This window comes from Rhamphochromis longiceps, linkage group LG15, assembly GCF_057381845.1.
Source record: "Rhamphochromis longiceps isolate RC_006_pf linkage group LG15, R_longiceps_female_GT1.1, whole genome shotgun sequence".
NCBI lineage: Eukaryota > Metazoa > Chordata > Actinopteri > Cichliformes > Cichlidae > Rhamphochromis > Rhamphochromis longiceps.
In genome coordinates this window covers 14,235,025-14,298,421 of record NC_140571.1, presented here as the reverse complement: position 1 = coordinate 14,298,421, position 63,397 = coordinate 14,235,025, and the positions used below count along the sequence as shown (strand labels likewise).

Sequence of the window (63,397 nt, the reverse complement as noted above, 5' to 3'; positions counted from 1 at the left end):
TTCCCTGTTGCCGCCGCTACCGTGTGCACGGTCGGCCCCCTGAACTGCCTCCACTCCGCCACCGCTGCCTTCCGCTCGGTCGGCTTATGGATCTGCGTCGCCGACGTGGCCGGCCTCAGAAGATGAATTGTCCGGGACTTCTGAGTTGTCAGCCTCCGGGCCGGCCTCCTGAACTGTGTTTTGTTCTCGTACTCCAGCATGTGTTTTTGTTTTGGACAATTCCCTCGGTTCGCTGGAGCTTGTTTTGTTCGGTGTTGGTCCCTCCGTCCTGGGCCCCCGCCGCCCGCCCTGGGTTGGTCGTCTGTTTTTGTTTTGGGCTGTCTGGAGCCAGCCCTTGGAGGGGGGGTACTGTCATGGTCCTGGGTCGTTGACCCAGCGTTTTGTTTTGTGATTATTTCCCTCTGTCTAGTTATTCTGTGTCCTCCCCCCTTGTGTCCGGTTCTGGTTCTAGATTTCCTGTTTTGTTCTGAAAGTCTGTGTCTGTTGTCATTGTGTTCAGCTTGTGTCCTCCAGTCATCATGTGTATTCAGATCAGCTGTTCTTCCCTCCTGTGTGCGATTACCTGATTACCTTGTGTGTGTGTGTATATTTAGTGGGTGTCGGTCTGTGTTTGTCGTCGGCTCGTCTGCGTTCATCCATGTATCACTGCGTTAATCTACATTCATCTGCGTTCTATGGTGTTCCTGTCTCTGCGTCTCTCTGCCCCGCACCCCTTTTGTATGGTCTCAGGTTTGTCATTTAGTTCTCCCAGTTTAGGTTTCTTCAGTTGTTTTGTCATGCCTCACTGCCTGTTTCTGCCATTGTCACTTTGTAAATAAACATCACTCGTATCATCAGTCACTGCTGCATTTTGGGTCCTCCCTTTCCTCCACACCACACGGCTCACTCCGCCAGCCGTGACAATTAGACTCCAGGCATTTTTAAGATTTAGGACAGGACACCCCGGAGTCTAAAAGCTGGTGGTGGTGAAGGTAAAGATTGAAGCTTGGATGGAGCTCTAACTGAGGTGTCTGCGAGGTTGAGTTTCACGAATGAGTATTTGAAATGGAGAATGTCAGCAAGCACAGATTTAAACCACACAAAGTGGAGGCTTTTTGGCTCAAAGAAGGGGTGCAGGAAGATTATTGGACTAGAGTAACGATGACAGCATTGAGATTGACAGCGTGGGAAAGTGGTAGTGATGTAAAGAACAGAATAGCAACCTAACACCCAGGAAAGCAGGCAGATGGCTGATTGCAGATTTTCCTTATTGAACGTTCGTATATAAAACATAAATCAATAAAATGGGACAGGAGCCCAAAATAAGCATGAATTGATCTGAAGTGGTATATTACATCAAGAGCAGGTTATGTTCCGAATTTTGCTTTAAAATAATCAACCATAAAAAACATCAAATGAATGCTGTAAAGTTACAGCAGCACAAACTATGCGCACATTGTCACAGGAATGTACTCAAATGGTCTGTAAAATAAAAGTTTTTGTTCGGCTCCCTTCTTCTGCCAAACACCCTGTTTTTATATGACTGCAATTGCAGCTACTGTATTGGATTAAACACTTAATCAGTTAATCATTATGATTAATTCCACTTTGATCTGGTGACAAACTTAAGTGATGTCCACATCTCCTTTATTAGGCTATGTGAGTGTCACACCTTAACACACTGAGTAATTTTTAATGTTTAAATGTATCAAAATGTTTCAGATCTCTAATGTGAAGCCGCACAGAGAGTGCCCAAAGCCCTAAAAAAATGTAACGTGAGATAATATCTTTCTTTTTTTTTCTTGCTGTGCTTGTGATGATCATGAATTCACAAGATTAATGATTTTCTACAGAACTGCTCTTGTCTTCTTGGCAGCAAAAGTAATACATTATACTGCAATATTTTTCTTTATGCTCTCTAAAGATCTTTCTCACCTGGTCATCTAATAATGTTTCGGACTTAAGTAAGGATTGCTCAATTGATCCATTTCCTGTTTAAGAAGAGTCAAATGGCATGTTCAGCACCCCCTTTCATGAGAGCACAGAGTCTGAAGCAGAACGCCTGAGTTAACAAAGACAGGTGAGAACCACTATCATGATACCCATTATCTCTGACTGGGGTTTTAAGCATTGATAGACTTATGCAGAACTTATTTCATCATACCTCTCAGGAGAGTACAAACAGTAGATGTGACAAAGAGCTGGGGAGAGGACACAGATGGAAACTATTAATAGCAGATGAGAAGACAGTGGATGTGACAGACAAAGACAAAGAAAAGGGTTAAACAAAAACAACACATCAGAAAACCAACAATCAATTAGCTATTAGTCATTATTAATCTCTGGCTCTATTCCATAGCGTGTCTTTGTCCTGTCTGCTTCCCTCTCTCCAACTGGTCACAGCAGATGGCCACCCATCCCTGAACCTGGTTCTTCTGGAGGTTCTTCGTGTTAAAAGAGAGTTTTTCCTTCCCAGTGTTGCCAAAGTGCTTACTCATAGGGGATCATATGATTGTCAGGTTTTTCTCTGTTTTCCTTGTATTATTGGAGGGTCTTTACCTTAAAATATAAAGCATCTTGAGGTAACTGTTGTTCTGATTTGGAGCTATATAAATAAATTTTAATTGAATTGAATTGAAACAGAAACAGAAGTTAGCCAGAAGACAAAATAGTAACACTGGGACATGCAGACATAAACAAGACAGGAATACCAGGAACAAGAAAACGTTAAAAACATTAAAGAAAATATCAATAAAATTTAAAGAGAAACTAAACAAGAACCCAGAACCATGTGAAATACAATTTTACATGCCTGATGATTAAAAAATAAGTTTTGTTCACATTTGCTTACAAGTTTAATATAGCTGTTAAGGTAGCTTGTTGAGTCATGAAGATCTTCTACTTCACCATTTGCAGCTTCCTTAGCATTATTATTATTGTTAGTAGTAGCAGTAGTATTTCTTGTCAGAAGCTGTCTAGTCCTGTGGAGTTCCACAGGGAACAATTTTGGGACCCATAAACTTTAACCTAGATATCGTATATCTTTAACTTTCAATTGCTTTTTTTTTCCTTTTTGTAAAAAAACATGTTTTACTATTTTTATGCAGATGACGTTCAGCTTTCTGTTTGACTGGCATCTAGTCTTGGTTGAATGCAAATGTTCTACACTCTGACAAAACAGAAACTCTTATCATTTTCAAAGCACTGGAAGAAGATTTGAAGTTTTTCATGGATGGAACCCACATACTCAATTCTGCTGCTCAACCCACAAATGCATTTCCTTACAAATGTGGTACTATTTGAGGGGAAATAAATAGGCTTTTTTAACAAAATAAGATTTATTGCCAGGAAGCATTGTAACAACAAAGAAAAAATCGACCAAACACTAATTTCTTTACATTTTATGCTAGGTTTATGTAAACAGTACTCACTTACTTACTTATAAAACCTTCCAGTGAAATAATAAAAAAGCACTCATTCTATATTTAGACAGGAAACTATTTGAACCCAGTGTAAGAGGTGCCACTTGTGCAAAAGAGAATTTTAACAAACAATAGTGCAAATGGCATCGATAAATAACACGTACCCTATACATGTGAGAAACAGCAACAAGAAGGTATGATAGAGAAATGTCTAAGTCTATGTGGAAACTTATGACGTGACAGGTGAGTTTACTTGTCACCAAAAGAAGAGCTGACTGAGGAAAATGTCAGCTTTGCAGAGAGCCCAGTATATACTTTCAGCTGCCCATAACATTACTCCACATTGGTCTCAAACCGAGTCTAGTATTCAGACAGAGCTCAAAGTATTTATAATGCTCAACAATTTCAAATTCATGTAGGGTTTGAATATGGACATTAGGCTGAATTATTAATGGCGACTAAATTAATAATGACTGACCTCAAAGTCATCATCTTCATGTCAGCTTAGCAAACTACATCCGCCAATGGTATTAACATAACAGCACTGATTGCTTCGAGGAACTGCAGCACTAAGTGAATAAAGCATGAATCTAACTATTGGCTGAGGGAATGTGTCGAAGAATTCATTTTTTAAAACTAATCAGGAGATCAGCAGAAAGAATCTGTAACCCAAATCGCTTGGATTATTTTACACTTTATTTAAAAGAGATTTGTCAGGTGGTGACTAATAAATTTATAATAAAAGATGGAAAAGAGACATGCTATGGAAACTCTTTAAATAATAATCAAGTAAAAATGTTTGTTTTTGTGGTTTACAATAAAGGTTTTCTAACTCTGGAATTAAGTGGTTTTAGGAAACTATGGTTATTTATGTAACTGAAGATAAAAAAAAATAAAAAAAAAACCCAAAAAACCCTCAGTTGTTTTTTGAATAAACTGCTGAAGATTTATGGGTCTTGGTGTTAAAAACTAAACCTCTGTCAGTGTAATAAATGATTATAGACTTACATAATAACAACTTTCACTCAGTCTCAGTATCCCTGCACAAGAGGGGAAAAGCAGGAGAGAAATATAAACAAAATTGTTTCTGTGACCTTAGCAGAAACCACTGCTGCCGCAGAGTGAATGTGATGTGGCTGTACTCTGTGGCTGGCTGTACTATGTAATGATTGATCAAAACATTATATATACATTTAAGTGCAAGGGCTAATGGAAGTATTAAAACAGTTTCTCCAAGCTGTCGTCTCTGCAGTTTCTGATTCACACGAGGAACTGAAAAAGAAAAAAAACTCTTCTACTTCTCTCTTCATTTCTCACTTGACAAAATCATGTTCCGGCTCATTAACATTTCACAAATGTGGAAACATTAAAGTTATATATTTATTTTAGAGTTGGCTCATTATGGTGTTGTTGCCCAAGTTACTGCATTAAACTATACCGCCGAATTCTTCTTCTCTCGGCTTCTCTCGCCACGGTGGATCACCTGCCTCCATTTCATCCTATCGCTGGCTTTCACTCCATCCCTCTCTGCATGTCCACTTGTGGTCTTTCTCTTTTACTCCTGCCTTACAGCTCCATCGTCAACACTCTTTCTCCAATGTATTCACCATCTCTCCTCTGCACATGTCCCAACCACCTCAGCTTTGCCTCTCTAATATCTCTTTCCCAATATAGATTTTTATAATTGGCCATCGACCTGCAGGGTAAACAGCATTCAAGCTGATTTTTTGTTAGTAAACACTACCAATTACAAATGTTCTTAAACAGATTTAAACGTAATGTTTTCGTCAGTAAATGCAGAAATGTATCAGTGAATCCAGTTTGTGAAGAGCTGTTCCTCGGTTTTAGAAGGCCAGTAACAACCTAAGTGGATAATTCGTTGTAACTTTGGGACATGGTTTATTACTGCAATTGTTTTTCTTAAATTTTAATTTCTTTTAGTACACTCCCATTCAAATTAAAAAAATTCATGTATGAGAGTGTAATCAAATGTATTACAGATCACTTTTGGCTAAATCAGCCAACATAAACCTGCAATTTGAAATTTAAGCTGTTTGATAGAACATTGAATGAATATGGAGGACCAGAAATAAAACCCCTTTCCCCCTATGTAGCCCATCTTTTGGCACAATTTATAAAGCTTTGGAAACTAAAGCTTGGCTTGAATTTTTATATAAGGTACAACAGGTGTAAGACCTTTATATGAGAGACACAAAATTAATGTAAGATCAATATAAAAACTATTTTTGTTGACTATTTTAACACTTTAGATGGGTCAGATAAGATAATGCATGGATGAATGTGTCACAGTCTGGAGGAGGTAGACTGTATAGAGTGACGAAGAGGACCCAAAATGCAGACACCAAGGAACGTGGAACAAAACTTGAATGTTAACAGAAAGCGAGCCGTTTATTAAGGCTGGTAAAAACATTACAAAACAAAAGGCAGAGGTGAAGCTTAAAAAATAACCTAAACTGGGGAAACTGAAGGTAAACATAAAAAAGACCCAAAACATGAAACCTGATGTGGGACCATGGAACCGTGGCACAAAGGACAACAGACGACATGACACTAAGCAAAGGAGGACAGAGGACTTAAGTACACCGAGAGATAATGAGGGGATTGGGAACAGGTGGGAACACAGCTGGGACAAATCAGACCTAATGAGACAAGGGGAAGCAAAACTAGACACACTGCACATAGGACAGGGAATTTCACAATAAAACAGGAAACAGAATGGAATGCAGACATGACAACACAAACTTGACAGCATAAGACACGCAGCATGAAACACATAAAAGGTGAGGGAAACTTAAATACAGGGGTAGAAAAGACAAATGGGAATCTAATAAACAAATAAGATTAGCTAACCTAAAGAAGTTAAACATAAACATAAACATCCAAATAAACTAAAACTTAAAACGCTGGGTCAACAGACCCAGGAACGTGACATAATGGATGTTCTGTCACATTGTCAGAGCATTTTGTCACTATATAAGGTTTATTAATGTGCTTATAACTAAACTGACTCGATATGAATAAATAATTTACTGATATTAGCTGCACAACAGTTAACATTCCTACCACAGGACTCCTAACCTCTACAAAAGACCCCATTTGTGTGCATTAATATAATATATATATATAATGTCATAATGTCAGGGAGGGTAAGAAGATCTTGGATTCAAATCCACCAACTGGCCTGGTTGATACTAAGGTTTCCAAAGACAGCGGAGTTAGGTTAACTGGTGATTCTTAATTGTGAGTATGACTGGTTGTCTGTCTCTCTATGTTAGCCCTAAGACAAACTGGCGACCTGTTGCCTTATGGCAGTTGGGATAGGAAGAAAATAATAAAATCAAGAAACAATTATATCATAGAAAAACAAGCTCAGAACTAGAATAACTACAACAAAACAATCAATAATATTAAAAAAGTTTCTGGAAGACAAGAACAAGCCCTGGGACCATGAAATATAATAGCAACTTGATGAATTTATCTAATAGCTACAACCATAATGATTACAGTTTGTGCACTACTTTTATTTTCCTGTGAATTGTAGTGTAAAGTCATTGTTAACCTTGCTACGAGCAGCACTTTGGTAAAGTGACAAAATAAAGAAGGGATGACAAATGGGAAAGCAAGAACCCTCGACGCCTACACTGAGGAAATTCAGTGGCTCTTTTATGCTTTGAGGGACATTTTGCTGCCGTGATTAGAATCCAGTTAGATCCCTACAGGAACAGGTCACTGAAAAGTTTCTTTAGAATTTTCTAGTTTTTTACTTTCAGGCTTTTCTTTAATTTAATAATTTCTCCATATTTAGTCTTCTTAAGATACGATAAGATAAGATAAGATAACCTTTTTTAGTCCCACACGTGGGAAATTTGTTTTGTCACAGCAGAAAGTGGACAGTGCAAAGTTATGTAGCAAAAATTAGAGAACACTGGAATACAATAATAATAATATACTGTACACAACTGTACAGAATATAATATAATAAAATAAAATAATATATACATCAAAATAAAATAAAATATATACAATAGGATATAAATAGAATACAAATGCTATATACAACTGAGTAAAAATACAACTTTGCACTTATTGCACTTAGTCTTATTGCACATGTGTGAGTTTGTGTGTGTTTGATCAGCTGCAAAAGTCTTTGTTGTAGAGTCTGACAGCAGTGGGAAGGAAAGTCCTGTGAAATCTCTCTGTCCCACAGCGTGGGTGCTGCAGCCTGCTACTGAAGGAGCTGCTCAGTGCTGTCAGAGTCTCCTGCATGGGGTGGGAGATGTTGTCCAACAGGGATGACAGCTTAGCCTCCAGAGGGCATCCTAGAACAGAGTGGATCAGCCTGTTCTGTCTCTTCCTGTCCCCGGCAGAGATGTTGCCGCTCCAGCAGACCACATCATAAAAGATGGCTGAGGCCACCACAGAGTCATAGGCTGTATCCCAATTCAGGGTCTGCAGCCTTAAAGGCCGCATTTTAAGGCCGATTACGTCACAGCGACACGACGAAGGCTGTCCCAATTCGAAGGCTGCTCGAAATGCGGCCCTCAAATGCGTCCTTCATTTCCCTGAATTTTAAGGACGTGGCGGTGTAGACTTCGTGGCCCAACATATCCCAGAATGCATAGCGCAGCGGTGGGTGTGGATAATTTTGCCGCCCGAAGAGTAAACTTTAAGTAAGTACTGAATATTACGTCACTTATTTATGTGCAAATGTTTAATAACGAAGAACATTAGTGACATTAGAGACATTAGTGACGTTTGTACTAACTTGGTTTTAAAGCCTTTACTTTAAAATATACGCCGTTCAATAGCTGACCTTAATCTTACAGAGAATGATCAAAGCTCATGTAGAAACAAACAAACAAATGAACAAAAGATTTCCTCCTTCATTTCTGTCAAGCAATGCTGTATGAAACGTTTCCAGCTGTTCGTATCATGGTTGCTAGGCAACCTGGGCAGCGCAACAGAGGCTAGACCGTCCCATTTCACAAGCCTCGCACTTCCGGCCCTAGCGGTCTTTAAGTACGCGGCCCTTGAGGATCGTTGAGGCTGCGCACTTTAGGGCTGCAGACCCTGAATTGGGATACAGCCATAGAAGGTCTTCAGGAGTGGGCCCTTCACTCCAAAAGACCTGAGTCTCCGCAGCAGGTACAGTCTCCTCTGCCCTTTCCTGTAGAGGGCGTCTGAATTATGAGTCCAATCCAGTTTGTTGTTCAGATGAACACCAAGGTACCTGTAGCTGTCCACAGCATCAATGTCCATACCTTGGATGTTCAGTGGTTGCAGTGGAGGATGTTTGTGCCTGTGGAAGTCTACCACCAGCTCCTTGGTTTTATTAGTGTTGATCTGGAGGTAGTTCAGCTGGCACCTATTACTATGGTTTGTTTTGTTTTTTTACCTGGTTTCCGTTAGTGTTTGATATTGTTTATATTTTTGATCCCTTGTACTTTAATAGTCGTCCCAGTGTCTTCCACAAAATTTTAAGTATTCGTCTCTTCCCGTTTTATTTTGACAGTCACTGTGTCATGTAGTTTTACTTCCCCTAGCTCACTGTTTTCGATTAGTTTTAGCTGTTTTCTGTTATCTAGGTGTTTCCACTCCTCTCTGATTGCCCTCTGTGTTTCTATGTGTATTTAAAACTTCAGTTTTTATTTGTTTTCTTTATTGCATTGTACTGTTTCCTCGTGTGTTTCATGAGCCACCTGGATTTTGTTACTCTGTATTTCGGGGATCTCTTTGTCTCTGTTTTGTATTTGTATTTTGGGACTTATATCAGCCAAATAAGCAGCTCGTGTTTTGTTATTATCATACAGAAAATGATTACTTCAAGTTATTCCTGTTAAAGGTGGTTCTATGAACTACTGAATTACAGGATGTACTTAATTTTTTAAGGACATCACCTGTGAACATGTTAGGATCCACAAATCTGGACTTTCTTTTTCATTTGGAGCCCACATGCACGTCTACCATCTTTCATTAAGTCTTAACTCACTGTTATTTATATTATAACACTGTTATATATATTATAACACTTCTATACTAGGCTAACTTTAATGCATGGTGGGCTGGTGCAGCATGCCTCAGCAGAATTTCACACCACATAAAAAGTCCCCTTTGCCTCTTGCACATTCATCACTGCATGCAGTGACCTTTTCCTCATGTGAGAGGTTCACTGACAGATGCTGTTATAGACCCAGAGGGTTTTTAAATATACAGATTTAAACTCATACCTAAAAACAAATGTCAGATATTTCAAGTGTAGATTTCTGTTTTTCTCTTTGAAATATCAAAACACACTGAAGCCACACAGATGGATAAGTGTGAAAGCCTGCAATGCTTCTTTCCGCCCTCCATCATTCTTTTCGGTGACTTTTGTTTAACATTAATGTCCACCAGACGCTGCTGAAGTATCCCCTCCTGACAGCACTGCCAGCTGAAAGACATCACTGTCTCTACTGCGCACAAACAACTCACTTCAAATTAACATCAAAGTGCTGACTGGCGATTATGGACATAAATCCAGAGGAGGGGGGGAAGCTCCTTAAATACATTTTATTGATTTGCTTTTATTTTTCAGCTAATGAAAGTAGTCACAGAGTTTCTGACAGGAGTTCAATTGTCCAGTGACACCTTTTATCCCAGTACTTTAATACTCTACATTAACTCGGATTAAGATTTTCTTTGGCCCAACAGAAGTATTGTAGTAAGCAGTTTCACTTCAGCCTTAATGTAATGAAGGTGGTTGTTTCATTTAAAATTAAAAAAAGAAAAGCCTAACGGGAAAGTCTGGAACTCCCTGAAACTCACTGTGACATTTCTGCTGACACATTCGATGTGACCTTAACAGGTAAGTGCATTTATTATTTACACCAGCAACACCCTGCCCAACGTCACCCTGTCCTGCAAAATGACATGTTCCTGTAGTAAATGCATTTACATGCAGTGGAGAATTTCAGTACCTGTTAGAGAGTTCTGCTGGAGTGAAAGTAACACAGTTACATCTATTCAAGGTTTACTTAATGGCTGGATGCAGTGCCAGTTATAAAAAAAACTGCCGAGGCGGTTTAAAATAAATGAGCTGTAGGCATATTTAAATACCAAAATAAAGTTGTATTGATTTATTTGATTCCATGAGAAAAACAGATCACCATAGATTGTTCCTGTAAATGGTAAATGGACTGCTTCTTCTGTAGTTTTTTGTACCCTGCTTGATCACTTAAAGGACTCTATGCAACATGTCTTATTCACCCACTTACACACACATATTCATACAAGCACTTTCCCCCTATGCCTAAGTGCTTTCTATCTAACATTCACACGCATTCACGCAATGTAATGAAAGCATTGGGTTCAGTATCTTGCCCAAGAATACTTTGGCACACCGACTAGAGCACGCAGGGATCGAATCACAGCCGAAGATTAACTAACAAAACAGACAGAGTGAGAGCCGCAAGTTTCAGAAATGAGGGCTCATATTCTAACCAAACCCCCCCCCCCCCCCCCCCCCAAACAAACCTTTTAACAGGCTAAAAAATATGTTTTGCGTTGTCAGCCTATAGCTCTGTCCATTTTTAAAGTGCTCATCATCATATATCATAAAGCCTCTAATGAACATCAACTTCAACTCTAATGTTCAGCACGCCATCATATGTCAATCAATGGTTCTCCTTACTCCCAGTGCTAGTAGTTTCACCAGCTCACCTCACAGTATAGGCAGCATAAACGACCACCAACCAACAGGCTAAAATGACCCATTTGTAGCTTCTAAGCATGTACTATAGTCATAACACTAACATCTAATTTATATCCACAAAATTTGAAATATGCACGACGTATTATCATCACATTGCTGAGCAACCACCTAACAATGGCCAGAAGAGTTCAACTGCTCTGATTGCAGAAAGACTTCCACTTGTATAGACGTCTGCAGCTCTCTTGCTCTGTGATATAACTTTACAGGCTCAGTCGCTACCTTCAGGTCATACTGAATAAACCATGATGTTCATTTTGTAAATCATGACGAGTCAGAAAGGAGGAATAGCCAGGGTTAGCGCTCATTAATCCATCCTTTGGTTTCAAAACATCTAAAGCACTCAGGTCAGGGCTTCATGACAGGTCTGCACTAACCGATGGCTGATATATCCACCTTATACTAAGTCTGTCGGTCAGTTGTTTTGTCTGTCATTGCTATAAGTTGCTGAATTTCATTGAAATTTCTCATCACCACATTGCTGCCACTCTGTTTACACCCTTCATATATAGTTAGCTGACATCCAACTATATATATGAAACCTATTATTACTACTGTAGTTAACTAAGGCACTTTTAACAAATTTTCATTTTTGGCTTATTGAGGATAAAATGCTTTCTGCTACACAATCAGTAGCAATCCAGTAGATCAGAATCCCTCTGAATCCCACCTGAAAATCACCCGATGTCACCTCATGAAAGGCTTCATTTTTCAGCTTATAAACAATTAATTCCAGTTGATCTCACCACACAGAAGTTTTGAGGTAGGGCTGGGCGATATGACCCAAAATTCATATCTCGATATTTTTTAGCTGGATGGCGATATAAGATATATATCTCCATATTTTTTTTAAGCCATAAAGTAAGAACAAAAAGAGAGTTCTTAGTCAAAGCTGTGTCCCAGATGTCACACAGGCACTTTTATTAACATACAGCACAGATGTACATGAAAAATTACTCAAAATTAAATTATGAGCATTCATTAAATAATAATGCTCCATAAATAAAAGAAAACAAGGTTGTTTTTGTGCTAAACAAAGAGCTCACAATTGTGCAGTCAAAATGTAAACTAAAAGACGCTGAGCGTAATAACAAAGACAGACAGATTTCACAGCTGCTCTGTTCCCAAGTTTTACTGTGTGACTGATAGCCTGGAGTTTGAAATCCGCTTCATAACCACGTCTCTTACAGGTGCCATTTATGGTCCTTATACACACACAATACGGTAATATTACGTTGATGCACAGTACGTATCACTCCGCGAAGCTCCTCGGTAGCCGTAATGCGCCGACAATCTATCAAGCGGTGCAGCTCCGTAGCTTACCAAAGTCGTACTCAAACATTTTTGACAGATTGCTGAACGCCGTGTTCCACATAAAATCGGTTCGCGGCCACCAAGCACAACCAGAATTCATACATAAGGCGCGATATCAACTTTTGAGAGAATGAAAGGATTTTAGGGTTAGCGCGGTTAGCTCGTTAGCGCGGTTAGCTCGTTAGCATGTTTAGCTCGTTAGCACGTTGACGCCGTCCAGCCCCACGCATGGGGCGATGCGCAGTAACTCGTTAACGGAGATTTGCCGTGTCCGTCTTGTCGCTGCCTGCACGTGAAGCGATGGGGTAGGAGGGGGAGTTGTCTTCAGTGAAGGCGAGGCGGAGTAACGTTGCGTAGAGACAAAAGTGGACGAAAGAGAGGCAAACTTGCGGCTCCACAACTATAATTATAACGTAACATAGACTATATCGATATAAAGGATATTGTCACATCTTATATCTCGTATAAAAATATATCGATATGTTTTAAAAACTCGATATATCGCCCAGCTCTATTTTGAGGTATCCATCATTTTTACCAGCACATGCAATTTTCTCCTCCAGTAGAAGCCATGACTCCACTGCACTCTGTCTCTATAACTGTTCATCTTTACTGTGTTGACCTTTGAGGGAAGGAGTCCAAATAGTAATACAGAAGTATAAAGGTCTGCATAAAAAAATGGAAGCATCTGCAAACAGTTATGAGACAGGTGCTGAATAATAAACTGTTTGGCTTCTGGCAGCCGGTTCTTTCTTGTGAAACTTTCTGGCATCCAGGCATTTACACTAAAATAAAAAACTGTAATATTTGAATTATTTGAGGACTGGAAATGGAAATGCTTGCAGAAATATGTGCAACCTAAGAGCAACATCAACTAAACATTTGAACCTAGGTGCAACTGTTGTCATGCTACAGTGCAAACTTAATAAATAGATAAGAGACACCACCTGCTATGGGAAATGGGCTATATAGGAAGCCTATACAAGATATTGAAATCCACTTCCCTCTTCAAAACCAAAGCCCAAGAAGCCACAGGGCTGTGAGTAATGGTGAGGAACAGATATCTGTGCAGTTATCTGTTGCCAACTGTGTTGCATTGTCAGCTGAATGTCCTGGGGCAGATTTCTTAACACATACAGAGATATACATGCTCACACATACATTGAATAAAGATTACAGATTTGGTTTTCAATTAAATATTGTCCTCACCGACTAAGTGTAAAGACATATATGAGTGTGTACAGGTTTTTCAGTCGTATAAAAAGTCTTTTTTACAAAAACTTTTAGTGTTCTTTTGATGTTTATTTTTGTCTGCATCAAGAAGTCATAAGAAATTGTATCGTGGCCGAATAACGGAACCTCGACTTTAGTATTTTACTCTGTTGAGAGGTGTTGTGCCTTATTATTATCACTGCGCAATATTCACAGCAATCTACATTTCAGAAAAGCAGCACTACCATTTTATTGTAACCATTATTCTAACAGTGCCTCAAATGTATGAGATCGTTACTTCCTTTCATTTTGTTGCAGCGGATGCTTCGGGGCTTTAACGTGAATGATGTTTAACTGTGACCTCTCAGTGAAGGGCATGAGGTGTGAGCAGTTCAAACAAGAATTGAACGGAGAGCAGAAATCGTCCAATATTTCCCTTTATTCATGTGGTGACTCCTCACATGGTTTTTTTTGTTTGTTTTTTAGAAAGATATCCTGACAAATACGGACAGTCGTGCCTATGGAAGGATGCACACTGCATGCATGCCTGCAAAATCACTGTCACGTACTGTATGCCATCAACTGTGCTCTTCACTTGTGCATGTAAATTTATTGATAATCAGTAGGTGTCTGCGCCAGTTCTGTCATTACAATAAAATGAAACTGACAAAGGCAATAAACCCAAAGTGTGGAATAAGCAATATGCTAATCTGGTTACTGAGCACACCTGATACACGAAACCAAGTGATCGAAACTCATTTGTTACTTCTAAGGAATAATCAGACGGTAATGGCGTTTATCTGTTCAGGTTAAGCCTCAGTTAGTCTGTGTGTTTGAACAGAAACCGGCTTCTCGTGCAGCCTTTTAAGGTGCTTTTAAATGTTTTTTCCTCAACCGCCATCAAATTCATGTTTGAATTGTTTCCGTTCAGCTGCATGAGCACCTTTAGACGCCTGCAGAGAAAAGTTTGGTAGGGCAGCGTCCATCCAAGCAGAAATTATAACAGGGGACAGGAGATCAATACATTCAGGGAGAGATAAGGCTGAAGAATACCACAAAAAAGAAGGTTTCTTTGCATTTTCAAAGTGTTGCACTCCTCAAAAATTAAATTCGACACATTGATTACCTGATGTGAGTTTAAACTCGCGAGAAGAAATAAATGCAAACGCCTGAATCTTAAGCTTATCTGAACAGGCACAAATGAGCAGCACCTGTCTTGTGAGTTTTATTTCATGTCCACATGAGTTCCCCTTTCACCGAGATGCCAGAACTGTCCAAAACGAACAAAAACGAAATAAAAACCCGGCACATCAGCGACTTCCACGGTGCTCTGAGAGGAATGTGACACCTCTCTTCATCAATTTTTGTGCCTAATTCTACTATTTTTATTACTCTCTTTCAAAATGCACTTATTTTTGGTCATGCAGCCAACGTTGAGATCTATAACGCCATTTTTAAACATCAAACTGTGCTGTTGTCATCCTAGACTTTTGCATTTGGAAAACTCTCTGTCTGAACTTTTCAGCAAGCAGGAAATCAATAAAGGACATTACTTTGAAAAACATTAACATTATGGCCTCCTACATGCATCATTGCAGTTTTCTCAAGCAGAAAATGGGCTTTCAAACCTCTGAGCAAGGTTCAGATAATTCCCTTTAGATTTCCCGGTTTTAGCGACGCTGTATATTTCAGCCACAGCTATTCCCCTGTAGACAGAGAGCGGGAGAGAGAGAGAAAGAGAGAGAGATAGAGGAGGGAAAAAACTTCATGGCCACAATATTTCTCTGTCAAATTGCAGGGGGAAGACAGTGCAGGAAGGCAGGGTCAGTGATGGAGCACTCTGCCCCGAGAGGCAGAGACTGACTCGCAGTCATAAAGGGAGTGATGCTCGGTGAAATGGCAGGAATCTCATTTGGCTGCTCCATTTTCACAAGCGTCATTATCGTACACCTCGATGTCCTGGAGACTGGAGGCGTCCGTATCGTCCCCTCCGCTGCTCCCACTGTTCCTAAAGGCGATGCTTCCTATAAAGGGGTACACGCTTCCCGTTAACAGTTCCCTGATGTTGTAATGAGGGAGTTCTGGGTCTTGTCTTTCGGGCTTGGTGATGCACTGTCCCTCCATGGCTTTGTTTCTTTGATAGTACTTTGAAAACTTGTTAAAGATGATGGTGATGGGAAGAGCCACCACTAGCAGGCCACAGATGATACACACGGTGGCCACAATCTTCCCCGCCACCGTCACGGGGCAGGTGTCCCCGTAGCCGACTGTGGTCATGGTGATTGTGGCCCACCACCAACCTGAAGGTATTGTCCCCAAATCGGTGTCCTCTTCCTTCTCTGCGAAGTAGATGAGAGCAGAAAAGATGGAGATTCCCACTGAGAGGAAGAGAAGGAGCAGGCCCACCTCCTGGTAGCTGTGGCGGACGGTGGCCCCCAGCGCTCGCAGTCCGATGGAGTGGCGAGCCAGTTTGAGGATTCTGAGAATCCGCATGAGGCGCAGAACCTGCACCACTTTCCCCACGTTTTCTATGTCCTCGTTCTCCTCTGCGCTATCCTCGTCGGTGGTCTCCAGAGCTAAAGTGGCATAAAACGGCAAAATCGAAGCGGCGTCGATTATGTTCAAGGGGTTTCCGAGAAACTTCCGTCGGGAGGGCGCGACAATTAACCTGATTATGAACTCTGCGGAGAAGCAGACGATGCAAACCGCCTCCAGTCTAGTGAGCACGGGGTCCTCGATGGGCCTGTCACTGTCATCCACACGCTGAAACTCTGGCATGCTGTGAACACACATGGCAACGATGGAGGTCAACACCACGCTGAGGGAAGCCACAGCAATGATCTTCGAGGCTCTCGAGTGACCCGGATCCTCCAGTCTGAGCCACATGTAGCTGCGAATTTCTGCACACCAGGCCCCTTTGAACTTGGCGAGGTCTTTATCGAGAGCAGAGAGCTCCTCAAACGAGGAGTCGAAGCTCGGCTCCTGCTGGTCTTCGCTCCTGATGTCCCAGTCTCTGTCCTCGATGTACTCCTTCCTCTCGTGGTACCAGTTGCTGCAGCAGGGGCTGAGGTGGAGCTCCTTGATACCCCAGTACTCAATCTCTTGACAGAAAGAAAAAACGCACAACTCCTCCATCATGTGGATTTGTCCCGTGTGGTAAAAGTTAAGCACGCACAGGAAAACCCGAGGATTCCTGTCAAAGTAGTACTCCTTCTCAGCCGGGCTGTAGTCGTCACACAGCTCCAGGATTGCCGCCTCGCTCTGGCAGCACAGCAGACGAGCCAAACGCGTGTGAGGAAAGCGGAGCACCATATCAGGATCCAGTTCATGCCGTACCCCTCCCACATTGAGGTGGACCTGGTCCTCCTCATCCCCTCGCCGGTGGAGGATTTGCCCATACCCCATGATCCTGAAAAGACATTTACAGTGAAGTCAGTTCATTCTAGCAGACTTTTTGTGTCTTTTTTTTATGACAACTAAAATGCCCACAAGGATTCCCCAGTGAAGACTAACTGTAACGTTTAAATGGATGGTTTCTATCAAGACACATTTGACTGCACTGTTTGTAGAATACATTAGTCTTCGGAAGGAGGGAGGGGGATCAATACAGCACACACAGGAAATGGCTTATACTGAGAGAGCAGAGAGGCATGAGGTGCTGTCACATGTACAGGATTACCACTAGAAAAATATCATTTTACAAACTGATTTCCAGCCCTCGTCTACATTTTTGTGTAGATATTTTTAAACAGTTGAATTCTAGACACTTAAGCGAAGCTGAGTTTTTCAAATTAAAGTTTTTTGTTTTTTTAAATTGGTTAATAAGGACCTGATAAGTCTGTTAATTATAGGGTCTTAATGCAAAGGTAGAAAAACATACCTGTATTCGGAGCGTTTCTTTCCATGAAAAAGAACTTTTATCCTGCCGTTTTGCTTTTCATCTTCTCCTGAAATGCCGCACAGAGCAGGTCAGCGAGGGAGTGAGGCGCCGCAGCTCCCCGGACGGGACAAGAAGAGCTGGAGGCGGGACAGAAGCACGGAGGCAGTTTGTTCCCTTTTCTAGGGAACAGGGAGGGGCGAGGGAGGAGAGGAGAGGGCAGCGAGAGACTGGGAACACCTCTTGAGAAATTTATAACGTATGTAACCTAGTCGCTTTATTTTAAAAGAGCCTCCAAAATTATTATGTTTCTGTCCTGGGCTATCACTTACTCTTTAAATGTCACTTCAGATGTGCTCAATGTCCCTTACAAACCCCACTTGTTCTGTATTTGAGTGAAACAGCTGCAGTTGAACCAACGCGGAGACAGCGCACTGGCTGCAGAGAGCGAAGTAACTAATAAATGACATTTGAATCCACTTTGAGAAAGCGCTGCCGGGAGGCGAACTGCCAAACCAGACTCTAAAACGCTACTCATCAAACAGCTGCTGTTCAACGTTTATAAATCAGGTTTTATAACTTACCAAACTCCGTGTTTTTTATCCCCTCAAAGAAAGAAACCTCAGCATCTCCCACAACTTCTGTGTGCGATACGGAAGACCAAAACGGCCAAGGTTAAGAAGCACAAAAAATTTGACACAATAAATGCATATGCTATAAAAAAATAAAATTAAAATAAATTAATGCAGGCATTAAAAAAAACTGATATAATTTATTTTGTTTGCTTTTATTGCTGGATTGTATAAGTATTTACTTAAGGTATTTTTTTTTAAATTTAATTAATAATGTTTTAGTGGAGGAAAATAAATAATAAAATAAAATGAACTAAACAATAAATAGGGGGATTGATGAAAAACTAAATAATACAGAAATATGAAATTACTTCATGCTTTCTAAATTAACTATAATAATATTTTATGGTGCATTTGATGATAATTTGTCTGAAGTATCTTTGTTTGTTTTAATTTTTGATTTTTAGCAGTGAAATCATAACCATAAAATCAATTTCTTCACTTCCTAAAAGCACAGGGGATTTCCTGAGTGCTTCCTGCTCTTTAGGACTTAAAAACTCAATTTGCCATTTTAATATCCATGCTTTCTGAATAAATTTGTTTACAACAGTTCAGGGCTACAGAAGTTTATAGTTATTCTGCTCTTCTGTGGCGCAACCATCATGAACTCACAACCTGCACAAGGACAATCTTCTGACCTCAGTGGCACCTCTCAAGACCCCAACTTCATTTAGACTTTTTCTAATTGGTTTTAGAAAAAGTCAAAATGAATTTGTGACATTTTTGAATTTGCACCACTCATTTCAACTTCGGCAGGTTATTGGAAGATTGTATGAAAAATCTCACACCTTCATTTTTATTTTACTTTATTCACATAGACTTGCTCCCTCAACTGAAGAACGTAAAACCAGCAATTATTAGCAATAGTACAAAACACTGCTGCCTTTTTAAAATTCATTTCTGCTTTGGTTTTGTACTATAACTTTTAATTTTTAAATGCTGTTCAGAGTTTGGATGAATTCTCAGTATATAAGAAAACAAAACAAACACACATGCTTCATTTTATTAATTATTTACTTTACAACAGTTCATTTGGTTGGACAAGCATATTTGAATTTAATTCCAGTACAAGTGCCGTCAGCATTTTTGCAGCTCTGGTTAAAACTCACTTCCACCCAATCAACCTCATCAGGCTCCAACGAGATCCACCTGTGTGTGGCTGCAACCTCCCTCATCTTACCCAAAGAGGTGCCTTTAGGTCCCCTACAAACTTCTTTAAAAACGGCAAAAACAGAGACGCTAAGATTACCACTTCCCCACCTCTTGTGCCATGGGTCACTCATTAGGATTGGGGTTTGTAGCTTTATTTTTCTAAGAACCTTTTTAGTCAAACTTTCAGATTTTTGTCTTTAACTGACTAAGTTTTTTTCAGGTGGTTCATTCTTTTGGTAGTTGTTATGAACACACAGGCTCAAAAGAGGCCCCCTTTAAGTAAGTTTTATTTATTTTTTTAATTTTTCCTAAAAATGTCACTTAATCAAACTACTGCCTACTTACTCACGTCAATGTTTATTTCCAGATATCACCGCTCAGTGTCTGGGGAATGTGATGCGTGTGGATGTTGGTCCACTTGGAGGAAATCTTATGAAAATTACTGCCGTCATGAGTAAGCTTTTAAAAAAAAAAAAAAAAAAATTTTCTTTGGCTTCTTGCCTCTTAAAACTTAATTTTTCCCACCTTTTTTTTTTTTTTTTTGTGTTCCTTATCCTCTCCTCAGATAACACTGCAATTCCTCTTACGCCAAGTTTAGCCTCGCAGTGTGGCATCAGTGTGAAGATTGATCTGCTGGGAAACGCCTTGATTTATGCCTCTCTTCAAAACTGTTTTGCTCACAATGTGGTAACGTAACAAAGATAAAGACAGAATTATTAGAGGTTGTTTGTTTGTTTGTTTTTTTGTTTTCTTCTTTTTTTCAAAGCACCCAATGTGTCCTATGCTTCTAGTATTAACTTTTTCTTTTTTTTAAAAAATATTTATTTTTTTGTAGGACGATAAAGAATTCACCACTGCTTTGCATGTTCGACTGCATGGAAACCAGTTGTTTGAAGACGAGGTGTACCAGGTGGTTAAAACTTGCCGCTACACTCCCTGGGCCTTCAGGGAAATCGTCTGTGACCACAGCTATATGGAGGCAAGTGACTGCAGCAAAACCTTCTGTGGTCATGTTCCCATCTATATGACAGTGGTGCTATAGCCCATAAGAGCATCAAGGCTAAAACAGTTCCTAGAGAGGTGAGAGATGGTTTATCATTGACTCGAAGGGTCTTGTTTCTAGGTGTCCGTGAAGAGGGCAGCTGCAGATGATTATGGCCTTCCTGCATATTCAGAGCAACAGGGCAGTCCAGAGTTTGCTTCTACTCGACAAGCCGCAAAGGTTGGAGGAGCTCGTTTGGCCTCTAGTCTATTCTCAGACCCCATCTCTGCATGTAAAGTCACGATTTGGTGTTTGCCTTACAGAAACGCCCCATAGACGCAGGATACATAATCACAACAGTTGTGTTCTTCACACCTGAGGAGAGGATCATGAAGGTGACTGAGGCCCACCAAAGGGGGTACGGGGTAGGAAACACTCCCACCAGGGTGATTCTCCGGAGTTCAAAGTCTGCACTGGCAACGTACACCCAGACTGTGAGTAAACTGCAGATCGCATGCTTTTCACACATGCCTGACATGACCTGGCATCTTGTTCTACAGACAGACTCTGGTTAAAGTACTTGTAGCCCATTAGATGGCTCACACTTGCAGTCAGTAACCAATTGGATTTAGATTCATTATATGATCAGACTACCTTTTTAAACTTGTTACGGTCTGACATTTGACAAGATAAAGTACATATGGCCCATTAGCCTACATTTCCATGTTCTAACGAACTGCTCTTTTGCACACATGCTTTATCTTCAATGTATTAAATGTTATCTCACCCTGCAGGTAGCAGGGGTGCCCATGAAGGTGTTCAAAACCTCGACTATCTTTGAGAAGCAGTGGCTGACTGCTCGAGTTGATGCTGTAGCTGCTTGTCCAGTGCTGGACGGTAATTAAACTCTAACCATGTGAAAGCTGCAGGGAGCCTGTGTCATCTTGTGTTTAAAACCTGAAGGCTTTAGCAGTTAAATCTGCAAATTTGTTTTTTCTAGTCTTCATTATTCCTAGGGTGGTGATGCATTTGGACGTTTAGAAATATTAACTTGCTGTCTGTCCCAGGTTTAATATGAAGACTTGTATGCATGTGTGGTTTAGAAATGCTAAGCTGTTAGCAAAGTTGTCTGCCAGCAGACCTTGTAGCCTCTAAATCCTCTATAGTAGTGTCTGTTTTGGCCTCATATTATGCCTTATGTGCAGGTCATAGTGTTTCCTTCACGCCCACCATGATCACTTGGCGCCTGCCCCAACGCATTGACCCCTTAATGTCCTCTGGGCGGGTTCAGCTCTTGGAGGTGTACTTAGGAATCAACGGTCAGACGCTTGATCCTACTCAGATGCCGGCCAAGCTGTCTACCGACGACTCGTACATCATTGTTCAGCTTCCTGTTGGGGCCGACGGTGGATACTTTAAGGTGAAAGGCAGTTGTTTTTATAAGAAATCAAGATTTGCATCAAGTATATACTGATAAATGGCTTCCTTGGCCTTTTAAGATGGCAAAGTAGTAAAAGCCACTTCTCACTGTGAAATGAGGGCCCATTTCCAAAGCTGAGCCTCCAAAAGAGTTGCTCTACAAGCATTAAAGCAGGAATCTTATAAAGAATTATTACAGCTTTTGTTCTGCTTTTAAATATGTTCCATTAAGAGTAGTTATAATGACAAATTCTTGGTTTTAAAATGATAAACAGAGCCATATCCAGGGAAATCGGTATCTCCTCTCCTATACAATCGAACCCATGCTGGAGTTGCTCTGGACTGAAGATGGAGAAGACACAAGATACAAAGTCTTGTTTCCCATCACGACGCCTTTGTTGTCACTGAATCTTCAAGTTTTTGACGGCGAGTCTCTCCATTCCACTTATCATATATTATGATTATTTGTGTAAAGTGCAAGCTCACTGAATTCCTCTTCTCTCGTCCCTACAGAGACTGTTCCGAAACAGCAAGTGTTTAAGCTGGTGCTTGGGCATTTTGCTCCTGACGTGGCGCTGATGAACATCACCTTCCCCTCTGAGGTTTTGACTATAGCACAGTGCCATGCCAGAGGCTTTAACATCAGAGAGCATGTGTCCCCTAACAGCAGCTTGAAAGTCTTTACACTTGAAGTGCCCTTCACAGACCCTGCCGTGCTACAATCGGTAAGATGTAATTTCAGCTTGGGGGGCAGAATATTAATGCATATTTAATTTGACTGCTAATCTTTCCATTTCCCTACAGAGAGGAATGGGATTTATAGTCTACTCTCTTCACCTGACCTTTGGTTTGCTGGTGCTGAATGAGTTTGCTCCATTTTCTCACACGGTTTACCTGGAAGCCACACTGGAAGAAAAGGGTCTGTATGGCTGTTTATATACAAATGTAAACACACAAGCCTGAAATGTTTGTCATGACCTTGCACCAGCTGCAGGCCAGGGTTCTTGATGCCTTTTTTAATCTACCTGCAGTTCCTCCTTCCGTCTCTGGAAGCTGTGATTACCAGAACTTTTATGTCCTTGTGGAACATGGAACCTCAGACTTCAACTTTCATACCATGGTGGGAAAGCGACTGCTGACACCAGGTTTGGCTCAGCAGTATGGCTACATGGAGAATGGAACTCACTTCAATCTTGTTGTGCCGTTTGCAGCCCCTGATGTTGAGTTTGAGGTATTTTGTGCTTTGCTGTAGATGAGAATCTTCTGTTTAATGTCCTGCTTGCTCTAACTTGAACAATGTTTCAGGCTATTACACCAACTTCCATTAGGACCAGAATTGACGTGATCCTGAAGGATCCAGAATCTAACGTGCCCATCAGTGACTTCTCGATGGCTTGCAATTTCTTCTCACTGCTTACTGGTTGGTTTGGGTTTCTTGTTGTTTAAATTTCATTGGAGAGTTCGAGTCGAGTTTTTAAACTTTTCTTTTCAGAGTGTTTCCCTAATGGTACCATAACCACTCTGGCTGTGAAAATGGAGTCTGTTCCCAGCCTGAACCCCAGTGAGCTCACGCTGCTCGACCCCACCTGCGGTCCAGTCTACAGTGATGACCGCTACGCTTACTTTGTCTTCACTGCTAACTCCTGTGGGACTACCAGAAAGGTACTGTCACTGCACAACTTCATGACTAATACAGACTATTAATGGTGAGGCTGATCTGATGTATTGTCTTTAACTTTGTTCCCTTAGTTTTTGCCCAATGCGATGCTCTACGAAAATGACATCTCTGTGCCACATGACCTCAAAACAAAAAGTACATCAGACTCTGAGGAAGCAGAATTTGCGTGAGTGGCTGATCGTTATTAGGAAAATTAGGAGACTAAAGTTTTTAAAAGTAACTTGAATCTCTGGATTAAATGGACTCCTTCAGCTTTGCGTTATCCCTTATTCAATCTTTGATCCTGAGACAAAGATGAGTGTCTGTAGGAATTTTTCTCTCTGGTCTTTGCACTTCTGACTGCATTCAAATCTCATGGCTTGTCTTCTAGGCTAAAGGTTTCATGTTACTACGACCTCAACACAACCCACGCTGTGTCCTTCCACACCAGACCTCGCAGGAGTGAACCATATGCTGAAAATGCAAAAGGCCAGCTGCAAGTGGCAATGAGACTTTCTTTGGGTATGAAGTTGGCATAATTTCATTTTTCCACAACACAAATACAACTCCAGCACTGGAGAGATTTAAGATTCTTCTCCCTTAAACTGGAAGTCATCCTCAAATCATTAAGCAATTTTAAATTAATCTTTAACTGCCTTTACTAACTAAACCTTACTGCTTTATCTCTAGAAGATCTAATAGTTTTTGAAAACATTTTAAAATTTCTGGCAACTATATGGTTCAGACTTTAAAGGTTGCTGTCATCAGCATGTGGCTAATTTTTCCTGCTTAATGTTGACAATCAGCTTCAATGGTTTTTACTCCAGGAGCTCCTATAATCTAAAATGCCTTGTCTATTGCGTGTAAGGAGTTGGTATTAGTTTTCGTCATTCTACTTTGAATTTATCCCTAGGCGCAGCTCTCATTAAAGTAGCTAAGCCTTAACTAATCTTAAGTTTTTATTCTAACATCCCAGAAAATTTGGATATTGAGCTTTATGCAAGAAGCAAATCAGGAATTTGTTCTGGGAGCTGGCAGCTCCCAAGTAAGTAGGTCCGTGCATGGCCATAATTGGCGGGTGTATATGCAGCATTTGTGAGAGGAAAAACCTCAATGTCCTGAGCTGATTATATTGTTCAAAGCCTCCTGTCATTATGTCATTTCATGCTGTCTCTCTGCACTTAGACGACTCCTTCAGAGAGTTTTACAGACTCGAGGACTCTCCCATCATGAAACATCTCCAGCAGCCGCTGTATTTTGAGGTGGAGCTCATGAGTGCAATAAATCCTCAAGTATCACTGGAGCTGGAGAACTGCTGGGCGACATTGGATGAGGACAAGATGTCCCAACCCAGATGGGATCTGATCATAAACGGGTAACGCTCAGGCTGGTGTTTGCGTATTAGCATAAGCTCTTCCTTCATACTGATGCAAGGATGGGGTAGGGGGACAAAATTTAACTTTTTAATGTATCTTTGAAATTGTCCAGCTGTCCACACACAGACCCACACCATGTGGTCTTCCATCCAGTGTGGACTGATGCTAGGGTTCAGTATCCCTCTCACTTAAAGCGCTTTGAGGTCCAGATGTTTGCCTTTACTGAAAATGAAGAGGATCTAAGTCCTCAGGTAACTCAGCCTGTTAAAAAAAAAAAATATATATATATATATATATATATATATATATATATATATATATATATATATATATATATATATATATATATATATATATAAAAAAAAAAAAAAAAATCCATGGTTCAGAAAACTGCACATGCAAATCTGTACTCATAAAAACACTTGCATCTTCTAGGTCTTTGTCCACTGTGACGTTGTGATCTGTGATACCAGAAATCCATTAGGTGGCATTTGTAATGGGCAATGTTCAGACCCAGAGTACAGAAGAGGTATAGTATGAGGTCTTTTATAATGGAACCTTTTGTTTCAAGGGTTTGACCCAGAAAAAGAAAACATGGTGTGCCATAGTACTTCTGTCTCAGACTAATTTTCTTCTCAGCCTGCTGAAATTGGTTACTGTTAACTTTCCTCATTCTCTTCTCTCCACAGGTAAAAGACATATCTCAGAGGAACAAAGTTCAAAATCATTTGTGACATTTGGACCAGTAATTATGAGTTGATACAATAAAGATTTTTTTTAAATTCACCTTTATTGTCTGTTCTTTCCTATGCTTTGCTACATGTGGAAATTTGATTTTCCACCTGTAATTCTGAGTATGTAGTCAGTTGTGTTGCCTCACCTATCAAATTATGTGAGAAGTCATAATTCAATGTACCTCTTTGGGTTAAGGATTCTTGCAGAGGTGAGTGTGCATTCACAAGAGGAATACTAGTGACCATGTGTCTTAAAAGACAAATGAAAGGTTTATGATATGGAGAGACGTGTGGTTTTGAGATGGTGGCACTCACGAAAACTCCAGTCAAAGCTGGAGAAATGAAGGTGCCAATATTTTCATTGGGGGGTGCCAGACGAGACATGATTGGAGGACAGCTTAGCTTGGAGACAAATTGCTCTGTCAGGCAGGAGGAAGACCAGAATGTTAGTGTATGACAGAGGATGCAAATGAAAGATCTAACGTGGTGCCTAAAGTAGCCAAAAGACTGATTAGAATCTTAATAATTTAAAGTTGCTTTTGTACTTTAGAAAGCCCAATAAATATTTGTAGTTGTCTTCGAAATGCATCAGTATAAAGTGACTCATTTTACAGCCCACAGGAACAATTTCCACACATATTTTCAGAGGCATTAACTAGGATTTCTGTAGTGTGGTGGGTGCATTTTTCCACTTCAAAATATTTCTTCATAAATAGATACTCTGGAATTTATTTATTTTTTTAAATGACATTCAGCAGCTCCTGAATGGTAAATGAAGCTAATTAAATCAAACGGAGTACTCTGCTTTCTTGAGCAGTCGACCAGTGCTACAACGCTCCACACCACCATCTCTCACCTGGAAGTGCAGGGCCGTTACGCCAGGCTGCGCTTTGTTGACTTTAGCTCTGCTTTCAATACAATACTCTCGGACAGACTAATAGTTAAACTGCTGGAAATTGGACTTCCTTCTACCACCTGCCGCTGGATCAGAGACTTCCTCTCAGACCGTGTACAGAGAGTTAGAGTGGGGCATCATCTTTCCTCAGCCCTCAGCCTTAACACCGGCTCTCCACAAGGCTGTGTACTGAGTCCCCTACTGTACACTCTGTACACACATTACTGTTAGTTCCCACCCAGACAACACAGTCATCAAGTTTGCAGATGATACCACTGTGGTGGGGCTCATCTCAGGGGGAGATGAGACGGCGTACAGAGCTGAAGTTCAGAGGCTGTCAGATTGGTGTGTCGATAACAACCTAGACCTCAATACCAACAAGACAAAAGAACTGGTAGTTGATTTCAGAAGGAGGAAGTCTGAGCTGCAGCCTGTCAGCATCAACGGGGAGTGCATGGAAAGGGTCTCCAGTTTCAAGTTTCTGGGTGTGCACATAGACACAGACCTCCAATGGAGCTCTAACACCTCTGCGGTTTTAAAGAAAGCCCAACAGCGTCTCCACTTTCTGAGAATCCTCAGAAAAATGGACCTGAAGAAGGAGCTGCTGACCGTCTTCTACCACTGCTCCATTGAAAGTGTACTGACATATTGCATCGGTGTGTGGTTCTCCAGCTGCACCACAGCACACAGAAAGGCACTCCAGAGGGTCATCAATATGGCCCAAAAAATCATTGGACATCCTCTTCCCTCCCTGAAGGACCTGTACAGCACTCGCTGTCTCAAGAGGGCACGCAGCATTCTACGGGACGGTACACACCCAGGACACGGGGTGTTTAAGCTGCTGCCGTCTGGCAGGAGGTTCAGGCTGCTGAGGTCCCAAACAAATAGACTCAAGGACAGCTTTTAGAACAGGGCAATAGCCCTGATCGATGCAAATAGCTGACCTGACTGGATACCTACCTGGACTTTTTTTGGGGGGGGGGGGGGGGTTAGGGTTAATAATAATAATAATAATATTTATATTTATAACAAGGTGCAATAATAATTAATGTGCAATAATAACAGTGTGCAATACACATACACTTCTTCTTCTTTTTTATTACTAAGTTATTATACTGTGTTGTGTTGTTTGTGTTGCGTTGTGATGTGTCGTATCGTGTCGTGTTGTGTTACATGTAGTGCCGACAAAGGACAGTTTTCCAATTTCATTGTACTATTGTACTATGTATGACTGTGCAATGACAATAAAGAGTTATCTTATCTTATCTTAAACACACAGAGCGAAGAACAAATACTCAGAGCATCATGGGATGCCCCCAGAAGCCCAGGTCATTAGCAGTGTAACTAATGGAGGATTCGGGGTCACCTGAACCCATCCTAACTATATGCTTTAAAAGAAAGTTTTAAACCCAATCTTAAAAGTAGAGAGAGCATTCCACAGAAGAGAAAAGCTGGAAAGCTGAAGGATCAATTAATAAGAGCTAATATGAGAGAAATATGCTCTCACAGAAGCATTTGGAATCAACCAAAGGCTTTTCTGTTAGTTTTTAGCCTTGTAATATCAATTACAGTAGTCCCGCCTACTGTCATAAATGTTTCTAATTTTAGAGATATTGCACAAATGCAAGAAAGCAGTCCTACATATTTGTTTGATATGCATGTTGAAGGACATATCTGGTTAAAGAAGATGCTTTCCGTCAGCACTCATTCATTATTATTTGTATTTGTATTCTATTTTTATCTTATTGTATATTTATTTTATTTTATTCTACTGTATATAGTATTTTATTTTATTCTATTCTGTACAGTTGTGTACTGTATTTATTCTTATTGTATTCTAATTTTTGCCTCATAACTTTTGCACTGTCCACTTCCTGCTGTGACAAAACAAATTTCCCACGTGTGGGACTAATAAAGGTTATCTTATCTTATCTCCATCTGCTCAAGCCACTTCTGTGCGGGGGCGTCTGAGCCGGTGTTGCTGTAAATGTGTCGTCTCCTTCTTCCCTGGAAGCACAAGATGGATGCTGACTCCACTTTCTGGCAGTCAGAGCAAGCAAAGTACTTTAGTTTGTCCATAAAAGTTTTGTCAAAGCAATTTATGGCTTTCCCTGTAGCCAGTGATTGTCCTTATTCCACATGCATTTTGAGTTGTGCTCTATACACTTACATTTCAATTAGAAGTTTATGGGTGAGGGTGTGATTTTATGGCGCATCTATACAAGACTACATAAATTAAAGGACTATGACAACATCTGATCTGTGGCAACCATAAGCTGCCTTTTGTGAAAACTGGATTATAAAAATGAAACCAATTTGATTTGCGGTGCAATTTTAACCCTTGACGAGTTGATTCTCAAATTAGTGAATATCAAGAGCAATTTTATTTCATTAAGATCTGATTAAAGACTTTTTACCCCTCCAAGCCACTTAAACTATAGGATTAAACAGAATTATCAAACCACAAAATTGTAGCTTAATTGCCATCATAATTTACAGGTGATTAGTTTAAAGTATAGAAGTTTGCACAGACAAATTAAAAGCTATGAAGGTGCACAAATGCATTGTCACTAAAATATGATTATGATGAGAAGCAATTCTGTTAGATGAACTTGCTCAACTACAGAAGTTCTGTAATATGCCATAGTAGCACAATTGAATACTTTGTTCTGCATTAACCACAGTCTGTACCATTTTCACAGTCACTAATCACTCAGCATTTACGAGCCATGGGAAACAGCAAGATGTCAGCTAGAAAGACGAAGTTGACTCAGCCACACTGGGTTGTGAATTGAGCACCCCATCCACAGAGTATTGCATTTATGAACAGTTACTACACCCTTTGGAAAGTTTTAGCAATGCTGTACAAGTAATTTAAGCCTAATGCTTCATGTGAAGCTCAGCCCATGACACTACACCATGCAGTTTACTTCACATTTCAATGCCCTTTTGTCTGAACACTGAGTTCAGACAAGTGCAATATGCAAATTCAAGCGGCATCGTTTTAATTCAACTGATACGTTTACATTTGAGGCCTTGTTATAGCCAGTTAAAGATGTCAGACCAGTTTAGAACTTGAGGCCTGCATCTACAACAGTCATGACCCAGCTTACAAATTGAAAAGCTTAGACACCATATAGCTTAAGATTTATTTTTATTGAAATATCAATTTGAAAGTAGGATGGGTCCAGAGGAGAGCTGCCATTGGTGGGTTGACTCTGTACTTCTTTGCTCTGCAAATGGGAAAGAAAAAGTCACCAACTGCACTTCAAGTTTGTCCCAGTCTTACTTACACCATTAACACTTACCCCTTTTAGCACCTTTGAGTCCTTGAAATTTAGTGCCCTTTGTGCCTGTGGGATGCACACACTGGCCTCTGCAGATGCCATCTGGTGGGCCATTTGTATTACAAATCACTGCATCACAGTGCACATAGATCTGTGGGGAGACTGGAAGGTTAAGCACACATTGATACAGTATTGCATTAGACAGCCCTATGACTAGATTGCCTGAATCACCTGATCTCTCAGAACTTCGTTGTTATTGGTGAAGGTGAACATCCTCATAGAGAAGCGTTTGACGTGGGATGGCATGGCAATATTATCCTTAACTGGATGGAAGACTGTCACATGGGTGTCATCGCGATTCTCACAACTAGTGAGAAGAATATATAATTTAAATGTACCATGAAGACTCATTTTCCAAGTGAATTAACCACCCACTCTAGACTATGGCAAAGTTAGCTGGACTACATAGTTGAAGTAGTGGAGATTTTCCACTTTGGCATTTACTTATGCCATCACCTGTTCACAATGATGTCCCATTGGGGTACAGATGTCCTGTCTTCTTGAAGAGTAGCCCAGCAGTTTTCCACGATGAGCTCCAACTGGGGGTCTGTTGACTGCATCAGCACCACCTCAAAAAACAGGGGGTCTCTCAGGTATTTCTTCAGTGGATAATCTTCAGCTTTGTAAAAGTGCTGATAAGCAGCATCTGGAAGAGAAGCTCAATTAGAACTCTAAGGCAGTGTATACACCTAAAGAGAACAGATGTCAAATTCTCCACCTTGTAGCAAACCGACTGTCAGACTTACCCTGGGCTTGCCTCATTTGCACCATTAGCAGCCCTGTCCCAATTTCTGCTCTAGGATCATCGCTCCTTGGTTTGTGACTGAATGCAACAGTTTGTGTTTTGTTGACCATGTAGTAGCAGTAGATGGTTTGCCTAAACAGGATGGGGGAGAAAAAAAAACAAAAAAAAACAAACCACCACATTTTAAACTTTGAATCAGCAGTTCATCAGGATAACTCACTGGTCAGGTCTACCTACCTGTACCCAGGTTCAGCAGGTGAGGTTTTTGCTGTCACCTTATGATACAGGCTGATCTCATTTTGATAAACCATGTAGTTGTCAAAGAACTTAAAACAAAAAACACAAGTTGATTAACACATTTCCCAAAAGGCACTTTCAACTGATAAAGGTCTGTAAACGTACTGTTCTACTTGTTCCACATGAATCTGCAGAGAAAGAAAAGTGGGCAAAGCGATCGTTGCTGAAAACTGGTCTACAAGACCGGTCCTTCAATGTTAGCTGACTCGGGACGAGACTGGGCACAGATTCCAGCTTCACAGCCACTGCTGTTATTGTTCCATTAGGATAGCATTCTGAAGAAAGTAGACATTATTATGATTGTGTTTGTTATTTTAATGAGTAGTTTAAGTGATCAAATCTTACTAGTTGTCATCAAGGGAAAGCTGCAGGCCAGGGAGAGGTCACCAAGCACCCACTGATTGTTTGGTTCCCAGAGCACGATGTCAAGTCTGGCTTGGATGGAAACTGAGGAAACCAGCTGCAAGAAAATGTTCAGAGCACATTTAATTCGGATCCTAAGGAGACTGGCATTTACAGGGCTTTTCCGGTCTGTGCTTGGAAGGTTTTCAAAGAGTCATGTTATATACACCTCAAAGTTTGAGTCTTGGGCATTGTAGGGCACTCTGAGGATCAAGTGTGTGCGGTTTTCCTGCAGCTTGTAGGCTTTAGCCAGGTCGGGGGTTAGCTGTCGCATTCCAACCGCGGTCTCAAAATTACGGTCTTGACTGCCATATGTCACCCTGACGTAAAAGTGCTTCTGATCACAGGTGCCAGTAAGTGCAGGCAGCACTGCAAGGGAAAGAAAAGTCAATCTGGAGTTCAAAGCTCAATGTGCAATTCTAGAAAAGAGTCTCACCAACATCCTGCAGAGACGCCTGCAGTGTCACCTCATGAGCAAAGGAAGTTCCATCAGGCAGGATGATCAGCCCAACGGTCAAAGGGAGAGAGTAGGTTGTAACCAAGGGTTCGGGATTCTTAAGGGGGGGAGAAAAAAAAAGTTATGTTGGCAGTTGGAATACAATCTTTAGTGCAATTTCCAATATTTGGCCACATACGGTCTTCAGGACAACATCGGCATTGAAGGACACTTGTAAAGAGAAGCCCTTTGTGCCATTGGTGTAGATGTGCTCCTGGACAATCAGGCCTCTGGCATTGCTCTCCTCCACAGTGAGAACACCAGTAACAAAGGTGATGTTCTTCAGCTCCACATCATGAAAGAAGCCCCCCAACATGACGCTAAACACACCGTCCTCTGGAACCGTATCTGAGGAACAAGCCACACGTTTAGGCTTTTTCTGCAGGCTCGACTTTCAGTTCTTTACTTTTAAGTGGGACTTACAATCTTCCACTTGGGGAGGTCTGGGCATCAGAGGCGTTGTAATGGGGAACAAAACCTTGTATTTTATATCATCTTGGGTCCCATCCGCCCTCCAGAGTACCTCGAGCATTGGCTCCACAGTGTAGGTGACATAGTACTGGTATTCTGGGGCATGACTCTGCAATTATTTATAGCATTTTAATAAAACGCACATACAAACACACAAGTCGCATGTTGAGGTAGATTTCCAGACCTTGTAGTAACCATCGGGTGAGCCCACTGGGATCTCGGCAACAATGTGAAAGTCTGTGGTGGATAGTGTGTACCCTCTCGCAGCCATCTGAGACCTATCCAGCCTCTGCCCATTGATGCCCATGTGCATCTCTACAATTCTGAATGTGCCGTCCATTAGAGGGGTCATGCGGCGAGGGACGTACCAAGAGATCACACTCTCAGTGAAGAGTACGCCCCCTAGAAGAGAGGAAGCAACTTCTTGACAATTCTACACTTTAATGCTTACTGTGAAGAAGGTTTGATGCTCACCTGTGGGACAAGCTGCTGCCAAGTTCACAATACCCAGACCACTTTCTGCCTTGTTGTAGACGCTCACCTTGAAGACTTCCATGGGGATTCCAGCCACCTTAAGGAAAAATAATTAAAAAAAATATATGGACTTTACGGTCAGTTTTAATTACCAGAAATAATTATCCATTATGAAGTAATCCTTACATCCTCTGAGAAGGTCTCTGGTGTATTGTAAGGGCTTCGCATAATCAGTCTGTTAGAGGTAGTCATTGCACTGTAGCCAGCTTGTTCAGCCTCCCTTGGCACCATTACCACTGGTTCAGGGGTGAAAAATGTCATCTTCCAGATACCATGTGATGCACCAGAGTCCTGCAGCAAAATGGAACATTTTGAGCCTTCATTGGATTGCATTTAGTAATTTTCTTAACTCTATAATCTAGGCACCTCAAGCAGATATGAGTCAACATTTTGATCCTGAGCCGGCCGCTTAGTTTGTGGATTAGCTTTCATCAAGTAGTTTGACACCTAGAAGACAAGACAAAGCTAATTGAAGAGTTTGAAGGGCATAAGTATTAAAGTAAACCTGGCAGTGTTACGTAACCCACTTCCATGTAGTTCCTGTCACAGAGAATCTCTTTAGGGGCCCAGCGAGTGTAGCTGCACGTTTGATTCACTTCATGAGTTACCACATCTGATGGCCTCTGGCTGTACATTTGGAGTTTCAAGCCAATTTTAAATGTTGCATCATCCTATAAGAGAAGTGTAAGCAGTTAGTTCCCCCTGAAAGTCTGTTCCTGATACACTATTACCTGTACTCATTTGCAAAATGGAAGGTTGGAGTAAAATCTAGGTGATATTTAAATTTGTAATGTTTGGAAAGAAAAAAGTTCCACCTCAGCTCAACATACCTTGTTGTCCACAAAGCAGCCCATCAGAGACATGTAGATTCTTGTGTTACCCCAGGGGTCAGACTCCATGCTGTACCCACACTGAGCAGCCAAGGTGGGTGTCAACAAGACACACTGGGTGCCATCTGGAGATGACATGCAAACATGAGGGATCTCTTCTCAAAGCAATGACACAGCCTGTTCCCAATTAGCCCTTTAACTCACTGATGGCTTCCACTACAAGCTGGTTCCCCACTGCTAAAGCCTCGTCCATTGACAGCCTCATTAGATTTCCTAAACAGTCTGCCTTTAAACCACTGCCTGTGAAAGAAGACGATGGTCAGGTAGTGTAGCCTCAATTTGATCTGGAGCAGTTTAACGAGTTAGTCTTACTTGACTGTGAAGCGAGCTTCGTATTTGGCCATGCTTGACCTAAAACAATTACTGCAGCCATCAAGTTCCATAATAAACTTGAAGAGGGAGAAAAAAAAAATGCACATTTTAGAAAAATTAGAGTAACTGTCAGAAAACTAAACAAGACTTAACTTAAACTTACATGTTTTTAAGCCGCCACATGTCGCAGTGTCAATGTAACCATGCAAAAACAAAAATTTACTGAAACCAACCACAACCAGAGCTTGGCATTGAAACCCCAAGCAAGACCTACCACCAACAAACCAGCTCTGACGCAAAAGAGCTGACTGCTTCATTCAGGCGTCAGCAGCTGTTTTATACAGCAGGTAATCACCTCTGCACAGGTGAAACGCATCAGTGATGCTTCCTGCCTCACTCACTGTGGGGAGGCTCCACTTATGATGCCTTTGCTTCTCGTAGGACATCACAAAATCTGTATTTGTGTGAATAAGCAAGCGCGAGACAGACATGTGTCATTAAAAAATTTATTGTCATTGATTTGTGATTCTATTTACATTTGTCTATATTATATTTATATTGTCTTCTGTGTATGTTTGTTGTTTCTATATTTGCTGACTTCCTTCCTTTAAAACCACATCACCTTGTATTAAAACTTAAGCTGTGTCTGAGCTTCAATTTAGGACACAAAGTGTGCTTTATGCAGCTGAGACATTCCTCATTATTATTTTATGTCAGCTTCTGATTAGGGTTCATTTAAAGTCACAAAGCCTCTCCTACAACCTTCAACAGGGGGCTTCAACATTTATCAAGCTTTCACCTGATGGGTCGATAAGTCTGCAGTGTCCAGTCTCAGTCTTATACGGCCCTTTATAAAGGGATATCAATTTTTAACTAACTGAGAGGAGCTTGAGTCGGTGTGAAAAAGGAATATTAATGCTCTTCTTAAAAAAAAAATCCATCATCTGTGACCCCTGATCCAGTGGGACGTCTGCTTCATCAGATCAATTATCCTCTGATTTTCAGCTCTGTCTTTCTTTGTGCAAATGATTTTATATTTAAAAACAAAAAAATGACAAGCGAATAAAAACAGTTGGACAATTAGTGATATTAAGTGCACTGGTGTACATTTTGTTATCAGCAGGATTAGAGGTTACACGTGACATGTAGGTTCAGAAGCTGTCAGTATCCCCTGTTTATCTTGTGCTCCTGGTCCAGAAGTGTCTGTTGAAGGCTCACTTTGGCATCTTCAAAATCCGGGTTGAGCTTTAATGCCTGCTGGAAATCACTCTTGGCATCGTCAAAAAAGCCTGTAAGATAATAAAAATTGTAAATACATATTAAATATAAGGGTATCTTTTATAATAAACTTCTAGGCTGGATTTTAAAGAGTCAGCAGTAAAAGCACAAGGGTTGTGCAAGTGCAAATACACAGCTCCATCTGGTGTCATAGAAAAGAAAGCACCAAACAGTTACAGGATAACAGTTGACGATTTCAGAAGCCTTTACTGTTTCTACTGTCTTGCATTTATTCTTATATACAATGTCTTTTGCCTTTGCTGTCTTTGTCCTTTCTTGTAATCATCTTTAGTTTTCAGTGGAGGTGCAGCCATCCACAGATCATCACATCTCTTTTTAAGCCACATTTTGTGACAATATGTTAAAATTTGTGTATACGTGTAAGTGTTCTGGCTGCCAGATTCTGAAAGAGTTTATGTTGTCCTACTAATGATTTGGATAATCCTACAAATAGAGCGTTATAGTAGTCTAACCTACTCGATATGAATGCACGGACCCATTTCTAAGAGTCAGTTTGAGATGATATTTTTCTAACTATTGATATATATTTAAACGTAGAAAGCACATTATGCTAATTAGCGATCGAAACTGAGATCAAAATGATAACATGGCTCCTGTCTTTTTCAAAGTGTTTCAGAGAAAAGGGTGATAAATAGGTAGGTACAGCTGTGTATCATATGCATAAAAGTGATAGGATATATAATGATCCTTCATGATAATACCAAGCAGGAGCATGTCAGAATAATGGACCAAGAACGGAGGAACCTCCGAGCTTTTATTTTTGCAGATCTAAATGTACTACCGGAAACACAAAACTCTCTGTGAGTCTTTGATAACAGCTGTTTCTGTGCTATGATTGGATCTAAAAACCTGACTTGTACTTGTATCATAAATACTGTCTAGCCAAAATAGTTTAAAACACCTTTTCAACGCAATTGGAAGGAGTAATGTCATTCTTCTAATAGACGTAGTGTCATCTGTGTTTCAGATGATGATTATGAGGAAACACAGGCAAGTCTGCTATAATGGAGATGTTCAACCTATATGTTGACCTCACACATATAAATACACAGTGTGTGCTTATATTTCTTTATATGGTATACAATGTTAGTGGACTGTTTTCAAATAGGACCTACAGAGGTTAATAAAAACGAAGCAGAGAAAAAGACATTTATTTTGAAGGTAATGGGCGGAAGCTGAGGTGGGGTTTTTTGGCTGTTGATGTGAACTGGCTTGCTGCTGCGAGCTGTCTGTCGCTTAATTGTTGCTTCTTCTTACCTAATCTATAATGAATTAGTCCTCTGTTGTAGAAAGGCACTTCAAACTGGCTGTCAGCTTGTGTCGCAGAGGTGTAGTCATCCACCGCTTCACGAAAGTCCACCCGGAGGTACTTTATCTGCCCGCGGTTGTTATAAGCAGTTGCTAAACTGCTTACTTCACATTCCCTGTTCAAATATAACACAGTTAAAACCCCCTTTTAAAATCATGGCTACAGTTAAATGTGAACATGAGAGAGAGGAAGGGAACTGAAATTAGCTAGCAGTTAGCGACAACGGGTCACAAAATTTAATGTGTAACAGAATGTGTCGTAACACCACCATGTTATAAACGACAACAGCTAGCCTTTAGCGTCTCCAGAATAAAATGACGATACCTGGACTGTAAGCAGGAAGAAATAAACTTTGTGTACAGCTCTTCTGCCATTTTAAAATTCTCCCTTTTAAACTCAGCGTGGGCGTTTTCGAGTATCTGGGAATTATTCTCCTCCATGTGTGCGAAAGGTTTTCTTGTTTTTCACCTGCGGATGTGACGTTGCACTACAAACTGTCCAATCATAGCGTGGTTCACATGTCGGCGTAGATCAGTGAGGGTTCATGGTACTAAACACGAATAAAGTTTTAAAACCTTTATTAGTAAGAAAAAATAAAATAAAAAATCGTTTTCATTGTTTTGAATACTACGAAGCACCATTCTCTATGCTCTTCCTCTTTCCCTCCTGCCTGGCAGCTCCTTATAAAGCCAACATCCTTCATCTAATCTCTATCTTCTATACATGTCCAAACCATCAACTTTGTCTGTCTTGTGCACTAATCATTGCTTTGGACGGTTGATCCAAGGTATAGAAACTCATTTACTTTCGCTGTCTCTACTCTATCATTCACAAACAGGTCTTCTGCTTGACTTTCATTCCTCTTCTTCTTCCCTACTCTCACTACAGATTTGACATCTACAAACAGCATTGTCCACAGAGACTCCTGCCTGACCTCATCTGTCAGCCTGTCCGTCACCACTTTCTGAAGCTTCTCAGAGCATCTCCCTCATGTAATACCACCCCCACCTTGAACCTGTCTGTCCTACTGCACACCCCACCACAGTCTCGCTGTCCTCATACATGTCCTGTACCACTCTGACATATTTATCTGTCACTCCTGAATTCCTCATCTAGTACCGCAGCTCATCTCTTGGCGCCCCATGACATGCTTTCTTTAGAGCGACAAAGCCACAGTGAAGCACCATCTCTGTATGTCTCCATCACATTCTCAAAGCAAACGTTGCATCCGTAGTGCTCTTTCACATTATGAAACCAGCTCACTGATTGTCACCTGTCCTCTTAACATACCTTTAATAATACTTTGCCATGTCTTCATGGTATGGCTCATGTATCCCTCTGTTGTTACTACAGCTCTACACATCATCCCTGTTCTTGAAAACTGGTCCCAGTACACCTTCCTCATTCCTCAGGCATCCGATCGCTCCCAATAATCGCATTAAACAACCTGTTAAAAATCCACTGGTGTGCCATCAGGACCACCTGCCTGTCCCCTTTCCATCCTCTTCATAGATGCCCTCACCCCCTCCTTACTAACCTTTCTCCATCTGTTCTCCTCTCTCTCCCATTTTCTTCATTTAGTTGTCGTAGAAATGCACCTTTCCTATATTATTTTCTTTGCTCATAATAACTACTAAACTACAGCTTTCTCTGTTTTTCTTGATTTTTCATGTGTACACACATTTGTGGAAGAGAGATTATCTTCTTATTGTTTTACTGTGCCTCTCAGGGGGCAAACTATCTACCTGCACCATCACCTAATAACAAGAAGGTCCTGGGTTTGAATCCACCAGCTGGCTGTGTGGAGTTTCCATGTTCTCTGTGTCTCCATGACTTCTCTACAGGAACTCTGGCTTTCTGTAGGTGTGAGTGGTTGTCTGTCTCTATGTATTAGCTCTGCGATAGATTTGAAATCTGTCCTGGATACACCCCGCCTCTTCCGTGATGTCAGCTGGGATAGACTCGAGCCCTAATGTGAACCTAAATTGGATATGTTGTGGAAAATGGATGGATGTTACAGAAGACAAAACACCATGTGAGTGAAAACCAAACTGTGCTTTCTTTTTCTAACAGCAGGTGTCAGACTCAACTTAGATTTGATTTAAAAAGTAAATGATGCAGTTAGTGCAAATAATATTGATTATATCTATAAAAAGCATCTGAGTAGGAAATCCAACAAGAGGCTTCATATCTTTAAAGACGTTTTTTTTTATATTTTAAAGAAAAAAACTGCTTATTAATCACCCCAAACACCAGTAACAAGACAATGGGAACTCTCACTGCAGTGAACAACAAGAAGGGAATTCTTTAAGGAAGAATGTCCAGGGTGAAGAAGTCAACTGTCCCGCTGAAAACAAATTACACCCTAAGAGCTAAAGGTCATTCAGAGGCTGTGCACTTCCCTTTTACAGCCCATTTATCTCCAGACTGTGTGGACGAGTTGAAACGGATCAAACAGAAACAGTTTGGACCAGAGGAAGGGCATGTAGGCCACTGTCTGTTGACACTACTGAGAAAACGGATATAATATACTAATTTTCACGTCAGTGTGACTGTAAATTATTACATGACAGGAATCCAAGAGGAAGAAGTTGGCTTTGCGGTTATGTGTTAAATTGTCACATTTTATTTAAGATTTAACCGTTTTATTTCGACGGCGATATCATGAAGAAAACATAATGTTCAGAAATCTCAGCACCGCCGAGTCTCATCACCCAAAATGTTGCTGTTTGCTGAGAGAATTAACACAAAACATCCAAGATCACTGTGAACTGACAGAACCAGGAAAGACACACCTTCAATAAGAGGGTCCTATTGAAGGTGAACTACAGCACAGAGTCACTCTGAAGGTAAAACATATGTGCCATTCGTACATATAGCTGTCTACACTTTTATGAGTATTTTGGCAGATTTTTAAATTAAGTAGAAATGAATGCAACCGTGGCAACAAACAACATAAAAATAAACCTTTCTGTGCGTGCATCATACAACACAAACATGATATAGAAATGTAGATTTAAAATAAATTGTCTGATGAAAAACGCTGACAATGTGGAGCTCGTGTGAAGTGCAACTGATGTAAAACTCTCAGTCTGCACTGTGATACATTCAGATACATCGATCGCAATTACAGAACAGACTGTTTATCATGAGATTTGGCTGTTACACAAGTCAAAGTCCATTTTTTATGTTATTGCTCTAATGACAAAACAGTTATTGTCTGGATTAGTGATTACAAGAGGCTGAGGCTGATCCATGAGGCTGATTTGATTTCTGGAGCCTGAGACAGATGGCAAATTTTTTCGGTCATGAAAATTATGGTCATTTTCACTTCTCTTCCTGTTTCCAGGTTTTATACTAAGCTGTTTAATATTTAGTGTGTAGATATGAGAGTGGCCTCACACTTCCCTTCCCAAAATAAAAACCTAGCAGGGAGTTCACTGCTTTGCACCTCTGACGAGCACATATGGTTACTTTAAACCATCCCCAGCTTAACACTTGTGAGAAACGGTAAACGGTTTATTATAAGGAGACACGAGAAAAGCATTTCAATGAGGACATGTGCAGCTGTTAAAGTAACAGAGTAATCAATGAATGTAAGCAGAGGATTCTGCTATTTAAACCTCCTGAAGAGACATCCGTTGTAGTGTCTTTTCCTTTTCTCGGTTGCATGTGAGTCCCATTCATCTTTTCCCCCCCCGAAACACTGGTGGGCTCACCTCTGTGTGCCTGTGTGTGTGTGTGTGTGTGTGTGTGTGTGTGTGTGTGTGTGTGTGTGTGTGTGGGGGGGGGGGGGGGGGGGGGTAACTATGAACTGAAATACCAAACAAACCAAAAACAGCTGTCTGCTTAAAGGAGGGAGGGAGAGGATCCAGAGCAGACCTGAGGTAAACGTTGGCATGTTGACTCACACAGACAGCGCAGACAGAGAAGCTCTGTTGTCTGTGCTGCAGAGTCATTCCAGAGGTGACACGGTAACCTCTGTCTGTTGTTTTTCTGGCACCAGCCAAAGCGTAAAAGATAGCAGGGTACAAAACCAGAAAGTTTTCAACTCAGAGCAGTCAGAGAAGTAAACTGTAGACTTTAATCCTGCTATATGTTATGTTACTATCAAAGATGTTTCTGAGTGAAAAAAAATAGAGGTTTAAAAACTAATTTCCCCCTGACCCCACACATCTTTACCGTTCTGTGAAGCCAAACAGTGTTACAGCGCACTGTAAACAGAAATGTTAGCGCTTTACCTTCATATTTGCCTTTCTAAGTTGACATAGAAATATGTGTATGCCATAAAAATGTACAGTTATGTAAGAGACTCTTTTGTATCTACATGTTTTCCCAAATACCTTCAAGTTTTTGAAGATAGATGTTCATTGAGAGGACTTGGAATGAATTTTAGAAGAGTTACAGAGACAGTTTGATACATTTAATTTTAATTTTGATTTTTAATCATTGAGCGCCAGGCTTCATTTACAGTAATCTTTTTGGGTAAGCAGTGAGCAGTGAGGCTTAAACAGACATGTTTAATTAAGATACCTGCTTTCAAAGAAATTCTGGGTTTTTTTGGTAACATTTGTGTTCATTTTCCTACATCTAGCATATTTCCTCCATACAGTAACATCTACAAAAGACTAAAACTAACATTAAAACCAATGAAACTAATCATTTCCAAACAATAAAAGCTTCGCTTAAACAAGGAAAAATACACTGAAAAGTAAATACAATTAAACTAAACTAAAAAAAATATTACAAAAACTGTAACAATTCTGGAATGCAGAGTTATAATCCTAAATATTTTCACAAAATAAATGCCATCTTTCAGTCAATCAGCTAGAATTTTACTACTTAAAGAATTTACTATAACGCTGTTACATCTTTAGATAGTAATTGTATTTTTTTAAATATGTATTTTATAGAGTGCATCATGTAATATTATTTCAAAAATAATACAACAACAAATGTACAAATATGAGATTAGATTTTAATGGAATCTTTTACTATATATATGGTATGATACATGTTTGTGTCACCACCTGATAAATGGGAAAATATTCATTATTCCGTATTTTTAGTTGAATTCAAGTTGCACATTTATTAAGGCTACGTGTAATTCAGCACCAGGCTAATATATACAATATTCATTTATACAAAATAGAAAAAAAAGATTAAAGAAATGTTAGATTACTATATATTTTAATATGCTCCTGGGGGTTTAGTTTAAGTAACATTTACAGTAGATTTGGGGGGGAAAAAATCATCAATAAAAAGTTAAAATAAAGTTTATTTGTAGACATTGTTGCTCAGCAGTCAGTAACCTGGGGGGTTGATTTGTGAGTCATTGCTTCTCTCAGTCTGTGGTTGAAGTTAGAGTGGATCGCAGGAAGTTCCTCCCCATGATGCAGTAGTCTGTGGGAGCAACAAAAGTCATCTGGCTCTGCGGAATATAAATAATCAGGAGGTCAGATTGCTCCCAGTGGGTGGGAACCTTTTACTACCAATCATGGAGGAAAAAGCCGCTGACTCTTACTTACGTGCAAAGTTTCAGGCACGGCCCACCGTGTTCTCAAGACGCTCTATTCTCCCAGTCACGTCAGCAAGTTTGAGGAGTCAAGGACTTTTTTTTTGACAATTATACAATGGAGCAATAACACCAGTAACAATAATAACACGAAGAAACCATCAGCTGTCAGCTGCAGAGACTGTTTATAATAAACTGTCATCCATCTGAAACAACAGACTGGATATGCTTGGCTGCGAGCTGTTGGATGGCTGCCTGCGTCTGCTTCTGGAAAGCCAGTCTAGCCTCGCATTTGCAGGGATCCTCCACCACCTCGACCTTCACCTCTTTGCCGGGAGAAAGCAAATTTCACATCAGGGTAACAGATCACGCAGAGAGTGAAAAAGCACACAGAGCACCACCCACGCCACTTTCCCCCACTAGACTGCTGATGGAGAACAAAACAAAGCTTAAATGAATGGAAGCTTTTTAAGGCAGAAAAGTACCAATTTCATGTAAACTGTCCAAAAAAAAAACCCATCTGCTACAGATTCAGGATTTTTGTAGTGTTATGAAGCCCTGATCAGAATCCAAGCTGGGTATCTACACGTCTTTAAACTGTTGAGGAGCATTAGTATGACACCAAAGAGCTGCAGGAATCCACACAGTATGATCTTACGTTTCAGGGAACATGTTTTCTTGTCCGCATTCAAGATATAACCTTTCCGGCACTTGCAGTAATACGAGGCGTTGCTGTTGACACAAATGTGTTCGCAGTCGTGTCCCATGGAGCAGGGGTCCACACCTAGAATAAGCCAGGATTAAGGGATGGCAGCATGGGTACAGTTTTTTGCGTGCAAGCAAGGTGGGTAGCTTGTGAAACGTAAGACTATGCTAAAAAAAGATAGAAGCTATTTTTTACTTCACATTTTGGAATTTTATGATTTTTTTTCTGTATGCACGAGTTAAAAAAGTATGACTGGAAACTTTTCGAAGATATTTGTAGTTGACCACACATGTGGCGGAAACACCTTCACCGCATCTGTGAACTGCTGTGTGTTGGACAACTGAGGTAACATAACAAAGCACATCAGTTTGGACAGTTAACGAACAGACGCACACAAATTCACACATATGGAGAAACAATACAGCAAAACATCCATTTCAAACCTTCAACATCTGTCTTTTAGTACACGAATGTAATTGAAGAGCAGTCACACAAGTTAGCAAACTGTTTTTGATAGTTGATCATTGTGTCTGATAAATTTACTTTGAAAATTCGATGTTTCTTATGTTTCAAAAAGAATAAAATCAGCTTATATGGATGGATTTCACTTATCATGTTATGTTCATCTGAATGCTTTCTAATCAGTTTTCCAAATGTTTAAAAGTTTTGTAGAGAGGTTTTACTCTACGTTTTAATTATTTTCAACACAGACTAAGGAAAAATTCAGAGAACCGGGACGCTTTGATTGCAAAAATAATCAATCTATGATCACCATATAAACGTTTCGCTTTTTAAAGAGAAGCTGACAGTCTTAAGACTTTCCGTGGGTTTAAATTGGCGACTACAAGCACGTTCTAGAGCCGACATCTGCAGTCCATACGGGGGCTGAGACCATCTGTTCTAATACTTTTTTCACATTTTTACCAATAACTGTCAATGACCCATAAAAGCCTCCCCCAGACTTAATGATGGAAAAAGGTCTTGCAGGCCGGCTTTGTCCTACCACACAGGGTCTCTCTGAACTTGGACGTGAGCTTCTCGATGACGCCGTAGGTCTCCACGTAGAAGACGTGGTCCTCCAGAGGGGTGCTGGCCATCAGCTGAAGGGATCGCATGTCTGCACGGTCCACCCCGACAGCGTAGATCTCGATACCCTTTCCCCGGGCTGCAGCAGACACTTCTTCCACCTGGTCTTGAGGTCTCCCGTCTGTCACGATGATGGCCACCTTGGAGATATTCCTAGAACGAGGCCGGGCTCCAGACTGCTCGGTGAAAGCTTCATTCGCTGCAGTTTTGATGGCGAGGCCGGTCATGGTGCCAGTCGCCAAAGGCTCAATGCGGGAGATGGCTTTCTTCAAGTCTAGTTTGCTAAAATAGTCTTTGAGCAGGAACTCTGTCTTGACCGTGCTGGCGTAGTTGACCACAGCCACCCTGGTGGAATCTGAGCCCACTTCAAGGGTGTCGACTATGTTGGCCAGAAAGATTTTAACCTTCTCAAACTCTCCTCGACGCACGCTGCGAGAGCTGTCAATGATGAAGACCAGGTCCAGGGAACGGCTTCTGCACTGAGAGTCTGTCTCTGTGATCAAACCATGGCAGGATTAAATCGATATAATACAAAAAAAATTCAGTTCGTTATTCAGACAAACATTTGTACTTTCTCTGAGGTCATTATGTAGTTATTCATCCACAAAAGAAGAAAGAATACTTTGGGATGCACTCAATGAAACAATTGAGCATCGCCGCGGTGGTTCCTCTAAAATGATATTGTATGCTATTTTACATACTATGCATCATTTCAGGGATTCAACAGTCCATCAGAGACATGCTTTATCCTTTCATGTCATTTTCCTGAATGAAAAGGATGCCCAACACATGAAAAATGGCATGTCAATGGCAGTTAGAATCCCTGCCAGTCCAGTTTTACACACATACATTAAACTAGATCATTTCTGGAGTGTTTACCTCTTTACATAAACATCACTGATGAAATGGAACTAAAATATCTGACCTGAAAAAAGAGCATTGGTTGGTTTGGAAAGCAAACCTAACTGGTAATATTCTACCTGTCGGCACAGGACTGACGGTGGTGATGAAGCCGCTTTGGGTACTGACCGGTAGCGTCACAGGAGTGGTGGTCTTCCCTGGCGGCACAGCGGTCACCGGTGGCACTGTACTCGCTGGCAGGGTTGGTAGAATTGCCGGTTCTGGTTCAGTTGGAGGGCGTACCACAGGTGAGGGGCAGAGACCTTTCACTTTGTAAGGGAACGGGTCTTTGATCCCATGTTGGGGATGACGAACCAGTGGTGGTGAGAGAGCTTTGTGTATGTGATGCATATGTGGGCCTTTGAATGTGTGGTGAAAAGGTGATATAGGGACTGGGGGTCTGTGGTAAGTCACTGGTGGAGATAGAGGAAAGGGGTGATACACTACCGGTGGAGGGATCCTTGGTGGCTGGTAGTGGTAGTGATACCTTTCTCTATACGTGTAGTCACTTCTGTGAACTACGAGGCCACCAGAAAGGAAAAGTGATGAGAACATTAGTAGGTTGGTAGAAGGTAAACAGGAAAGTTGTGTAAGTTGACATTGTGTAGTAAGTAAAACATACTGTGCAATAATCTCTTTTGTTTACTTTGGATCACAGACAAATTATTAGTATGTGCATTCAGCCATCCGGGCTGTTTCAGACAAGCCTCTACTATAGTCTGCACAGAGCTTGTGAAACCCCCAGCCAAGATCTGAGAATTCATGCAGGATGTGTTTGAGAAGAGTGTAAAATTTATTTGTTAGAATGAATTTTTATGAATGAAATATCTGTAATATTAAAAATGAATGATTTTTACTACAAAAAATGTGCATTAATCTTTTGTGGAAAAAAGCAAAATAATACTGCTAGAAAGGAGCGGTGGACAAAGTATGCTCACTCAAGTATCTTGTACTTTGTCAACTCCACTAAACTTGGGAGTCAAATTCTAGTTGCTCTGCTCTCTGATATTTTAAATGTCTTACATGTTTGTAAGCTGCTGTATTTCTTTTCCTAGCCTACCTATTCCACCACTGCTAGACTTTTGTGTAAAACCAGAATACTAAAAATTAAAGACTTACTTGCTGGATTCAGGGTCCTGAGCGGTGGGTGCCCATTATTTCTGGTTTGAGCGTAACTCTGAGCAGCCATTAGCTCGGGATCCCCTGCCATGAGGTGGTATGTGCCCTGTACATCAGACAGCAGGGGTGCAGCGCAGTACAGGACGATCCAGTGAAAAGCCTTCATCCTTTCAGTGTGCAGAGCGCCTTCTGTGGTCTGACCTCTCTGAACACTTTGTCTGTGAGGATCAGGGGGTCAAACCGCCACTGAGTAGGAGGAGACCTGAGTGAGACACGTCAAACTGTCTGCCCCAAAAAGGTGGGTCATGAACTTCAGGAGGTGTATAGAAGAGCCAAAAATGTTTCTTTGTTCTTACTTTTTCAATGTTTTGCAACAGTGCTGCAAATATGCAAATCTTGTTTTAGCATAATGAAAAACATTTGGGACAATAAAGTGGTAAATATGTGATTTTGTTGATCTAAACATGCTGTCTGAAATACACTCTACCAACAAAGTCCAGAGTTTGAATAACTTACTATAAAACCTGTGGAGCTATAGACAATAACACATTAGCTTAAAAAATTCTGAAGAATTACTGTTTAAGACCACTTTCAAAAATTAAAAGAAAGTCTGGCTACTTGGAAACAAAATAAACAAATAAGGGCTGGGTTGAGGACGTCCCTAAACACTGTATTACTACCTGCTGACACTAGATGGCGTATGAGTATTATCAATCACCAGCATATGAGTCTATGAGACCATGTGGTTGTTTTTTTTGTCCTTAACGCTATTTCAAGACTTGTAGTGAGAGCTCCTTTTTAATATCTCTCGATTTTCCTTCAGTTTATTTATGATGAGAAAAAAAGACGAGAACTAAGATGTAATAGTTTTGAAAGGTTTATTGAAGTCAAATGTATTTCTACTAGGATAAATCATATGACCAATATAGGAACGAGGGTAAGGTTTGCCGATAAGCATGCAACAACTAATTTTCACAAGACTAGCCGTTTTCTACAGGTACCAGGTAAAAGTTAAAAAGAAAAAGCAGAGAAAATGATCCACCATCAGTGCCCTCTGCCCCCACACGTTTATCTTAGCTGGAACACAGTTTACTACCTTAGCCAACACATAGGGGCAGCAGAGAGTGGTGATGATGTCTAAGGTGGGGGTAAAACTTAATTACAGTGAAGCTAAATAAATAACAGACAAAAAATGCTACAGACTCCATTCAAGACTGAGATAGAATCATTTACTTCTTAATGATTGAGGGGAAAACTGTAACACAATGCAACAATAAGTGCTATAGTAAGTGGATTGTCAGTTTGTTTTTCTTTTAAACTTCATATATCAATCTATTAATGGGATGTGCTGGATTGATAAGAGCATTTCAAGCAGTTTAACTTTCACATATATCCCTTTTACTAAGACAACAAAAAAAATGTTGGCAGAAGATGGGGTGGGACAGGGATACACTTGTGCCTCTTTTTAAACACATTCATTCATTCATTTTCAGTCATGCTCTCATTTGCCACCTTTCTCCTCTCATCTCCAGAACGCTCTATAGACACTATAGAAATACAGCGGCTGAGGGCAGGTGGGAGGGTTGAACTAAACATCTTCAGGGGTCTTACACTTACACAACAGGTCAGAGGGGTCGGGGATCAGGTGAGGGCAAGAAGGAATGCATATGATGGCTGTGTGTGCGTGTGTGTTTTGGCAACAGGGCTGGTGTTTAGGCTGGCATGTAAGGAGGAGGCGGCTCCTTCTCTGGCATCTTCATGGCCATCTCGTAAGTAGGCAAGATGTACTAAAGAAGAGAGAGAAACATTTAAAGAGTAGTGAGGGCTCATTGTACAGGGAGGGGGAAAAAAGACAACATGAAACCAAAAACCCAACCAAGCATGTCTCTGAAAAAAGGAATTGAGAGTCATGTTCTGTGACTCTCAGTTCCTTTGTTGAATTCAACATCAATAAATGAAATTAAGCTGCGATGACATCAGAACTCTGGCCCATCTGCAGTATTCAGCACATTCTGAGCAGAGCAGCATCAGTGAAGTTAAAATTAGTTTGAAATTATTCTGAAACTCGATTAAAAATAAAGGAAAATGCACAAAGTGAATCGGAGCTTTTTAAATGTGAATGCTGGCAACTTCTGTTTGTCTACAGACACATTTTCAGTCTAATAACTGAGAAGATAACCGGCAAACTAAATCATTTATATTGTCGATTTTAGCCTGAGTTATGAATTAATTTTACCATAGTAGAAGCATGTTTTAGTGCAACCTAAATAATAACTACCGGTAATATTAAATGTTTCTTTAAAGATGGCGTAAAGAATATCTGGAGTGAGACTATCCTCTCAGCAGGTCAGCTTTCAGTGTGGAGACACCGTGTCACCTGCTGCCTCAACTACAGCATCACGGTGCCAGTGCCTCAATACTTTCTGTTCATAGATGCTGAGGTGGCTTGCATACCTGGGGAGGGGTTTCAAAGGCAGGGTACACAGCGATTTCTGGCATGTTCCTGTTGTTAATATACTTGTAGCAGTTCCACACACAGTTGATCAAATAAGCCTGGAAAGCAGAGGGAAAAATATTTGTATCGTTACAGTCGACAGCTTCCTGTCTCCTCCTCCTAAATGAACACATATGCCAAAACCAAACAAACATCCTAATATAACTGTGTCTGACTGTGAATAATTGATAGATTCACCTTGAGGATGATGAGGAAGGCAAAGAAGACCAGCACAACGAGCAGCAGGCAGCTGGAGTTCATATAGAGGAGGTTATCCTTGTATGGGAAATCCGGCTGAGGAGGAAAAGGAGACAAAATGTTGATTCTTACTCACTTTACTGTCAGCATTTCCACACTCGAAATGTAAAAAGACTACTATCGTTTTCTTTTTTTTCTTCTGGAAGCACCCTTACTGAAAGAATAACAATGAGCTCATCTGTTTTCTTACATTTTTTTTCCCTCTAGGAAATAATCTCTGTACGTGTAGAGATAAATCGTATGGTAAAATCAGAATTCTCTCTCTTATTATCGTTAGAAGCATGAAAAGCTTAGGTTGTGGATACGGCGACTGTTGACTGTTGCTTCATTGGTCATGGCTGCATCTGAAAGGACTCCCTATAAATACTGACTGTTTAGTAATTGAGTGTTTGATGTATAAATGTGAACATTTACTCAGTTTTATTTATATAGCACTAAATCACAAAAACAGATGCCTCAAGGCACTTTATATGGTAAGGTAAAGACGCTACAATAATGGAGAGAAAATCGAACAACGCTCTTTGAAGAGGCACTTGGCGACAGTGGGGAGGAAAACTCCCTCCCCTCATGGAGCGACAGCCATCTGCCGCGACCGGTTGGGGGTGATGGGAGGAAGACAGGTTAAAAGACAGACTGTGGAAGAGAGCCAGTTACATTTATACGCTGTAGTGTCCATGAGACTTCCAGTGTGACACAAAAGTACACTACCTCCTTAACAACCTTTGCATTTATGCAACAGCACTTATGGAAAATGTTGACTAATAAGTGTCCGAAATCTCAGTTTCCAACTGGGCATGGTGTGAATCACTAAATCTTTAGAGAGAGCAAAGAGGGCGATACTGGATGAGGGCCAAGTGAGAAGTTGTAAAGATACTGTCATGGAAAGGGTGTAGTCAGATTGAGATATTGTGAAAAATAACATCGGACTTTGAACTGACCAGCTGGTCCAGGTAGTCTCTGATCCTGGGTAGGTACGTGAGAGAACTGATGGCCACCAGGCAGCTCAGAGCAAAGTCAAACAGCTGGTAGCAGAAAAATGGGATGAGCCAGCCCTCACGGTGCTAAAAAACAAAACAAAAAAAAAAAAAACAAAAAAAGAAAGAAAGAAAGAAAGATGATTAAAAGAATGAATCACTTGGGCAGATCTTTTATAATGTTGGAAGAACTATAGTGCAGATTCAAACCTTATCTCTAAACACTTGTCTTAGTTAAGATAAACCCTAAACATATTAATGTTATTTAGATCTACAAATCTTACAGCTGTGGGTGCACTACTCATTTCTTAAGAAGTCTTCTTCCAAGTTCTAAACGTAACGATTCTGAGATTTTCCACTGCTCAGATTGAAATATCAGATGTGCTTTGAGGTAAACAAACAGCTAACAATAAGCACCCATGGATATAAACAGGCATTATCATAAATATATACAGAGAAGGTTTAAATCAGCAAAACAGTCCTTTCTGATACATTTTCTTTCTACCAAAGCACAGTGTACTCAGGTTCTGACGAAAATCTTCTTCACTGCTAACATTAAGTAGGAATTTGGATTTGGTACACTATAATTAAATACTTATTACAATGGGGAGGGTGGAATCTAAAAGGGGTACCTGGTATACTACAGTGGAAAAGGGTATCTGCCACATTTGTCTCTGGGTTTCTACCTGCACAGTAACCAGCATGCACAGTATACCCAGCCTGCAGATGGGTGTCATACTTTTAACTGTGCAGTCATCCATACTAGCAGCTAAATACAGGTCCACGTCAAAACGCTATCAAACCTGTCAGTCTTGATGCCATCAGGCAAGCCTGTGAAGTAAAGACGACAGGCAATAAGATCACAGTATTGTGTGCTTCAGCCCCATGACATCAGGGTTATTTGGCATGTTTTTCTCCTTTGGTTACCTCTTATCCTGCTTCTTTTTCTTTCACACTTTTAAACACGACATTTGGGATTACATTTTTGCATTAAAAAACAAAAAACAAAAAAAACAAACCACGACAACACTTTAAATATATTACACGCTGTCAAAGAGATTTAAAAAGAAAAAAAATGTATTTACAGTGTACACTTACAGTAATAGCTCCGTACACCATCATGGCACTGATAGTGAGCATCAAGAGAGAGATGGCAAATCCAACACAGGCATTTTCTGTATGAGAAAAAGACAGAAGGAATACACTGAATGAATACAGTTAAAGATTTTACTACATTTTACTACAGCACTGGCTTTATTGTTAAACATTTTGCCTGTGGTCTTTGAGGCAGCTGCATTCAGTGTTAAGTGAACAGTCTCCAGGGATTCTCTCTTTCCAGCTCACTCCATTTTAAAGGCCAGCTCTGGGGAGCATTAAGCCTCTCGCTTTCAGTCAGTAAAGACGTAATGAAACTCAGTCTGGGATAATTAAACGGTCTGCCTTTCATATCCTCCTCTCTCTCCTCATCACTTACTCAGTCTCTCTCATACTGAACTGTTCTGCCTGTTGCACTGGAGATGCCTGTGAGTGAGCAACTACAGAAATGCGGTCCAGACAAAATCTTCCGTTATTCAGTAGCTCAGGCAGAACAACATGTTCACTGATGCATGAACCTGACAGGGGACTGCCGCTCAAGAAAAATAAATTTGATAGGGGCAAACGCACACACCGCAATAATATATTATAATATATTTTTTAAAGCAGGAAGACGAACAGCTAAAATTTCATCAACTCATAATTCTGATATTATTAACACAGGATTTCCTATTTATACCAGCATATCTAAAAGGAGTATTTAAACAAATGACCTTAACCTCAAACCCACAGAGCCACTTTCACCCCTTCTTTCTATCAGCTGCACAACGTTTTAAAATGACTTCAACTGCTGAATGAGTGGAGGCTGATGAAGCTGCCCTAATGGCCACGACTTTTAACAACTTAACCCATCTGAATATTAAGATTGCCTTTGCAAGCAGTGGACATCCTCCAATGTCCTGTGTGCTGGCACAAGCCTGTTATGGGAAGGTCACCACATGGCCGATGTGGCCCCTCCTCTCTCGCTGAGTCACTGTTTTATTAAAATGAAGAGGCCTTCACCAAGCCAACCAACAAAACAACTGCCAGCTAAACAGAACACGCACTCAGTCCTGCCAGCCCTGCCCCGTCGCGCACACACAAATATCTAAACAAACATAAATCCTCAAGGAATCACAAAGGAAGTAGCACCAGTGGCACCACACCCCAAACTACATTTTAAGATGACACGTAAACAACTTAACAGTGTTCTGCTGTCCTTGTAAATTTTGTTTTGCAGTGAGTGTGGAGCTGATCTCCCAGTGGAAAATGAATCACACGATCAACCACAGAATAACAGCGACTCATGAGTTAGTGAAAAGCACTGAAAAGAAAAGGCATGGCTCCACTATTGTTTCACTCATTCTACCTCAGAGCACAAGCCCTTACTGTCATAGGACACAGTACAATTCAAAGACCAACCTTTGAAAGTTAATACTGGTGTATGATCCACTAACCAGAATACAATCCAGTTTTTTTTGTTATGAAATTAGTTTTATGACAATTTGTTTTTACTTACCAGACATCCGGTCAGAAGCAAAATAGTGGTCAATGACCTCATACTGCAGGTCGATAGTGGGGACGTTCTCTGGGTGGGTCACAGCGACAGTGAGCAGGATGCCCATCAACAGGTTCACTACCTGAGTGGAGGAAAGAGAAGGTTAAAATGGGCTTTAAAATACATAGATATGTATTCCTTCACCAAAAGTAGATGAACATACAATTACCAGGACACATTTTAGATTCCAGAAACATGCCAACACTGAAGCTGAAAGGCACAGCAACAAGTATATTGTTGAAAAAGATCAACTGAAACCACTGGTTACGTAAAAGGGAGAGAAGTAAACTTGTATGATCAGATAAAGATCACAACAAGATTGCAAAACCTCCTTCTTTGCCTTATCTGGGTATTCGTCTTTTTCCATGATTCAAGAAGGCACAACAATATCTTTCAGAAACTGTTCTGTTTTTGTTTTCTTTGAATGCTTTCAAAATTAGGAGTCTAGCACATACTGTTTAAGCCCAAAGATATTAAGTGAAGTAGATGAACATACAATGTGGGGCGATCGTGGCTCAAGAGTTGGGAGTTCGCCTTGTAATCGGAAGGTTGCCGGTTCGAGCCCCGGCTTGGACAGTCTCGGTCGTTGTGTCCTTGGGCAAGACACTTCACCCGTTGCCTACTGGTGGTGGTCAGAGGGCCCGGTGGCACCAGTGTCCGGCAGCCTCGCCTCTGTCAGTGCGCCCCAGGGTGGCTGTGGCTACAATGTAGCTGCCATCACCTGTGTGTGAATGGGTGGATGACTGGATGTGTAAAACGCTTTGGGGTCTTTTGGGACTAGTAAAGCGCTATATAAATACAGGCCATTTTAACCCAATCTGGAAGCCCCCTTACACCTGTGCCCTTCAACTTATGCTCCAATTACTCACTGACATAAATAAAACCTACACTGGGTCTCTGTTATGTAGCCTTCAAATTCTCCTTTGATATCATCTGCTTGAAAAATCATTTTTATGCCAAATGTGGATGCCCGAATTAATCACTGCTACACACCATTATCGACTTCCCACAAATGAGCCACGGGACCAGTTCTGACCCGGTGCCTTTGAAAAACCAGCCCACATACTGACAGGTTAAACCAAACACCATTTTAAAAATGTTTTTGGTGACTCATTTGTGGACAGTGAAACAGGAAAACACTCTCCTTATCTTAAAGTGATCAAAGTCACTTTCAACTAGTTTGACTTTATCATGGACCTCCATGGACTCCACCTGCTATTTGACAACTGGGAGCCCCAGCTGGATAAGCACTTGAGAAAACTGTAGCTTGAAAGTAAACAAAACATCCCCAAACATTTTAAAGTAGCACAATTTAAGCAGAAACAGTTCAAAATTGTTAAAAAAGAAACACTACAAAAAACTAAGTACACCTTTCAATAATTAAAATCTGTAATGTATGACACTAGCTTACCAATTAGTACTACCAGCTATCTTTACTTGCAGCTAATGTTTCTTTACTGAATGTGACCACATATGTATTGGTAAGACTAAGTGACTCCGACACATCTGAGACACAATATTTAAATTTTCTAGATCAAAATTACTGACAAAGAGGTGAATATTTAGTTTAAATCATTCTATCATTGCTGACACCAGCATGCATGCAATTTAGGATCCGTTAACCTAACGTGCATGACTGTAGGAGGAAGTCTGTACACCTGGAGAAAATCCAAACGAGCAAAAGGACAACTTGCAGACTAAACACAGAAAAGCCCCAGCTGGCCAGCAGATTCAGAACAGGAACTTTCTGGCTGAAGCAACACTGTTAACTGCTGCACCACCATGCTGCATCAACTATAATAAAGTCCCCAGCTAGTAGGTACGTCTTCATGTCGCCTCTCTCAGTAACTCTACTTCCGCTTTTTACATTAATGGTAACAACAAACAAGCCTGAGACGCCGAAACCACATTAAAGACCATGTTAGTACATACTCTGTATAGAAAATTACAGAGCCTGCTGTTGTGTAGCGCTGTCTGAATGCACAGTGAGTAGAGCTGTGCCATATTATAACAGCCATGATCATTTTTACCACGTGTTATAAAAGTGTCATATCACAATAGCACTGCTACAGCAACATCATGTGTTAAAGTTCCCCAGTGTGCAACAAGGATACAAGCTTGAACATGAAAGCAAGAGCCACGGGTCCAATGATAATTTATTACTTAAAAAGGAAGCTACTTCAACATCCTCCAACAAAGTGCAGTACTTGCAGTACTAAAATATGCTAGAAAAATGGTCCCGCTAAAGGTGGAAACAACACACTTGTTTCAAAAGAAAAAAATAAAATAAATAAAAAATACACAGTCGAGTACAACCAGGCTACAAGGCAGGATATATGTCTTGATGCAAGCTTAATCATCCAGGTAAGGATGAATAATATCCACTCACTTGGATGAGTGACTAAACAGTTCACCTACTAAAATCCAAATGAACAGAATCAAATTTCTGGAAAGGAGGAGATACTAACAGCTGATGAAGTTCAATGTAAATATAAACAAATGACTCCACCAAGCAGCACTGCAACTTGTTAGATGCACTACACATTACAGGAAGAGCAAACAGTGGCTGGAAATTACTCGTGTGGTTACCTTGTAGTAGGGCTTCAACAGCTGGTTAAAAAGCTCACAAGATACAACATCTCAGGTAGATTTTTTTTGCTGACAATATTGTACAGCTCCTGTAGTATTACAGGGTTAAACTACTTTATCTAAACTAAAGTGTTAAGCAGACATTTTCTATTTTTACTTGAAATATCCCAAGAGAAAACTACCTAAGCTACTTTTGTGCTGACATTTGATTTATGCTGTCACTAGATATATTACAACTGTTGAACTATAATCCTGCTGTTTGCGTCTTGTTTTATTTGATTCACACCTAAAATTAGGAACTGGGTCATCAACTTACAAATGCAGCCGCCTGCAAATATAAAAAACACACTGTTTAGTATTTTTTTCTATATTGTCAGAAATATAATTATTGCAAATTTTCTTGAAATGCTGCGACGTAATATTGAGGCTATATCACCCACCCGAAATAGTGAGCAATACCAAACATATAAATATACGGCTTGAGCTGGGCTAAAAAAACAAAAACAAAAAAACAATAACAAAACAACAAAGGAAAGAGTGGAGGGCTTAACTTTATAAACTCCATCGAAGTATTTATGGATATTAATTTGAGAAAATAAGCTTGGTATAATGTGTGTAACTGCTAGTATTTATTTATCTACCAGACATTGATCTGATACGTTGTAACGGTGGGATTTAATAATGTAAAAATGACACCCCGGTCGATTACGACTGTTATTCATTTATCCGACTGCAGTAGAGAGCATTATGGACACGACCGAGTGATTTGGGAGTCGCAGTTCACGTGATTAAACCAGGCAAATTTTGTGCAGCTGCAGAGGGATAAAAAAAGCAAAACGGGATTTACATAAGCAACCAAAGCATGCAACATTGCTACGTGGTGTGGGCAAAGGAAAAGGGGATTAATTCAGTGAGCGATTTAACTCTAACCAGCCAGCAGAGCTGCAGCAACAAGATGCGCAAAAAACAGTTGGCTAACCTTAGCTACGTGGGCATGCCCAATTACTTTACTTTTGACTACTTTAATACAACTGCCATCACCACATATGTGAGACACAATAATTAGTTATTGTGTTAAATGCGCGTTTTTGCTTTTTTGGGTTGCTATTATGGCCACTATTTGATAAACGCCATGTTAGCAAGTTAGCGAAATGTCAGCTACGCAAGTCAAATTTCATGTATTTTAATACGCATAATAACCAACCAGCTGCTGATGACTTCGAAAAAATGATGAACCACTACGTCTTCTCTGTTTTAATTTACTAAGCGATTTTTTTTTTTTCAAACTTGTGCGAGTTTGAGACTAACAGAAAGCAAAATCCGACATGACAGCGGTAGCGGGTTATTGCTAACCCTAGCTTTCTGTTAACATTAACTCGACGAATAAAGAGTCCAGAGTAACAGCTACTTCATATTTTAGTCCCTAAAAACTACTGCAACAAATTCTCAGAGCCATTTGCACCTTGTATTAACATCCTTCGTTGCATAACTTCCTACTTTGGGGAACTTAACGGAACTGGTAAAGTGCTAGCTAACGTTAGCTTACTGACCCCTATCATTGCGAACCACAGTACGTACCATGTACCATGTTCCCAGGATGATCGTCCCCGTTCGGACGTGGCAACATCCGCAACACCTAGTGGTGTACAGTCTGTCTCGACTGGGTTTAAAATGATGCATGTCCTCTACAAGCGTAGGGAGAAACATCTGAAGAGCTGATTGCGGAGGAGAAATTCTTCTCAGCGTCAACAGTCAACGAGCGAATGAAGAGGAACGCCCACCACTTCCCTGACGGCCTGCGCGCAGCGCGCATGAAAACAAACCCTCTGACGGGCAGGAAAAGGCAGAGACACCAGGGTTTGATTGACAGAGGATTCAACCATTGGCCGCAAAGAAATAATAAAAAAAAAGGCCTAAATAGATTTACTTTACTGAATATTCCGCAACGCAAAAATGTTCATAAATTGTTATTTGTATTTCATCTGCACACACCTCACTTTTTCCCCTTGCATCCTCCTCTGCCATACCAACCCCTGCATATCCTCGTTCACTACATCCATAAACCTCCTACCCGCCAGCTCTATCTTCAAGATCCAATAACTTTCCTCTGTACATTTCCAACCCATCTCAGTCTTACCTCTCTAACTTTGTCTCCAAACTCCTCGACCTGAGCTGTCCCTCAGATGCGCATATTTCCGATCCTGCCCATCCTCGTCACTCACAGTGAAATTCTCAGCATGTTCAACTCTGCCACCTCCAGCTCTACCTCACGTGTTTTTTGTCAGTCCTACCACTGTCTCAAAACCATACATGATAGCGGGTTTCACTAACATCTTGAAAAACCTTACCTTTTAGACTTGCTGCTATCCCTAACGCACATCTTCATCCGCTCCATTCTGCCTGCGTTCTTTTCTTCACTTTGGAAGGTTGACCACAGGTTTTTAAACTCATCTACCTTCATCTTCCCCCTCCAAAGACATATTCTGACTTTCCTCTACTGTCATTCTTCTTTTCTCCTGAGCAAATCCCCACCTTCCCACGCTCTCTTTTACCTGGTCTATGTCATCTGAAAACATCATAGTCCACAGTCCATCTCCATTGTAAATTAAATCACTACTACTGCACACCACACTACTGTCATTGTCGCTCTTATATCTCCGATGATAATAATAATAACAAAAAAATAATAATAATGCCATGCTGCAAATAATCAAGCTCACTAACACAAAATATCTTACAGATGATATTTACCCATTAGGGTATTACAATTTAAAGCCTTTCAGTTCATATTGAGCCTACAGGATGCAGTGTATAAAACCACCTTCTACTTAAACAAGGCTCTGCAGTTCTGATCATCTTTGAGTAGTAACACATGCCATGCAATAAAATGCACAAACTCTCAGTCATATGCACGTATAAGCAAACTGTGTGGTTCAAAGAAACCACCTCTGCACAGAAAACATTAAAAAAAAAATCAGATTTTAATTGTTACAAAGTTATTTTATTATTGATTATTACATGCAAAAATAGACATACATATACGCAACATAAAACATGTTGCATTACAGCAGCTATAGCGGTGTTATGCACTCTTAAATGAGCTGCCCCTTCAATTCATATCTATCACATGGGTCACATAGCTTAAAGTAATGGTGAATGACAGAGATTTTCCTGCCTATCAATGGTCACCACATTACAGAAATTTTGATTATCACTCTCTGGCAACTTAACAATGATTCTCATTTATTCACCCGTCCCTGTAAAACATGACAGAGTAGCCAAGTTTCTACAAAAAATGTTAATTTGCCTGTTTTTTTGTGTTTTATTATTGCATTATGATTTGTCAGAATGTCTGGTGGACAGGCCTGCTTCACTCCATTTTCTTTAGAAGTGCAGTAGATATTTTTTTTTGCCCATTTAAAGGCAAATATAAATGCTACAATAAGCTACCTCTTCAAAACAATTAAACAGAAACTTTCATATAATGATAACTAATTACATATTAAACGGTGCATCTTTGCTTTACCTTCATTCAACCAAACACACTGAAGGCAATTAAAATTACACATCGTAACAAAATCCCACATCACCCAAAACTCAGAGGATACGACCCCAGTGCTACAGCTACTCAGTGTACGACGAAGGAATCACAATTATTTTTAAAAGACGGACACCTGGAAGATCATCGACTACAAAAATCTTTCATGTTTTATCTTAAATATAAATACATTCAACAACAATAGACATATTTCACTTTAAGTGCATAAGAAATATGAACCCCACCTTCCTTCCAGAGACCACGAGTAAAGTATGCATTTACAGTAGATTTTGAGGTACATAAATTGCCAAGTAGCATCAACTTTTCAAACAACAGCTTTACAGTTATCAGATGCAGGTGTGGTTAAACAAGGAATACTTTTTCCCTGTTTGGTTTCTGATAATTATGATCTAAAGCCTTCTCTGGGCCCAGACTGTATCGGTCCTCCTCCTCTTTCTTCTGCCATTTGTAGATTAATATTCCTGCCACAGTTGCTGCGAGAGCCAATCCCGTTACTCCCCCTGCAATAACACCTGTAAACATAAACCTAGGTGAGCTATATTAGAAAGTCGCAGCTTATAGCTTTCTCATTGTGCCATATTGCAAAGTACCTGCAAGGAATTCACTATTCTCAAAGTAGCTCCTGCTGTTTGCTATAGCAACATATCCAGAGTCATCGTCTGCTGCTGACCTGTGCGTGTTGCCAAACGTCTTGTCTGAAAAGCCCTAAAGCAAAAGACAAGACAGTTACACACGATCACTTCCTGTTACACCACCAACATCAACAGGTGAAGAAATCATGGGACTGATTGAAGTAAGTCATACATGGAAAGTAATCTTGGTCTCGTCTCTGGTTTCTGCCAGAATTCTGCCGTCTTTGCTGTTGTGCTGATCTTCAGTTACACCTGGCAAGAGTGCAGTTAGAGAGGATGAAACATACAGTGGTCATGTACATTATGTAAAATGGGTCATTAACATTTTATAGATGAAGAATTACCCTCCTCTGACCCATCTCCAGAACCGGAACCAGAACCATCCAGGTCATAGCCTGATCCCTCCAATTCCTCTGGAGGGACAGAAAGCTAATCATGGGGGGGGAAAAAACACAAGAGGGTATTTAAACATGCTGACTGCTTCCTGTTATATTGTTAGATATGAAAACATACAAGAGGTGAAGGAAGCTAACGAAGGTACTTTCCTTAAGAAGCCAATAAACACATGAATCATGTCCAGGATACAAAGTCCCACAACAAAATAAATAACCTGAAACACACACACTGTGGCTGACAAGCCCATAATGGCACAAGTGATTAGATTGTTACTGGCATGTAGTGTCAAGTAGATGACTTTAAGCGGGAATACAACTCCACCCATTTGGAAAGTAATTAAACTTAACAAAATACAACTTCAGGGAGTAATAATAAATACAGGTGACATCTTTAGCTAGAACAATCAGATGGGAATCAGATGGGAATGTCTAGTCCTCATAATCAGTGAATTCAGAACCCAAAGTACAATAAAACAATCTGTTGTTTATGTGTAATGAACAGATACAGGCCTCATAAGGAAGCCATTCTACAGCTGCAAGAAAGAGTTTGTGTACTCTTTGACCGGTATTCTGCATTATCACAAATAAAATGTGCTCTGTTACAGTTACAGGCAAACACAGTCATACTAAGCCAATAAACAGAGGCTCCACTGAGTCATAGCACAGCCTCCAAAAGCTACTTGAATTCATGTGTTCCAGTTTTAGAGATGAGATATGGAACGTGGGTTGTAAACATGACCCACCATACAGAGTCTGTACTGGGAAAGTTTGCTTTTCTCAAGAAAATTGGTTGAACCATGAACAACATTCACTGAATAAACCATTTTCAATGACTTGAGTATGACAGACAGTATTATTATGGATGGAATCAGAACCCTTGATGCTCTCCCAGATTGTGGATGCCCTCCAAGAAGGCGGTAAACAGAACCCGAGGTTATGAGAAAAATACTTGTTGAAGCCTCTACACCACCATTATGACAATGCTCATGAAGAAATGACACTAAAGTTTAACATTTTGGCAAAAAGTGAGGGGGGGGGGGGGGGACTCCACAACAACATAACATCTTTTCTGGCTGTGGCTCAGGAAGTGGAGCTGTTTACTAATCAGAAGGTTAATGGTTTGATCCCTGTCTGCATGATCGGGCAAGATACTGAACCCTAAAGTGCTCCGACGCTTGCATACACCTAAACATAGAAGGAAGTGCTTTGAGTGCTCAACCGGAGTAGGAAAGCACTGTATAAGAACCAGTCTTACAATCCTGCTATAGGTGCTCAGGGCCTGGAGGGCTTTCAGTCACTGAGATCATAATTAATTTTAAGACCACATCAAAATATTTTTTCAGTCATGTGTCACAGCAGGTGTATATGCCCTGAGGTAAGGAGAGGCTGGATGTTGAAACCAGACATAATGAACACAAGTAAATCAACAACAGAATGGTTGAACGAGAAGAAAACTAATGCTATGGAGGCCAAATCAGAGTCGTGACGCTAACCCAACTTAAGCTTATAGCCTTAGTAATAACAGGCCTCATACATCATGTACGTTTCAGGGAGGATTAAAGGCTCCAATCGAAACCCTGAAGAAGACACAAGTTTGCCTTTTAACGAGGCTTACATGAAAAGATCAAACCATATCTCATAAAGAAATTTCGACTGATTCAAAAACGGTTTCTTGTATAAATAATTAATATTTTCGGATTCTTAGGTTTGAACAATTTATTGAAACCTGCTTTCCAGATACAATAATCTGATTTTACGGCCTTTACATTACACCATGCATCGTTATAAACAAGCGAGAAGCCTCCTAATACTTTTGATTATTTCTATGTTATTTTTTATAGTTAAGAATTTCAGCTTTGATTAATAGAATTAGACTACTTCATCACTGCTACCGATAACAATATGGTGGATAATAGGTGTGTGTTATTGTTTTTTGCAGTCACGTGACTCTACAAAAGCCAGAAACTGGTCTTTAATTGGTATTATCTTCAGTTGACTTTTCCTAAAAATAAAAACAAACCACAAGACACTCTTAGCTGAAAATGTACACATTAACATCTCTTGCTCGAAAGTCTAATGCAGCCCGGTTAACTTCAGGAAGTGAGAAAGGTGAGCGCGAGATCTTTAGCGTCACGTATGGCTTTTTAAAAGTGTTGAACAAGATAAAAATGACTTACCGACGTCCACACCGGATGTATTAATCCCAGAGAGAGAAATAAAGAAGCTGCCAAAGATAGCCGCATGCTTTAGCTGAGCTGGTGTCCGCTTTGCTCTTCTCCGGAGCTGCCTGCGAAGGTGTTTTTATTGAACTTCCAGCTTCTCCCGGTGTCACTGTGTCCAAATCCCGCCCACCAATAAAACACACGTTAACTGTAGCTGATAACAGGTGGCAGGGCTCATACGCTGGAGTCTGTACATAAGACAGACCCCTGGGTAAGAGCAAATAAATGAATAAAAAGTTAATTAATAAATTAACCTACCGTAGGAGGAAATAAAAGCAAAACTGTAATTTGTTTATTCGTGCTGTAGTTTGACCCTTAAAACTATCTTTTTATCTATCATATCGCGTGAGGATCCTGTTGGCTTTGTATAAAAAAAAAAAATCTATTTAACCAAAACTAAACTTAAAACTAAAACTAGATGTAAAAAACGAAAAAACAAAAAACATTTTAGTTAACTAAAATGGTAGTAATAAGAAATCTGAAAAAAAAAATTAACTAAAATGATTTTTTGAAATCGAAAAACGAACTAAAATGAAATAAAAATGTAAGAGAAACATCGCTACTTTCCCTATCTGTCTGTTTGTTAAAAACATTGATTACAATGAGTCCTAATAAGTCATTGAAAAACATGTTTGCTGTAAATACTATGACACACTATGAGTCACCTGCTTTCAGAAGACTTTTACAGTAATACCTGTACTTTACCTGAAATTTTCTTAGACTTTTTTTACACCGAGTTTCGGCTCAGATTCCTTTCTGAGAAACTCTCCGTTGATTGATTTTTATACTCAATCATGTAACTGACATGTTTCCAGTTAACCTAATTAGTTGAAAAATGTTCTCTTTTTCAGTATTTTTCAAGCATTTTGTGCACCGCGAACCAACTTTTTTGAGATGTGTTCCTGCCGTCAAATTCAAAATGAGCAAATATTTTTCACGAAATAATAAAATGTGTCATTATAAACATTTGTTTTCTTTGTTTGATTATTAATAACACATGGCTTTGAGTTTTACAAACCATTGCATTCTACTTTAATTTACACAACATCTAAACATTTTGGGGCCTGGGGTTGTACTTCCACGCATCATTTATTGTTATTTCATGCCTAAACTCCTTCTCAAACATTCATGTGCTCTTAAATGATGAATGCATTGAGTGTCCAGCCCAAGGACACTAAATAGTAGTCTCTTATCTACCTAGCTACGGCTGCCCCAGCATCAATCCACCTCAGAAAAGAAGTGCTCAGTGCTTCATAGGAAGTCCATAAGCAATTTGAGACTATAGCAGCATAACTAAGGGACTGTTCAGGGTCACCGGATTCAGAGTGGGAGCTGTTCTACATAAAAAGGACCTGAAGACTTGTAACTGTAGTAACTAAGACCAAGGCTGGAAACTGAGATAAATGCCAAGATATCTTTAAGTCATTCAGCATTTCATACGTGAGGAGGAATATAAATGTAACTTTTGATTTACCACAAAGCTGATGAAGAACAATACAGGAGAGGTACAAGTTCCCTTTTAACTTCTGCAGCTGCTGCGTTTTCAGTGAAGTGAAGGCTTTTTAATTGTTTTGGAAAGCAGAAATTAATGTTAATCTTTCCAACGCAGTCTGGCACATACTGATACAAGTGGATGAGGACGTACCCCGCCTCTCGCCCTATGAAAGCTGGGATAGGCTCCAGCAACCCCCGCTACCCTGAAAAGGATAAGCGGAAGCAAATGGATGGATGGATGGATGTAAACCAACTTTTAGGCACTTATTTCACCATTAGTTTAGAATCCAGTGTCTTGAAA

The 63,397-nt window shown here is 40.4% G+C and overlaps 7 protein-coding genes across 9 annotated transcripts; 1 reads left to right on the top strand and 6 right to left on the bottom strand.

Annotated features, from left to right (window-relative positions):
* Nucleotides 1-13,425: 13,425 nt before the first annotated feature.
* Nucleotides 13,426-17,704, bottom strand: kcns3b (potassium voltage-gated channel, delayed-rectifier, subfamily S, member 3b). The gene is made up of 2 exons (XM_085381969.1): nucleotides 17,576-17,704; nucleotides 13,426-17,104 (listed from the first exon to the last, which is right to left on the bottom strand). Exon 2 carries the CDS (start codon nucleotides 17,098-17,100, stop codon nucleotides 15,604-15,606), a length of 1,497 nt encoding a protein of 498 aa, XP_085238095.1. The 5' UTR covers nucleotides 17,101-17,104; nucleotides 17,576-17,704; the 3' UTR covers nucleotides 13,426-15,603.
* Nucleotides 17,705-19,374: 1,670 nt separating this feature from the next.
* Nucleotides 19,375-25,550, top strand: LOC146652384 (uncharacterized). Its single transcript, XM_085381799.1, has 21 exons — nucleotides 19,375-19,497; nucleotides 19,577-19,635; nucleotides 19,724-19,810; nucleotides 19,922-20,043; nucleotides 20,192-20,335; nucleotides 20,480-20,578; nucleotides 20,662-20,832; nucleotides 21,133-21,235; nucleotides 21,544-21,758; nucleotides 22,033-22,183; nucleotides 22,271-22,482; nucleotides 22,562-22,676; nucleotides 22,789-22,988; nucleotides 23,063-23,177; nucleotides 23,250-23,419; nucleotides 23,507-23,601; nucleotides 23,806-23,936; nucleotides 24,600-24,789; nucleotides 24,903-25,041; nucleotides 25,226-25,319; nucleotides 25,480-25,550. Exons 1-21 carry the CDS (start codon nucleotides 19,475-19,477, stop codon nucleotides 25,548-25,550), a joined length of 2,706 nt encoding a protein of 901 aa, XP_085237925.1. The 5' UTR covers nucleotides 19,375-19,474.
* A 4,009-nt stretch (nucleotides 25,551-29,559) lies between these two features.
* zpax1 (zona pellucida protein AX 1) lies at nucleotides 29,560-34,260 on the bottom strand. The gene is made up of 20 exons (XM_085382696.1): nucleotides 33,914-34,260; nucleotides 33,746-33,841; nucleotides 33,542-33,666; nucleotides 33,239-33,382; nucleotides 33,078-33,158; nucleotides 32,838-33,002; nucleotides 32,652-32,748; nucleotides 32,362-32,579; nucleotides 32,130-32,286; nucleotides 31,846-32,054; nucleotides 31,647-31,764; nucleotides 31,380-31,579; nucleotides 31,154-31,268; nucleotides 30,914-31,083; nucleotides 30,749-30,837; nucleotides 30,513-30,643; nucleotides 30,223-30,412; nucleotides 29,938-30,073; nucleotides 29,728-29,857; nucleotides 29,560-29,652 (listed from the first exon to the last, which is right to left on the bottom strand). Exons 1-20 carry the CDS (start codon nucleotides 33,972-33,974, stop codon nucleotides 29,585-29,587), a joined length of 2,700 nt encoding a protein of 899 aa, XP_085238822.1. The 5' UTR covers nucleotides 33,975-34,260; the 3' UTR covers nucleotides 29,560-29,584.
* A 145-nt stretch (nucleotides 34,261-34,405) lies between these two features.
* On the bottom strand, nucleotides 34,406-36,997 carry ttc32 (tetratricopeptide repeat domain 32). Its single transcript, XM_085382697.1, has 3 exons — nucleotides 36,846-36,997; nucleotides 36,470-36,636; nucleotides 34,406-35,202 (listed from the first exon to the last, which is right to left on the bottom strand). Exons 1-3 carry the CDS (start codon nucleotides 36,959-36,961, stop codon nucleotides 35,075-35,077), a joined length of 411 nt encoding a protein of 136 aa, XP_085238823.1. The 5' UTR covers nucleotides 36,962-36,997; the 3' UTR covers nucleotides 34,406-35,074.
* Nucleotides 36,998-40,938: 3,941 nt separating this feature from the next.
* Nucleotides 40,939-46,076, bottom strand: matn3a (matrilin 3a). Of its 3 annotated transcripts, none has more exons than XM_085382934.1 (7): nucleotides 45,848-46,076; nucleotides 44,809-44,949; nucleotides 43,746-44,321; nucleotides 42,695-42,820; nucleotides 42,265-42,362; nucleotides 42,050-42,116; nucleotides 40,939-41,952 (listed from the first exon to the last, which is right to left on the bottom strand). In XM_085382934.1, exons 1-6 carry the CDS (start codon nucleotides 46,011-46,013, stop codon nucleotides 42,060-42,062), a joined length of 1,164 nt encoding a protein of 387 aa, XP_085239060.1. In that variant the 5' UTR covers nucleotides 46,014-46,076; the 3' UTR covers nucleotides 40,939-41,952; nucleotides 42,050-42,059. The 3 variants fall into 3 exon arrangements, with proteins under 3 accessions (XP_085239060.1, XP_085239059.1, XP_085239061.1); XM_085382933.1 differs by having other exon boundaries at nucleotides 40,941-41,952; nucleotides 44,809-45,246; XM_085382935.1 differs by lacking the exon at nucleotides 44,809-44,949 and having other exon boundaries at nucleotides 40,941-41,952.
* Nucleotides 46,077-46,711: 635 nt separating this feature from the next.
* laptm4a (lysosomal protein transmembrane 4 alpha) lies at nucleotides 46,712-56,593 on the bottom strand. The gene is made up of 7 exons (XM_085382362.1): nucleotides 56,373-56,593; nucleotides 52,167-52,287; nucleotides 50,672-50,748; nucleotides 49,538-49,660; nucleotides 48,540-48,635; nucleotides 48,302-48,400; nucleotides 46,712-47,634 (listed from the first exon to the last, which is right to left on the bottom strand). Exons 1-7 carry the CDS (start codon nucleotides 56,499-56,501, stop codon nucleotides 47,560-47,562), a joined length of 720 nt encoding a protein of 239 aa, XP_085238488.1. The 5' UTR covers nucleotides 56,502-56,593; the 3' UTR covers nucleotides 46,712-47,559.
* Nucleotides 56,594-57,773: 1,180 nt separating this feature from the next.
* LOC146652379 (uncharacterized) lies at nucleotides 57,774-61,702 on the bottom strand. The gene is made up of 5 exons (XM_085382369.1): nucleotides 61,558-61,702; nucleotides 59,330-59,414; nucleotides 59,158-59,237; nucleotides 58,944-59,058; nucleotides 57,774-58,865 (listed from the first exon to the last, which is right to left on the bottom strand). Exons 1-5 carry the CDS (start codon nucleotides 61,621-61,623, stop codon nucleotides 58,696-58,698), a joined length of 516 nt encoding a protein of 171 aa, XP_085238495.1. The 5' UTR covers nucleotides 61,624-61,702; the 3' UTR covers nucleotides 57,774-58,695.
* Nucleotides 61,703-63,397: the final 1,695 nt, after the last annotated feature.

Bases quoted from the DNA above. Each gene is read 5' to 3' on its own strand.
- ttc32 (XM_085382697.1), bottom strand. From the start codon at position 36,961: ATGGAGGAGAATAATTCCCAGATACTCGAAAACGCCCACGCTGAGTTT. The intron at 36,637-36,845 runs GTATCGTCATTT...ATATTTGAACAG, and splicing joins TCTTCCTGCTTACAGTCCAG to GGAATGTGAAGTAAGCAGTT. The intron at 35,203-36,469 runs GTAAGAAGAAGC...ATTATCTTACAG, and splicing joins ACTAATTCATTATAGATTAG to GCTTTTTTGACGATGCCAAG.
- matn3a (XM_085382933.1), bottom strand. From the start codon at position 46,013: ATGAAGGCTTTTCACTGGATCGTCCTGTACTGCGCTGCACCCCTGCTG. The intron at 45,247-45,847 runs GTAAGTCTTTAA...GTGGCCTCGTAG, and splicing joins CAGGACCCTGAATCCAGCAA to TTCACAGAAGTGACTACACG. The intron at 44,322-44,808 runs GTAGAATATTAC...GTTTGATCACAG, and splicing joins CGTCAGTCCTGTGCCGACAG to AGACAGACTCTCAGTGCAGA.
- LOC146652379 (XM_085382369.1), bottom strand. From the start codon at position 61,623: ATGCGGCTATCTTTGGCAGCTTCTTTATTTCTCTCTCTGGGATTAATA. The intron at 59,415-61,557 runs GTAAGTCATTTT...CCCCATGATTAG, and splicing joins TACATCCGGTGTGGACGTCG to CTTTCTGTCCCTCCAGAGGA. The intron at 58,866-58,943 runs GTACTTTGCAAT...TTATGTTTACAG, and splicing joins GAATAGTGAATTCCTTGCAG to GTGTTATTGCAGGGGGAGTA.
- laptm4a (XM_085382362.1), bottom strand. From the start codon at position 56,501: ATGTTTCTCCCTACGCTTGTAGAGGACATGCATCATTTTAAACCCAGT. The intron at 49,661-50,671 runs GTAAGTGTACAC...TTTGTTTTTTAG, and splicing joins TGGTGTACGGAGCTATTACT to CACCGTGAGGGCTGGCTCAT. The intron at 48,401-48,539 runs GTGAATCTATCA...TCTGCTTTCCAG, and splicing joins CCTTCCTCATCATCCTCAAG to GCTTATTTGATCAACTGTGT.
- LOC146652384 (XM_085381799.1), top strand. From the start codon at position 19,475: ATGGGTCACTCATTAGGATTGGG. The intron at 21,236-21,543 runs GTAATTAAACTC...CCTTATGTGCAG, and splicing joins TGCTTGTCCAGTGCTGGACG to GTCATAGTGTTTCCTTCACG. The intron at 25,042-25,225 runs GTAACTCAGCCT...TGCATCTTCTAG, and splicing joins AAGAGGATCTAAGTCCTCAG to GTCTTTGTCCACTGTGACGT.
- zpax1 (XM_085382696.1), bottom strand. From the start codon at position 33,974: ATGGCTGCAGTAATTGTTTTAGGTCAAGCATGGCCAAATACGAAGCTC. The intron at 33,003-33,077 runs GTGCCTAGATTA...ATTTTGCTGCAG, and splicing joins TTGACTCATATCTGCTTGAG to GACTCTGGTGCATCACATGG. The intron at 32,580-32,651 runs GTGAGCATCAAA...CCTCTCTTCTAG, and splicing joins GGCAGCAGCTTGTCCCACAG to GGGGCGTACTCTTCACTGAG.
- kcns3b (XM_085381969.1), bottom strand. From the start codon at position 17,100: ATGGGGTATGGGCAAATCCTCCACCGGCGAGGGGATGAGGAGGACCAG.